Source organism: Brachyhypopomus gauderio, chromosome 1 (assembly GCF_052324685.1).
Source record: "Brachyhypopomus gauderio isolate BG-103 chromosome 1, BGAUD_0.2, whole genome shotgun sequence".
In the NCBI taxonomy this organism is placed as follows: Eukaryota; Metazoa; Chordata; class Actinopteri; order Gymnotiformes; family Hypopomidae; genus Brachyhypopomus; species Brachyhypopomus gauderio.
This window is the reverse complement of record NC_135211.1, coordinates 9,735,347-9,807,435: the sequence shown is the minus strand read 5'-3', so window position 1 is coordinate 9,807,435 and position 72,089 is coordinate 9,735,347. Positions and strand designations below refer to the sequence as shown.

The window sequence follows — 72,089 nt, the reverse complement described above, 5'->3', positions numbered from 1 at the left end:
ATGGTTTAGGAGAAGGATACAGAAAGCAATTTCAGAGATTTCAGCTTTCAGTCTCCAGTGTGAGAAACATTGTGAGAAAATGGAAGAAGACAGGTACAGTTCAAGTCAAGGCTTGAAGTGGCAGACCAAGCAAAATCTCAAATAAACAGAAGCGAAGGATGTTGAGAACAGTCAGAGTCAACCCACAGACCAGCACCAAAGACCTACAACATCATCTTGCTATTGATGGAGTCACTTGTGCATCGTTCAACTATTCGGCGCACTTTACACAAGAAGATACTGTATGGAAGAGTGATGCAGAGGAAGCCTTTTCTCCACGCACATCACAAACAGAGCTGCTTGAGGTATGCTAAAGCACATTTGGACGAGCCAGCTTAATTTTGGAATAAGGTGCTGTGGATTGATGAAACTAAAATAGTTATTTGGCCATAACAAGGGATGTTATGCATGGAGGAAAACCTACAGTTTTTTGTAGGTTTTTTACCTACAGTAAAATTTGGTGGTGGTTCCATCATGCTGTGGGGCTGTGTGGCCAGTACAGGGACTGGGAATCTTGTTAAAGTTGAGGGACGCATGGATTCCAATCAATATCAGCAGATTCTGGAGACCAATGTCCAGGAATCAGTGAAGAAGCTGAAGCTGAACCGGGCTGGATCTTCCAACAGGACAACGACCCTAAACATTGCTCAACATCTACTAAGGCATTCAAGCAGAGGAACAAGTATAACATTCTGGAATGGCCATCTCAGTCCCCAGACCTGAATATAATTGAAAAGCTGTGGTGTCGCTTAAAGAGAGCTGTCCATGCTCGTAAACCATCAAACCTGAATGAACTAGAGATGTTTTGTAAAGAAGAATGTTCTAAAATACCTTCAGCCACAATCTAGACTCTCATTAGAAGCTATAGGAAGCATTTAGAGGCTGTTATTTCTATGAAAGGAGGATCTACAAAATATTAAGTTAAGGGTTTTTTTTGGGTGCCCAAACTTATACACCTGCCTATTTTTGTTTAGACAATTATTGCACACTTTCTGTAAATCATATAAACTTTATTTCACTTCTTAAATATCACTGTGTTTGTCCACTATATGATATATTTAACTGTTTATAAAGGTAAATCAGGAAAATTAACAAGGGTGACCAAACTTTCGCATCCCACTGTATATGGAAAAAATAAGTTTAAAAGAGTCTGAAAACCCAGATTTTAACTGTCTTGATTTTCTTTAAACAATTAATTGTAAGTTTATGTAAATTTCTTTATCAGATGTTTACTTTGTAGAGTTATCCAAGGTGATGGCTTTAGTCCTAACCTCTGGGTCAGTAACCTCATAAATGGGAGAAAAGTCAGTAGTGTTCTTAAGAAGGCCGAATGCTCCTTGCCTCATGTTTATATGTATATAGTGAGTGCTGTACTGAGTGGGTTTAGATGACGGGCATTCCATATGGCCAGAAATGCCAACGTGGGCGAAAGCAAATTTGTCATACATAAAAGGAATGTTGGCAAAACTGCTTTAGGAAGAATAACTTTTCTTGTTTCAATCTGTGTCTGATGCTGATGGTTTCTGATTTGTGTATCCAAAAAGTGGTAGCATTCTGGTACTTATATTCAAATATTTTTACATTTACCCAAATGTGTGTAAGTCATTTTTTTCAGTAAGATGGTAGGCTAGTACAAGCATACAATGCAACTTCTCCTCACTTTGTGCACTCACATTTAAAAAGTATCTAGAAAAAGTTTAAATAGAAACTGGAAAATCAGGATTTAACATACTCTGATAGAACAGCTGAACTGCGGTTTACTATAACTATACTGTATAACTATTTACTGTATACTGTATATTATAACTCATTGAATTTGTGGCACAGTGAATGCACATTAGTAAGGGTGGGAGCCCACAGATGTACCCAGTGTTTTACTGGTCAATTGTGTGGTCTGGTGTGAGCTATGGTTTCATAGATTATTGGTCGAACAACAATTATTTTTATTTTATCAATTACATTACATTTCCTCTGGTGGGATCTGAGCATCCCTTCAATGTAGATGTTGGGCATCAGGTAGGGGACAGCATCAGGTAGGGGACAGTATCAGGTAAGGGACAGTATCAGGTAGGGGACAGTATCAGGTAGGGGACAGCATCAGGTAGGGGACAGTATCAGGTAAGGGACAGTATCAGGTAGGGGACAGTATCAGGTAAGGGACAGTATCAGGTAGGGGACAGTATCAGTTAGGGGACAGCATCAGGTAGGGGACAGTATCAGGTAGGGGACAGCATGAGCGTGTCGGTTGGCGCCACTGGCACATCCATGTGCAGCATTCGCACATCCGCTGATAAGCCAGACCATTTTCTTGGTGCTGTTGTCTTTGCAGAAGCATGTAACCAAGCTGCAGGTTAAATTTGCAGGTTAAATATGTAAACATCGAATTAAACATCCATATATATATAATCCATATATATATATATATATATATATATATATATATATATATATATATATATATGAGAGCTCACCAAGCCACTTATTTTTTCTTCCAAATCATTGTCGCAAGAGTGAACGCATAACATGGATGGACTAGATTTAAAAACTATATTTAAAGATTGGAACTGTCTGAATCTCAGATCTCAGCTCTAAAGGAGAAGGCTCTGCCTTCGGCTGTAGTCTTGCTTATTTTTGGAGCAAAGAGAAATCCTGCATTTTGGGTTATGGTATGCGATGATGACATTCAGATATTGTGGGGCAAGATCATGCGTAATAGAATTTTTTTAATCAATTAATTGGAACCCAGTGCAATGTTGAGAAAGTAGGACTAATGTGAGTGAATTTTCTAGCCCTAGTTAGGACTCTGTGAAATCTGATCATATAGTATGATATTTAATGTTGTCAAGTATGCTAATAACTCAATGGCAAAAAGTGTGTCTGAAAACTTGGCTATTGATGAAGCACAGACCACTTTTGAATCACAAGACATATTCTTGTATTTATAGTTCCTCCCAACCAACTTACATCTGGTGTGTGTTGACATGCCTGGTCATGCCGGCACCTCTCGCACCAGTGCTGTGGACTACTCCATTGAGGGCCAAGTCAAACGGATACATCAGGTAACTATAATTTGTTACTTTTGGACTTCATAAGGTTTACCATTATAGAACATTGTACATCTTGCCAAATTATATGTAATAATATGTCAAATGTGAAACAGTGACAGAGTTAGGTGGCCATATAATCAAGATAATATAGTGTCAGTGCCATAATAAAAAAAAATACAAAATTCAATAATTGGAATGTTTGGAAGCTCTTGAGAGGTGACTGGTGACTTTTTCACAACTGGATGGCTTTTTCACAGCAGGGCTGCCCTAATTGAACACATAAAGAGCAAAGTGCAGCTAGGCTGGGGCATTCAGTGATTCTAATGCACATTAAGCTAATATCAACTAATATCAGTAATATCAGCCACTGACGTGACTATTCAGAAAGGCTGTACTGTAAGAATTTGTCCTGTTGTATCGATTAAGAGAACTGAGAGGTGGTTCAGTGTCCTGACGTTCTAATGTTCATCTTCCGACCTGCAATGTTATCTGTCGGTGTTTTTTTTCCATTTGTTTTCCCTTTACATATTTAATTACATTCACACTCTTTTCAGTTTGTAGAAACCATACAGCTGAATAAGAAGCCTTTCCACCTTGTGGGGACATCAATGGGAGGCAACGTAGCTGGTGTTTATGCTGCTCACTACCCTGAGGACCTGTCCAGTCTTACTCTCATCTGCCCAGCAGGTCAATATAGTGATTTAGTGCTATTATTGCTAAGACTTGATTTTCCTTATATACAATGAACCCTGCCTTATCTGTCTGTTGAGTAGGTTTGAAGTACCCTGAAGAGAGTACACTGGTGAAACGTTTGAAAGACATGGAGAAGGCCCAGGAGGTCCATAGCATCCCCCTCATTCCGTCCACACCAGAGGAGATGGAGGAGATGCTGAAACTGTGTTCCTTTGTTCGCTTTAAGATCCCTAAGCAGGTATCCACATTGGACTCATTTAAGCTCGGGGACATTTCAGGTCTGTTATTAACAGATATGAACAGGGCACCTGTGCAAAAACGGGTATTACCTCAAGGAACCTTGTAAAGATAAGGATCAAGTGTTATTCAAAGTCTTGCACACTACTGTGATGAGTCAAATCTTTAAATTAAAATCTGTAAATTTTTTTCAAATCTTTAATCTTTAATGCATTAATTTTTGATCAGACCGAAGACAAACTGAGAAGACACTGATAAGTCTCATTAATTCTCATTAATTGTCCTAACAGTACATCTAAACTATTCATGAAAGGAATCTCTCATTTATATCTGCCACAAATGGTGCCCATGTTCATAAGAAATACAAAAAAAGTCACTAAATTGAATATTAAAAATGTAATACGAATATTGGCAGACTAGAGTTAAACAATGTTTGACCATGTTTAATATTTGTCATTATGATATGATTATTATACCTATTGTACCAATATGAAGCATTATATATTCTGGCTTGACCTCTGAATAGATTCTTCAAGGAATGGTAGATGTCCGAATTCCAGACAATAACTTCTTCCGAGAGGGTTAGTTTGTCTCAACCCACTGGAGCTATACACCAGTAGAAATTGAAAACAATTTATAACCTCTCAGCTTTTTGATGTTTTTCTGACTCACTCCATCTTTTCATCTTATTTCAGTGTTTATGGAGCTAGTGGATGAAAAATCTAGGCACAGCCTGCATGAGAACATGCATCTGATCTCAGCCCCACTTCAGGTGATTTGGGGAAAGCAAGACCAGGTAAGCTTATCACCATAAGATCTGGATAATATCATGAACACCCAAGAGATGGCACTTGTGCCATTTAATGGAAACAAGCTTGCTGTTAAAGTCAAATTTGCATCTCCAATACTCAAAATGCATCTCTGTGCTGATGGATAGAATATGGCTGATCATGGCAGTAATCGTAATGGGGTGTTTTCAAGTATAAGTAGAGCATAATATTCTTATATAATTTGAATCATGATGTAAGTTTTAGATATGTATTGGATGTGTTTTGGATAATATCATTATGTGGATGTAGGTATTGGATGTGTCTGGTGCCTCTGTGCTGGCTGATGTCTTGCCTGGATGCCAGGTCGATCTTCTCGACAACTGTGGACATACCGTAGTGATGGAACGCCCACGGAAAGCTGCTCAACTCCTCATGGATTTCATTATCCATCAACAGAACTCAGGCAGCAGTAGCACCAAAAAGTTGTCCTAAAACTAATTTTTTAAAAGAATATATAATTTATAGTAATGTGTAAATAATCTTAAAAAGTTATTTTTAAAATAAAATACTCAGGGACAATCACCAGGTTTGAATTTCCACTTGCAGATCTCAGTAATGTGAAATGCTGCGTGTTGAATTCTACATGCAGAAATTCAACAGAATTTGTTGCAACCCTGGTGATTCTACCATGAACCCAAATAATAACAGGCACTTAAAACATTACAGTTTCAGGTCGTGTCAGTCCAGGAACTTCACAAAAACAGAAATACTACCTTTTTTGGGTGACTGCAATTTTGTCACTATTTATATGAACAGTGGTGAAATGTTGCCCTTTGTGTGCTTATGTTGTGTATATGTCCTGCTACAGTTTTGTGTGAAACATTAGGGCTACATCTTTACGCTTTTTCTCCATGTTGGGAATAACAGATAAGGACACACAGTCTGGAAAGTGTGTATGACTGCAAACCATACAAAAGTCTATTAACTGTAGTGATAAATACAGTGAATACACAGTGTGGCATTGGCTTATGTCTCCCAAGCTTTTTGCTAGTTTTACTTTGAATAAATGGTACAAAGTATCTCAGAGGTGCATTTATATAGATCTAGATATTTATTTTAGAACTGTTTACCTCAATTATAAACACAAACACTGTACAAAGTGCATTGCAAGAAGTGTTCTCTTTGCCTAAACAGGGAACATATCTTGGACACACCTACTCTATTTAGTGGTTTGAACAGACTACATCAACTTTCCTGAACAAGATCCAGTAACAGTTACCCTAGCAGATGTATAAAAGTACAAGTATGAAGAACTGGAGAGCCCCAGGCCCTGACATGCTACACACCTACTGACTGAAGAAGCTAACTGAGGGCCTAGCTGCACAAATGAACTAGATGCTAACAGATGGAACTCACTATGAATAACTAGGACAGTCCTAATCCTGAAGGTCCCCCAGACAGGGAGAGTTCCATCTAAATACTGGATGAGTAGGCACGTTTAATACGAGTTCTCCATAAGCCTGAAATCCCTCTGAGAGATCACCAAGAGTGGCAACAGATACCAGCTATGGAATGGAGCAACTATCAACCACCTCCTCTACATGGATGACAAAGCTGTATGCCAGAAGAAATGAGGCATTCATCTCACTAGGACATCAGAATGACATCCTGCTTGCATGGTTGCAAGGAGAAGAACGAACCAGAATCGAGGGGATTGAACCAACAGAAGGCAACAGAGCAGATGTTGAAGGCAGCTACAAATACATGAGGCCACCAGGAAAGTAGCCAGAGCCAGATACCTACAAAAAGTCCAGAGAATCTAGTTGAATGGGAAGGACCAGATCCAGCCCATCAACACTCATGTTCTACCTTCATCAGATACCCAGCTAGTATAATAACCTGGCTAAAGACCGAGATAGAAGCCACTGACATGACAAGTAAACTCCTCACAATGCAATGAGGGTTTCATCCGAAATCCAGCTCTTTGAGGCTGTACACCAAGTGTAAGGGGAGGGGGGGGGGGGGGGGCCGAGGACTAGTGAGCATCCAAAGCACTGTCCAGGAAGAAACAACCAAGGTCCAGGAATACACCAGCAGCTGCTAGCAGGAGTGGATAAGCCCCTGCACAGCCTGTACCCTCAGCAATAATGAATGTGGTCAATATGGAGAAACCCTACTAGTGGCTAGAAAAAGCTGGATTAAAAGACAGCACAGGAACAAGCTCTCAAAAAATCTGGGATCTACCACACCAGGCAGGACCACAGATGCAGGCTGTGCAAAGAGGCCCCTGTAATGTTGGGGGGTTGGAGACCAGACACAGGTGTGGATATTTAACACTACTGACAGAATAACACTGAGCACAGAAACAGGGAACAAAAGACAGACCACACACAGAAGACACCAATACATAAAACCTGGAAACATGGACTCTAAAGGGAAACAAAACACAAACCAGCCAACCACACTATATGCACATCAGACATAGGACATACAAACATACCAACACATTGAACCAGGGAGACATAAATCTAAAGAGAAACAAAAACATGAATCAGTAAACTAGCAACTAGAGAGAGCTGAATTATACAAAATACCAACACACACATCAAAGACAGATCAAAACATATAACATATATAGATGAAAACCTAAGAACACTAACTAGAAAAACAACAAAACAGTAAGCATGACAAATAACTATTTTGACTGAAACTTGAGAGGCATAAACAGCACATAGCCTATATCTATCCATGCAAGCATATAACAATACAGATAATGACCAAAAACACAGGACTTAAATACACAGACAAACCAATAACCCAACGAGACACACCTGAAAACCACGATAAGGAGACAGGGTACAAGGGTGGGATGTGAAACCAGACATAATAAGGAATTTCAAAATAAAAGCACGCAAAGAGGAAACCAAGAAACGAACCAAGTGCAGTCCTGGGAACAGCTAAGATGCTGCACAGGATCCTCAAGCTCTCAGGCCTCTGGTAGAGGACCAGAGCTTGAGGTGTATACACACATCCTATTTATCTGCATGAAATATATACATATACAGTAGACCCCCAGAACTCGACCGCCTCAGTACTTGACATATTCGGAGTTCGATGAGAAAAATTTGTCTCGGAGCTTGAACAAAACTTCGGAATCCGACCCGACTCGTGACTTTTGTAAACAAAATACAGTTCGTGCTTCAGTCACATGCTGCTAGTTTGCATTAGTTGGCATTCTTCAATGGGTTTTTTGAGTCTGTGCTCCAAGCTTTTGCTGTTTTCTTGTTGTTTTTTGTGGTTTTTGTACTGTTTTAGACAAGAAACATGGGTCCTAAGAAAGACATAGCAGAAAAGCAGACGAACAATACAGTTGAAAAAGGCGATCATAGAGAAGTATGAAAAAAGCATTAGTGTGATGGATTTAGCATTGGAATTCAACTTGATGGTTGAGAATGGATTAATCCATTTTCAGTTATTTCTTATAGGAAAAATTGATTCAGAACTCGACTGCATCGCTTCTCAACGCTCCTTCCGGAACTAATTAGTGTCGAGTTCCGGGGTTCTACTCTATATAAATCTGGATTGACAAACAGCACAGAGGCACTAATCATGGCAGCCTAGAGAAAAGCTCTGAATGCAGAGGCTGGGATTTACTACACAAGAACAGCACCCAAATAGGGCTGTGCAAAGAGGCCCCTGAGAAACATAACTGGGATAAAAGATGCCAGCAAGCAGAGCGTACATGAAATTTTACAACCAGTGGTATAATATACAGAAATATTTGTGCTGAGTATGGGCTGGAAGTCAAAGTGGAATACAATGAATACATACACTCATTGAGAATCACAATGCTTTATATTCTTTTGGTATTGTGTATTTTTTCAAATAGTGTGCAAAAATGTGACCGATTATTATATTACATTCTACATTATATTGTAAAATGTAATATACTGCAATGTTCCCACAGTGATTATTAAAGTACACCAATAAAGTTACATGTGGCTATTATCAGCTTACGATGCACCATAATAAAGACTGATATGCTGAACAGGAGTGATTTAAGTACATATTTGATTCATAGCCTGTAAGATTCATAGCCACGTGTGGCTTGGACTACACCGCCAGCCACCACTAGAGAGAACTGATTCACTAAACCAGTCTAATTAGGCTGAATGAGCTACACCTGCCTTGAGGGCTTTATATAGACTGACTTCTCAGCAACTCTTTACTGAGTCTTTTCATGAGTGTTCTCATGTCACAGGTCAGCTGGTATGGTATCTTGATTAGTGGGAATTTTTCTCCTAATCCTCCTTTTCCTCCTGGGTTTCTTTTCCATTTATTGTCTGTGCTTTTTTTTTTCTTCTAAAAGATTTTCTATCCTTTTCTTACCTAATTTTATTTAGTCTTTGGTTTTAAGGAAGTCATTTTTGTTGTAGTTTCTCACTCATTGAGAGCCAGCTCTTCCCCTGGCATCCTTTTGTTTTGTTTAATGGTTTTAATGTCTCTAGAACATTTTTACCTGCATCTTATAAGTGGAGGTTTGTTTGTTTGCATCTCAAACTCTTTGCATGTGGGTTCTTGGCTCCTTGGTTCTTCACAAAACCCTGTCGTGGTTGAGCGCCCAGCTATTTAACATCTAAGGGGTTTTCCCTGCTGTTGGCAACCCTCATATTACAGAAAGACTCTGCCGGATATGCACCCAGCTGGGCAGTCTGAGGCAAATCAAGACAGCTCTGTCTAGTCAAGGAGCAGCTATTGACGGGCATAAGTAAGCCCTGCAACAAATACTATACCAGTCCATCATAGCAGCCTACGGGAACCGCACAAAGGCCGTACATATGATAATGCACGGTCACACATGTGTGTTCATGTGTCCCTAAAGACACCACTGAGGTGGAACAAGCCATGCAGTTAGGCCACACCCCTGTCATGAAGTGAATGGGAGGCCCAGATACGTGAAGGCTGCTGCCTGTGTTGTGGTGAAGCCAGTCACTTGCTTCTTGCCTGACCAGAAACGATCAGGTCTGCCAGGGAAAGGGGAAACACTGACGGTCCCCAGAACTGATGGGGTATTGCTTAATGCCACCCTAGTGATGGGAAGATGATACCTCAAGGAGTGTATCGACACACTACACAAACTGTGACACAGTTTTGACAGTGTTGGTCACTCAATAGTGACCCCTGCAGTAGTTATATCATTGCAGGTAAACTCAATTTCAAAAGATTTTATTGTCATTTCAACTACATTCAGAGTAACAGTGAAACGAAACAACGTTCCTCCAAGACCATGGTGCAACATTAAAACACAGTGCTGATAAACATAAGTGCAGCACAGCCCCGTCGACAGGGGGGGACAACCGGGTCTGTTGTCCCGGGCCCCAGGGCCAGGGGGGCCCATCAAAGAGCCCAGCAATTTATTTTTTATTTAAAGTCTATAATTTTTAAATAATCTTGAAATATTTCATTAATAGACAATTCTGTACTCAAATTAAGCTCAATGGCTAAAATATGTTTTTTACCTATCTGCATATTTTCTATTAAGTGCATACACCCCCGCCTCCCACTGAAAAATGGATTGATCCAGCGTAACCGGCTGGTACCCGCCCAACAGCGGGAAATACAGTGGTGGATAGTTAAAGTAAATATAGAAATCTGGAGCGCAGAAAAGAAAAGAAAAACATTTACCTGACGAATTTTAAAGTTGCATTGTGTTCCAGGTTTGAAAAGTGCTGGAATTTAGGCTAAAGTACTTGAAAATGCTTGAAATTGTAACTACTTCGTTTCACAACAAATATCTCTGACCAGCCCTGTCGACAGGGGGGGACAACCGGGTCTGTTGTCCTGGGCCCCAGGGCCAGGGGGGCCCATCAAAGAGCCCAGCAATTTATTTTTTATTTAAAGTCTATAATTTTTAAATAATCTTGAAATATTTCATTAATAGACAATTCTGTACTCAAATTAAGCTCAATGGCTAAAATATATATGTTTTTTACCTATCTGCATATTTTCTATTAAGTGCATACATCCCCGCATCCCACTGAAAAATGGATTGATCCAGCGTAACCGGCTGGTACCCGCCCAACAGCGGGAAATACAGTGGTGGATAGTTAAAGTAAATATAGAAATCTGGAGCGCAGAAAAGAAAAGAAAAACATTTACCTGACGAATTTTAAAGTTGCATTGTGTTCCAGGTTTGAAAAGTGCTGGAATTTAGGCTAAAGTACTTGAAAATGCTTGAAATTGTAACTACTTCGTTTCACAACAAATATCTCTGACTGAATCGTTCTCTTGTATTAGGTTAACAAATACGAGCCTCTTGTAATTGTAGGACGAAACATGAGAGAACGTGAAGACGTTAAGATTGGGCGTTTTGAAAATAAACCACCATTAAATAATGTGATTAAAAGCGAATTATTTAGAATCATTTCGAGTATATGTATAAATATTTAACTTATTTAAGTTTAACGTGCTGGAAAATATTGAAATGGACCTTTAAAGTGACATACAAGTGCTTGAATTCCACCTTAAGAAGGTGTATGAATGACTTTGTTCATTGCGCTGAAGCTATATACTATATGACCTAACACAAGGATTGTCTGCTACAGAGGAAATTCAAATGACGTGCGCGAGGTTGGGGGGGGGCACATGAAACTTTCTTGTCCCGGGCCCCAGCAAGACTGTCAACGGGCCTGGTGCAGCACAGTACCAAGTACAGACAGACAGTACAACCCAACACAATACACACAGGTACACTAGACAGAGTGCAGTTGAGAAGTGTAACAGGTATGAATACAATAAATAAATCAGACATACTGAGACTGTAGTGGGAGGTGGGTTGTGCAAATAGAATAAGCAAGAGGTAGGTTTAGATTTGTGTAGATTATGCCATGTGCAAAAGGAGTCCCCTGTCACCAGACGTGTGGACTCGAGTCACATGACTTGGACTCGAGTCCGACTCGAGTCACTAAACTGATGACTTGTGACTTGTCTCAACAACATCACTGAAGACTTGCGACTTGACTTAGACTTGGAATCGGACTTGAGCTTTAAGACTTGAAAAGACTTGAAATCCTTATTTTAACATAATAAATAAGCAATATAGAATCACATAACTGGATCATTTTGTATTAAATGCGAACTGCTCAGCTCAGTTTATCCGTAAGCTAGCGGTGAAGTTCTGCGGGGGAGTAGAGTCGCTGCTGGGCTTTCTTGGCCTTTTTCTCCAGGTGGGTGAGGGAGAGATGAAGGGTGGTGGTGATGGCATCGTCCGTGGAGCGGTTGGGACGATATTCAAATTGCAGGGGGTCTAGTGAAGGGGGCAGCTGGGTCTTGATGTTCCTCATGACTAGCCTCTCGAAGCACTTCATGATGATGGGGGTGTGTGCGACGGGATGGTAGTCGTTGAGGCAGGACACTGTGGACTTCTTTGGCACGGGGACGATGGTAGTGATCTTGAGGCACGTTGGGTCAGTGTAGCTGCTCAGGGAGATGTTGAAGATGTCCGTGAGAACATCCGTTCAGTTGTTCTGCACATTCCCTGAGCACTCTGCCAGAGATGTTGTCTGGTCCTGCAGGTTTCCGTGGGTTGACACTGTGCAGAGTTTTCCTCACATCCATAACAGTCAGACACAACACCTGCTTATCTGGTTTGGGTGTGGTCTTCCTTGACGACGTGTCATTTTGTGCATCGAACCGTGCATAGACGTCATTCAGTGCATCAGGAAGGGAGGCATCACTGTCACAGGACGGTGGTGTTGTCCTGTAGTTGGTGATTGCCTGGATGCCCTGCCACATGTGCCGTGTGTCACTAGTGTCTTTGAAGTGGCTGTGGATTCTCTGGGCATGTGTGCCCTTTGCCTCTCTGATGGCTCGTGACAGTTTGGCCCTTGCTTTCCTCAGGGCACCTTGTCACCTGCTCTGAAGTCTGAGTTGCTGGTCCTCAGCAGCGCACGTACCTCAGCAGTCACCCATGGCTTCTGGTTTGGGCGTGTGATGATGGTCCTGGAGACAGTAACATCATCAATGCACTCGCTGATATAGCCAGTGACTGATGCTGTGTACTCCTCCAGTAGGCCTGTGTTGAAAAAATCGATTTTCCGATTCAGAATCGATTCGCATATGATGATCTGATTATCGATTCGTACGTCCAAAGATCGATTTTTTAGTGAACTTTTACCCCCGCCTCGTCACTGAATTCACGCAGGCGTGCTCGGTCTAACTAACTGTAAAACAACATGGCGACGGACAGTGACGGTAACGACGATAGTCAAATCGGCAATCTAAAAACAGAAGGACAGTTTATCCAGTGTCAGTGACTATTTACATTTAGTCTGTCACTGACAGTTTACCCAGTGTTTTTACAGTTTAAAAAAGTTAAAAATGCTCTTGTAACGTTGGGCGCAAGGCGATGGACGAGACAGAATCCTTTGCACTTTCCAAATCGTTACGTTTATTACATTTACCGAAGCGCAGACAGTGCACATAAAACACGTTTACATAGAACATGTGTGACTCAAACAACGACGAGCACAGGACGCTGCGCGAACGCACATTAAATGGACAAACCACACAAACCCCACGTGATGACGAGACGAGCCACAGGTGAGGATTATCACAAGACGCACCCGCACCCGCGGAGATACGCAGACGAGTAGACGCAGACAACGTTAACACACACCCAACAGGGAGGGGTCGGGGACCGTAACGTGACAGTTCTGTTATTATATTCTTACTTTAAAGAAAAATACACGTTTACAATTTATACTTTCAGTTTATTAAGTGTGAGCACTTTTAAAATAAAAATGCATTTGGTAGCAACAGCTTTTGGGTGACTTCTTAATTATTTCAATCATAATAATAATGCACTGGTTAGTGTCCCAGTAGGAGTCCACTGTTGCAGATATAGACACCTCAAAGATGTCCTCTGTTTATTGTCCTGGATTACCTTTCTTGAAGGTAGATTTATGATTACCCTTTTCACCAGTCTTCCAGCCATCAGTAACTACCAACTACCAGTAACTATTTGCTGATTAATATTGATATAATACTAGTTTTAACATGTTGCTTCTGTACATAGTCAGGAAACAGCTCAAATAAATACATTTTTAATAACACTAAACCCCGAATTGGATCGAATCGGATCGAATCAATTAAATCGGATTAAATCGAAATAAATCGATTCTTAATCTTCAGAATCGGAATCGGATCGATTCTTGGAATTTGAATCTATACCCAGCCCTATCCTCCAGGTTAACTGTGTCGCAGTCAGTTGGAGCATTCCTGAACTTGTCCCATGCAGTGCACTCAAAACAGTCCTGAAGAACAAAGATGGCTCCTGTCGGCCAGGTTCTCACCTGCTTCCGAACTGGTCTGGAGCGTCCGGTACACACTGGGGATGTTTGTGTAAATGAGATCCAGTTCGTTTGCTCCTCTCATTGCAAAGTCCACATGTTGATGGAATTTAGGGAGGACTGACTTGAGATTTGCATGGTTGAAATCTCCGGCAATAATGAACAGTCCGTCTGGATGTTTATTTAGCAGATCGCTAATAGCTCCGTACAGTTAGCATAGTGCCTCCTTAGCACTAGTGCTAGGTGGTATGTGTACGGTGGCTATCAGCACGGTGGAGAGTTCTCATGCCAAATAATAAGATCTACATTTGACTATCAGGAACTCCACCAGCGGAGAGCAGTGTCTTGCACCATTCCGTGTTGAGGTAAACACACACGCCTCCATCGCTTGTTTTCCCGGACAGAGCCTCGCTCCTATCCACTCTGTACATGGTTAGCCGCGCTAAAATGTGCAACAAAATTCAGCTAAAATGTGCAACTTGTGTATTTATTTTCATTATGAAAGTGTTAAATAATATTAAATAAAAGATAAAATGACAAGAAAATGCATTCATTTGTGTATTTTTGAGGAACAAAAGTTTTTGAAGTGTGTTATCTCCAAGGCGATTTCTCCTCTTAGATACAAGTTCTCCTGCCTTAGAAAAAATTCTTTCACAAGGTATGGATGCAGATAGTGTGCATAAATAATATCCAAGTGGATAAAGGTCTGGATATGTTTCGTGGTTATCTTTCCAAAATTGTAACGGATCTTGTGTTCTGGCTGGGTATGTTACTTTAAGCTCAATTATGGATTCTGCTGTAGTATTAGTTGTCTTCTGGTTCTCCTCAACCTCCATATCGAGAGGTTTACAGAGATTGCATGCCCTAAAAAAAAACATTACAGAAGAAATGTTTTCATACCTGAACTGGGTTCTGATCCATGTGACGTGCTAGGTTCTTCTTCTGCTGTGTCAGGCTAATGGCTCCTCAGCAGGACACTCCGACTTCAGTCTCTTGACCGCTTCAGCTGCTTTTAATGGGCAAAGAAAGCTGACTGTTTTAAACCTGGGGTCCAACAGTGTTGCCAGTGTCGTCACACTGAGTGATTCCATGTTGCAGATACACTCAGTTGCCCGCTTTCAGCCAGCTGCTGTTGAGCAGCTGTTTTTGTCACTTATTTTTTTGAGTAAATCTTTTTATTGTCAGTTTAAATTTTAACACTGAACATAGGGGAGCAGAGCAGTAATTTCCATTGCACAGGTTCATAAAACAACACATACACATTCATCTCACAGATTGAGTGGACTAATAAGAAAAAGAAAAAGAAAAACCCAACCCCTCCTTACATAGACATAGTCTCCAGGCGCTGAGCAAGGAGCTTGTCACTCTATATCTTACTCTGTATCAGTCTTTTATGTGATTCTGACCATCAACAGCGTACCAGGCCTTGAGAACAGGCAGAGAAGTCATATCATTATTCTGGAATTGCTGTAAGTGAAAGATTGTTAGTAAGAGTTTGAGGTAAATTGCCATTATCAAGCGAGTCTTGGAACATATCTATTAATAGGGGAGCTAGTTTATTAATAAATTTCTTATAAAATTCCACTGTGTACCCATCAGTGCCAGGACATTTGCCGCTCTGCACCGCTCTAGTAAGCTCCTCAACCGTTATAGGTTCTTCCACTTCAGTGGCATGGTCCGTGTTCAGAGTTGGTAAGCCGAATTTACTAAAAAAGGTATCCAATGCCAGATTGATATCGGTATTGGAGGCATATTCTGATGTATACAATGAAATATAAAATTGCCTAAACTGGTCATTTATTAATCTAGGATCTGAAGTAATACCCGTGGGGGTTTGTATTTGATTTATTTGCCTAGCTACAGAGTGCTGCCTTAGTTGGTGTGCTAGTAGCTTCCCTGACTGGTCCCCATGTTCATAATGAGTGGCCCTAGATTTTAGCAACAATTCTTCCACGTAATTTGTACACGAGATCTAACTCTGTCTGGAGATTTAAACGTTGTTTATATATCTGGGGGTCTGGAGAGTTAGCAAGCCTGCCATCCAAATCCAAGATCTGTTGGGAGAGTTCAGAAATTTTCCTTTTTCTTATATAATTTTTGTGTTTTGTATATGATATAATTTGTCCTCTGATATAAGCTTTCAATGTCTCCCATAGAAGAGAAGGTGATATCGCGGGAGATTTATTTACACTAATGAAAAAATCTATTTCCGCAGAAATAAATTTGACACATCCATCGTCTGCCAGTAACCGATTATTAAAACGCAATGGTATTGTTGGAGTATAGCCCTGCGAAACAGATAGGGTCATTATAAGAGGGGCATGATCTGAAAGAGCTATGGTGTTATACGTACAGTCCCGGACCTGTGACACAAACCTATTATCTACTAAAAAATAATCTATCTGAGTAAATGTGCGGTGGACATGTGAGTAGAAGGAGTACTGTCTAGTCTGGGGATTGAGATCTCGCCAAACATCTGTTAGACCGTCCTTCATCAATATTTTGATTGACTTGGCAGCTTTAGACGGTGTATTGGGCTTGGTGGAAGATCTATCTATCTTCGGGTCTAACCAGCAGTTAAAGTCTCCTCCCACCACCATATGGTTCATTGACAGGTCCGGTAGTTTGGCAAAGACGTCACTGAAGAAGTGCTCATTATCCCAATTAGGGCCGTAAATATTAACTAAGATGACGTTAGTATTATAGAGTCTCCCTCTGACCACAACATACCTCCCGCATGGGTCTGCTATAATATCGGAGGCTCGAAACGGAATTGTTTTATGTACGAGAATAGCTACGCCTCTGGCTTTAGCATTGAATGTGCTATGGAATATTTGACCTACCCAACTTTTACAGAGTTTATTATGATCTAGTATCTTCAGATGTGTCTCCTGCAGGAAAACAACTTGCGCTCCGAGATGTAGATAATGTAGATAATGAAGTATTTTACTACATTTAATTGGTTGGTTAAGACCTTTGACGTTCCAGCTAATGAATTTGTTGTCCTATTCTCCCTGTTGCCTTAGATTATCTGTCACCGCCATATAGCCAGATACAGGTGTTGATCAGAGTACATTGATAGTCGAAAGCATGGAGGGATTGCATGTATGCAGCGGGGTGAAGAAGAAAAAAAAATGGCAAAGTAACAACAGCATCAACAAAAAGGAATTGTTAGGAAAATGTAGTTGAGAAACCTCTATAGTCCTAAGAACCTAAACTCACTGCACTGAATATCTCGCTCCCCACCCTTTAACCCCCCTCCCCATTGCTGAAGCATCTCCCCAATCGAGATACGCGCAAAACCACCCTCCCCTGCGATGAAACACAAAGAGCGGCCACACCAACTAAACATACCCTCACACCCGTTCCGTTGGGGCAGCGGATCCTAAAGACACATAATAAGCAAGACTTTCCCCCTATATAGGGAAGAATATCATCATTAAGGCAACCTTATATCAAGCAAAGAGCTCCAGGTCCATTTGAACAAGGATTAATATACCCAGAGTTGTATTCAATACAACCTAGTTATAGGTTGCCCGAAATACACATCTATACCGCGTCTCCAAAGCGGTGGTCTGCTAAATTGTGCACCTTTATACAACAGAATGTTCAGTTTTTCCCACCTGCGATCTCCGGTAATGACTAAGTCCTTGTGTATGAACTCCTGCGCGGCCAGCAGATCCTCAAATTTACGAACTTGTCCATCTGGAAAAGTAATCCTTAGTTCTGCTGGAAACTAAAGTCTGAACTTGAGCCCTGTGTATTCCCGTAGTTGGCGTTTAATGTTGTAGAACTCAGCTCGTTTTTTAGCCACGGAGCTAGTGAAATCGGGGAAGATGGATAACCTCCTCCCCTGGTATTGCAGGGCTGAGATCTCTCTTGCACGCTGTAAGATCAACTCGCGGGTCTGGTAGAAATGCACTCTGATCACAAAAGGTCGCGGAGGTTCGTCGCCTTTGGGTTTGGCCCAGAGAGATCTGTGTGCCCGGTCTAGTATGGGCTTCTCCTCCAAGTTAAGCACCTCCTCCAACAACTCACTAACAAACTCAATTGGATGGGGTCCCTCGGTTCCCTCCTTAACGCCAAACAAGCAGAGGTTGTTCCATCTCTGGCGCCCTTCTAAGTCCTCACACTTCGTTGCTAGTGTTTTGACTTCCGTCTGGAGCTTGAGCAGAGATGACTCCATCTTAGTTATGGCGTCGCTGTGGGAGGAAGTTGCCCGCGAAAGTTCAGTCAGAGCTTCGTTATTGTCGTCAATCCTCTTGGTCAGTGAGTCAATGGAAGATCGAAGCTCAGAGGTTAACCCGTCAATCTTCCCGCATATTTCTTGACTCAGCATACTTATCACTTCTTGAATGACTCGTAGCTCAGAATAGCCTCCGGGCAGTCTTCAGGTTGCGGTGAAGCGGGTGATTGGACCGTCGTGGTTTTGCCGCGGCCTGCGCGAGACGACTCCGATTTTAGTCGATTAGCTTCCATAATGGACCATTACACGCACCCAATATGATGTAGAAGGATCCAGAAGTTTACAGAGAAATTGGTGGTTAGATGTAGATAAAGATGCACATAAAACATTTAATTAGTCCACTGCCCCACGGAGCTGATCAGTTATGCGTCATACCTACATGCGCCCCCCCGTTTTTGTCACTTTAGAGCAGGGGTACTCAACTGGCGGACCACGGTCCGGATCTGGACCCGAACGCAGAACTGTCCGGACCCAATCTCATTCCTGATTAACTGGATACGGACCAAAAAAAAACCGGAGCATTTATTTCAGGGCTATTGAAAAAACACTCCGTCACGAGTGTTACGTTCGCCACCCCCGCTCAACAACTTATGTTCGCCACCCCCCATCCCCTAACCCCCCCCCCCCGGTCAACAACTTACGTTCACCACCCCCGCCTGCCGCACTGGATCCCAGGTCACAGGTATCTGCCAAAATTGGACCGCGGACAAATTTAGTTGAGTACCCCTGCTTTAGAGGCTTGATGCTGAAGCTCAATGTATGTCACAATTTGCCGTGTTTTGTTACGGATTTCTGTTAGTGTTGTGATTTGATCACATGACTTTCTTACATTTAAGTTCATGGAATGGGCAATACAAATAGTTTGGCTTATTTGCAGCATTGGAGCACATGAAATCATGTTTGCTGCTGCATCAGTGACGAGACACCTGACCTTGCCCACTGTCCTCCATTCTTCCATGAGGCTCCCTTTAACGGTGGCTGTTTTCTGCAGTGTGTTGCAATATATACACATAATCAAATCAAATCAAATCAACTAAAGTAAGACGAGGTTGAGCAACAATATAAAATCAAGCATACATTATACATATACATATATTCTACAGGCATTTTACAAAACTTCAAACGCCTGAGAGAATAAATATGTTTTAAGGTTTGACTTAAAATAATCTATTATTCCTTTATGTGGGTTGGAAGACAGTTCCAGAGAGTCTCTGTGCTGCTACAGAAAAGGCCCGATCACCCTTAGTCTTCATCCTCGAGCGTGGAACAGCCAGGAGTGACTGGTTTGAAGATCGGAGGGATCGAGTAGTGGAATGGCAGTGAAGCAAATCAGTGATGTAGCGCGGTGCCAGGCCATGTAATGCTTTAAAAACAAATAGTAAAACTTTGTCATTGATTCTGTATTTTACCGGTAGCCAGTGTAGTGATTTAAGTGGATTGACTAATACCCAGGTACAGTGAGTTGCAGTAATCAATACGGGAGGTGATAAAAGCATGAATAATTGTTTCCAAAGTTTTAAAAGACAGGATGCTCTTAAGTTTGGCTATATTTCTCAGGTGCTAGAAACTGCTTTTCACAGTGCTGCTTATTTGCTTCTCAAAGGTGAGAGCAGAATCAAAGATAACACCAAGTTTTTTCACACCGCTATGCACGTTAGATAGTAGCGGCCCCATTTCGTTCGCTATGGTTTTTGCCTGTTCAGGATTTCCAAAAATAATAACCTCTGTTTTGTCCTCGTTTAATTTAAGGAAGTTCTCCAATATATTGCCTATGGATCTCTTATCACTTGGTTTAAGTGGAAAGTAAAGCTGAGTATCATCAGCGTAACAGTGATAAGAGATGTGATGTTTTTGAAGAATAGATCCAAGGGGCAGCATATACAAAGAGAAAAGAACAGGTCCCAGGACAGAACCCTGGGGCACCCCACAAGTAACAGAGGTTAAAGAGGAGGAAGACTGACCTATTTTAACAAAAGATGATGTTTTCCAGGTAAGAGGTGAACCATTTTAGTACAGTACCCTGAACGCCAACACTACGCTTCAGTCGGTCCAGCAAAATAACATGGTCAACAGTGTCAAAAGCTGCACTGAGATAAGAGAATTAAAACAGCACAATTTCCAGCGTCAATGGTCAGATCATTAGTTACCTTGAGGAGAGCAGATTCAGTATTGTGATATGTTCTAAAACCTGACTGAAACGGGTCTTGAATATTATGCAAGTTTAAAAATGAGAAGTTGAGAGTAGATCAGCAGTTCAGCAGGAAATCAGCAGTTCTTTCAGGAGAGGATGTAGAAGCAGGATGTAATACAGAATTAATTGTTTTAAAAAGGACTTTAGGATTATTGGAGTGTTTGTGGATTATGTCAGAGAAGTATTTGGCTCTAGCAGCTTTAACTGTATGCTGATAATTTGATTTTTTTTATATATATATTTTTTTATTTTCTTAGAAGCTGGATGGAGATTTGAAGCTTGTCTTTTTTCCACTTCCGTTCTGCTTTCCTGCACTTCAGCCTAAGAGCACAAACATCACTAGTGAACCAAGGCTGTAACTTTGTTTTAGTTTTGTGAAGTTTAAGTGGAGCAATTGAGTCCAGAATTTTGGTACATGAAGAACTAAACAAAGTAGGTAACTGATCAATATCCGTATCAGTTTCAGTACATTGAGAAGAATTCACAGCATTACAGTTTACAGGTAGAGTAGGATAGACAGCTAAAAACTGGCTGACTATGTGAGGTGTGATAGCCCGTTTATAGTATGAAGGCTGACTCGGCTTAGGAGGAGGACAGGGAATGGTAACATCAAATAAGATGGGTTTGTGATCAGACAAACATGCATCTGCTACCTCTGGGTTGCACACAGAAAAACCGTATGTCAAAACAAGGTCTAGTGTGTGACTTAGCACATGCGTAGGGCCAGTAATACACTGAATCAGATTAAAGGAATCAAAAAGCCGTAAAAGTTCAGCAGACAGAGGTTTGGAGGGACAGCAAACATAAAATCACCAAGAATCAAAATTTTATCTGACATAGGTAAAATAACTGATAAAAAGTCAGAAAATTCCTGAAGAAAGTCCTTATTGATCTTTGGGGGTCTGTATATTAGAGCACATAGCACAGAGCATGACAGCTCCACTTTACATAGTTGTACTTCAAAAGTTGAGAACTCTCCCGCCGTGAACAGGTGGCATTTAAAACGATCTCTAAAAACAGCTGCAAGACCTCCTCCTCGACCAGAGGCTCTAGGTGTGCTGAAGTAGATGTAGTTACTGGGAGACATCTCAACAAGTGGGCTTAAGTCATTGATAGGCAGTGTTGCGAATAACGCCGTTAAAAATAACGGCGTTAGGTAACGGCGTCATTTTGTTAGTAACGGGATAATATAATTAATTACTTTTCCTGTCGTTACAACGCCGTTGACGTTACTGGTCATTAAAAGCGGTGCGTTACTATATATTGATATACTAACAGTAATGCGAGCGGACCGCTGCCCAGACTAGTGAGAAGTAACAGATCTCGATAGATCACGGTTCTCGGTGTAACACCTGTTTAACTTAACAAGTCAGTAAGCGATTGTCTAAGGCAGCGTTATGGTAGCCAATCAGAGCCAGTGTTTTTACACACGTGCCGAAGAACGCGACACAAACGAGAAGCCTCTCGCTGCAGCCTGCAGGAAGGCGGAGTTGGACATCCAACCCCGCCCACATCCAACTCCACCCTCTTCTCAAGTCCGAAGCCACGCCCATGTTACGTTCGAAACTCGGACTGTTTTTGCTCCCAGTAAACAGAACTTCCAGAACTTCCAGATTTTAATTAGTTTAACAGATGCCAAGAAAAACACTCACATGTTATTGACCAAAATGTATGTTTTTCTTTATTATCCCACATGAATAATTTAAGTCTTAGTACAATCTTTTTAGATTTTTCTTGAATAGTTTAATTGTCAGTTCTGAATATGTACAGGACATACAAATGATTTAAATTACATTACTCTCTTACCCAAAGGTACAGCAATAAAATAAATATTAATGCAGCAGCAGTGGTTGTAAAGTTGTAAAGTTCCTTTACAACTTTACTAAAACAAGGCACAGGGAAAGGCACATGATAAGACACTGAGCCGTCGTCAGTGTCCCTGGGGTGCGTGGTGGCAACATCATAATGTGCTTAGCCATTAGTCAGAATAGTGTTCATCGTGCCACTCTTGGTCTCTACAACACTGCCATATCACTAGAGTTGTTCAGGTGTGTCGCCATTTGCAAAAGTGGGCTGGGCTGCTTGAGTACACTAAACACCAACATTACTATTACACACAGTGCTTAATTTGTAAATCAAACGATGCCGGTATAACTAGCTTTATATATATAACTAGCTTTATAGGGGAGACACGGAAAGGCATCGCTAAAAAGGAGAGCTCTTATGTGATTTAGGAATGTGGATCTTGTGTTTAAAATGTCTTTTATAGAATTATTTGTTCAATTAATTGGTTCAACGCAGACAGATTTCTTCATAACTTATAATTAGTAGGCTTGAAAGTTACCGGATCGAGGCAGACAGTTCCCGGAACGCACCCTTCAAAATGAAAGAGTTCCCGGATCCTGATCCGGCTCAAATTAAGCCCTGATTACACCCCTTCTCCATTACCAAAATTACCAACATACCCCTTCTCTATCACCAACATTATCAGTAAACAGTAAACATTACCATTTTAATTGTGTACTTATAGTAGCAGAGTTGCCAACTCTCACGCATTGAGTGTGAGACACACGCTTTTGACCGTCTTCACACGCTCTCACGCCACATATCCGATTTCTCACGCCGAAAAAAATCTAGTTTATTTACCTCTGATCCACATATATGATTCAATGAGTTACTAGTTTGCTCTGACGCCAACCACCGGCGATCGATCGATCGCGATATAATACTTAATTTGTGTCCATTTTACATCCCCCCGTCAACATTTTACGTTCGCCACCCAATAAATAAAAATAATGAATAACATATGTGGAACGATACACAAAGTAAACGAGGTATGTGTAAATTAAGCGCAACGAACACTCTCTTGAACACTTGTGAGTTATTATGCATATTTTCAAGTGCCACAGTTCTTCTCGAATGGAGTAGTGGGTTGGCGCGCGACAGCGCATTAGAGGGTGGAGTTGGATGTGGGCGGGGTTGGATGTCCAATTCCGCCTTCCTGCAGGCTGCAGCGAGACATACTTGACACAAACGGAGAAGAGACAGAAATGGCGAGTCAGGAGCAAGCCGAAGAAAAATGAGCATTTTCAAGGTGGCGATATAAACATTATTTAAGAAAATACTTGAAGTTCCTGAATGTCTACCAGACTGGGTATTTGAATTATTTAATTAAGAATTTAATTAAGACAACAAACAGTTGTCTCAGATTGAGAGAATTTAATTTTATTTGATAGATGTAAATACACTTTATATAGTGTAACTGTTTACTATTTTTATTTTATTTTTTTTACAAAGATTTGGGATATTAAAGGATTTTATCCTGCACTGGTCTGTGGATGTGCAATAAATATCAAAAGTTAAACACCTTTCTGATCTACTCATTTCAACTCACTGTAAAAACTGCTTTTTCAAAAAAATCCTTATTCATTGGCATATAACTTTTTTTAACTGTAACGCAAATAGTTACTTTCTCTGGTAACGAGTTACTTTTATTATAGAGTAATTCAGTTACTAACTCAGTTACTTTTTTGAACAAGTAGTGAGTAACTATAACTAATTACTTTTTTAAAGTAACGTTCCCAACACTGAAAATGACCTATAAGAACTTATAGGTAAAGAACTTAAATCTTATTACAGTTCTTGACTGGTGATTTTGTAGCCCACTGTAAAGGTATAGATGCCTCAGAGAATATGAATGTAAAGTGATTAAAAAAAAAAAAGTTAGAATTAAAGAAAAGATGCAGTAAACTTAGTTGCCCTATGTAAAAGATCATTCAACAGATTAATTTTTAATAATGAAAAAGTTTAACAATTGCAAAAAGCATAAATGTTAAAATGCATAAATGTTTACCTTTACATATCATAATATAATCATAGCAAAATAAAATTATGTATTGCTTTCATTTTTCTTGTCTCTTTATGGAAGTATATTCAAATTATCTTTTTAGAGAAAATCTGTGTGTGTGTGTGTGTGTGTGTGGTGGAAAATCTAATATTTTCCTTGATGCTATGTTTTATATGTTAATCATAATAGTCACATGATAGTTGTATAAGCTAGAGTTTTTTACCTACAGTATATATGTGTTAATCATGTAAGTAGGACACTGAAGCCATTCAGTGTCTGGTATGGCTCAGTAGGCCTTAAAATTGTAATGTCTTTCCCCTGGATGTCCTCAGGCTATTCCAGGAATTCGACGTTCCTAAACTGACCTTGCTGGAGATGCCAGCTGGTCTCCTAGTCTCAACTTGGAAGTGGCCTCGTTGGCTCTCAGACCATCATGAGACCGCCAAACGTGGATGGGGCATGCGAGGGGAAGGGCCAATATACATTTGTCAAATCATGTGTCACCTCGTGAACACCTTGTGTGCTTATGAATTTCAAGTGCATTTGTTTGTTGCCATAGAGACAAAGCAAACTCTACAACAACGAAACTCCAGGTGCAGGAGGAGGGCAAGACCGGCTCTTATCACCAAACAACCTTTCCCAAGGCCAAAAACAGTTTCAGTACCAGGAAGCATATCGTTTGGAGTTTCATCACCACCTTAAATTCATTTAAAAAACATTTATTTTACCTTTGCTCAGGTTACTGCTAAGGCCTTTAGAGAATCCTTGAATACAGAAAGCCTAATAAATAAATTGAAAGCACCATAATGCTCTAAAGAGAGACATCAAGCATCCAGTTTAATAACTCTCTGAAGCAGGACATGAGGCTCATCCTCAAAATATGGTTGTAGGAGTTTACACAACTAAGAAAGAAACTACATACAATATACACTATATTGGCAAAAATGTACATGCAGAGAGCTTCATGAAATGGGTTTCCATGGTCGAGGAGCTGCATGCAAGCCATACATCACCAAGTGCAATGCAAAGCATCGGATGCAGTGATGTAAAGCACACCACCATTGGACTCTAGAGCAGTGGAGGCGCATTCTGTGGAGTGAAGAATCGCGCTTCTCCATCTCGCAATCTGATGGACGAGTCTGGGTTTGGCGGTTGCCAGGGGATTGGTACTTGTCTGACTACATTGTGCCAAGTGTAAAGTTTGGTGGAGGGGGGATTATGGTGTGGGGTTGTTTTTCAGGAGCTGGGCTTGGCCCCTTAGTTCCAGTGAAAGGAACTCTGAATGCTTCAGCATACAAAGACATGCTCCCAACTTTGTGGGAACAGTTTGGAGCTGGCCCCTTCCTTTTCCAACATGACTGTGCACCAGTGCACAAAGCAAGGTCCATAAATACATGGATGGCAGAGTCTAGTGTGGATGAACTTGACTGGCCTGTAACAGAGTCCTGCCTTCAACCCAATAGAACACCTTTGGGATGAATTTGAGTGGAGATTGAGAGCCAGGCCTTCTCACCCAACATCAGTATGTGACCTCACAAATGTGCTTCTGGTAGAAAGAGTTGAAGCTGTTCTAGCTGCAAAGAGTGGACCAACATCATATTGAACCCTATAGATTAGGAATGGGATGTCACTTAATCTCATATGTGAGTCAAGGAAGCTGAGCGAATACTTATTATTTCATTGCTGCCATTGCAACAACTGGCTATACAAATAGATATGTCATTAATACAATGTCCATTAATATTTAAATGTCTTGATAGTGGAAACGACATATCCTGATGGTCCGAAGGTGTTCAACAAGCCGATGAGCAAGTCTTTTCTTGGTTTCTCCAATGTAATGCTGATTACATCTCTTGCAAGTAATGCAATAGAAAAGTCTTGCATATAAATATAAATACTGGCCCAAGGTAAAGGCAAGCTTTGTCCAATTTGTTTCTCTCTTCATTAGATGACAAACAGTGACTTGGTGACAAAGGGACTTTGCCTTCAGGAGAGCAATAAAGATATCATTAGCATTTGAATGAACACACTTGCATTGTTCTTTCAAACATCACTGAATGCAGAGGAGTGTGGGAAACCTCTGAAGAAGGAATCACAGCCTAGTGCCATTAGCATCAGAACACCCCTCCCAGCCAGGACTGGAAACGCAGAGATGTGGCGGAATATAAATATTTGCAGTTCTATGAAAGCAATCAACCCCAACTGGCTGTAGTGCACATTCATTTATTTCAACACCATGCCTTTACATTTACAATTATACACCACAGTTAAATGTGCCATATTTTGTCAATTGTGATTTTTCACCACAATCGAAATTTGTCCTCTGCTTTTTACCCATCTGTGCAGTTAGAACACACACACACACACACACAAGTGATTACTAGGGGGCTGTGGATCACATGTGCCCAGAGCGGTGGGCAGCCCTAGCCCGGCGCCCGGGGAGCAGTTGGGGTTAGGTGCCCTGCTCAAGGGCACCTCAGTCATGGCCTTAGGTCTGGGAATCGAACCCACGACCCTCCGGTCACAAGACCGTTTCCCTACCACCAGACCATGACTGCCCACTGTAATCTTTAGATTCATTTAGACCAAGAATTACCCATAAAAAAAAAAGATAGAGATGATCGAAACTTCAGGAGTTATATACTATCAAATAATGTGAGTGACACAAGCATAGATTACTTGTGGATTGAACTGAATTAACTAAAAACAGTTTTTTTGATTGTTTTATTTCGCCATATCTTGATTCAAATACATTCACTTAATTTTGTTTCATTGACACAATGCTGAAAACCTTCACAGAAGGAAATGTAATTTTCCAATAAAGTGAAACAAATTTCAGAACATCAGTATGACTTTTATGCATAAACACCTTTATAAAAGGCGAAAGATCTGTACTGCAGAGAACAGATACACTTTTACTAAACAGCATATTGTGTTATTTTACATTTGGATATTCAGAAGGTTCATCTTTTTGCTCAGTTTACCTGTATAGCTTTAAAGAATGTTATTAAATTTTTTGCATTTACATGACGACAACAGCTTATCATAAGCTATATCTGGGATACGAGTAAATTTTACTCAATAGAAAAACAAAATAGCTAATGTCAGACCAACATGATCAACAGGGCCAGCAGAGATACATTTTGATCCTATAGGACTACCAAGATTAAAAGGCAGAACTTGTCCTCTTAATCGTGGTGCTTTATGTCTGCTGAGGAGGCATGTTCCTCATCATATGGCTGCAAAAGTGACTCAGCAATTTTCCTTTGTACTGTTTCTTCACTTCATCTTTAGATAGGACATGGACAACCTCATGGAGAATGTACAGCTGCCAGAGACTGTTGTACAGCTGCCAGAGACATGGATGGTCATCTCCAGGATACCTGCTTTCTCCAGCTTGGACTCAAGAAGCTTCTGGTTGGATTCTGATGATGGTGGAACCTGAGCTGCTTGACGCAGCAGTTGATATGATCTCTGTGCAGCACCCCCTCCTTAACTGCAAATGATGACAAAAAAGATATGTGAATAATTAAGAGAATAATGAAGTGACAATCAGGTGAATGAAAAACACACACACACACACACACACACACACACACACACACACACACACACACACACACACACACACACAGATTTGTTTGTTTAAAGATCATCTTACCTTGTTCAGTGGTAAGTGAACATTGCAGCAGTTGCTCTGCCATGACTGTATCTCTGCTGTAGACGTCTCTGTGTAGTATGAGTCTGATCTGAACTGGCTGCATCTCCTCTATTTATACCCACAAATCTCCATATGAATGTGTGGGTCTCGGTCTTGTTGGAGTTTCTCACACTTTGTAACCAATGAGAGAGCTTGGCCACACAATGAGGGATATGGAGCTGCCACATGCTCAGTGTTCTCTGTGCTGGGGGCAACGTCCATGTCTCAGGGGAGCAGGTGGAGAGATGGGGGTAATGGAGAGGGGAACAGAACACAGTGTGAATCTGGGAATGTTGTGACCCTGTAAAGAGAGCAGATCTCCTCCTGGAGCATGGGATCACTATCAATACACATGCACGTACATCACATAACAAGAAAATGCAAAGTTTGACAAACTTGGAGATTTGAACTGATCTGTAAACTCTCTTCACAGTCATGTAGTGGGGTAAAATTCTAAATATACAGGACCAGAGGTGGAAAGAGTACTGAAAAATTGTAACTGAGTAAAAGTATCTTTACTTTGCCTAAAATCTACTCAGAGTAAAAGTAAAATTACCCATCTCAAAATTTACTCGAGTAAAAGTACAAAATTACTTCATTTAAAATGTAATTTGAGTAAAAGTTACTTAGTTACTTTCAGTTATTTAATGCATGGGTGAATCATGAACCAAATTCAGCACAAGTTGTTTTAATCCATTTCAAAGTGTATTTAAGTGCACATCCACACTTGCAAAAAGATCAGCTGGGCTCAGTAACATACTTCCTCACAGCACAAGGACAATCACAACCTGTACTATAAAGTGCAAACAATTTTCAGTCCTATTGTCCAACGGACAACACTATGATAAGAATAAAGAAATTTAAATTACAAATTATTCAAAAAACAAAATGCACACAAAATTAAGTGCCCACAAGATGCCACAAATCAAACTAAAATCCAACAGGATTCCACTACTCTCAATAAAATGCCCACAGGATCCCACAGAACCTGATAGATAGAAGATTTAAAGATGGAACAATTTCATCCTTTTAGAAAAAAGTGCACCAGATTACGATCTGATAATGAGACAATGGAAAGGGTGCGCGCAAGGCAAGGCCACGCAATTGACTTTCAGTTCTGGGACTCAGAAGTTTAAATTTCTGCCTGCATTTAATTTTTCACCATCAATATTTTTTTACTCAGTAATGTGAGGGCATTCAAATGTAGTGAAGTAAAACTACTTGGGTCAAAATTTACTCGAGTACAAGTAAAAATTACATATTTCAAAAACTACTCAGAAAATTACAAATTACTCATAAAAAGTACTCAATTACAGTAATGTGAGTAAATGTAATTAGTTACTTTCCACCCCTGTACAGGACTTTAATGAACTCAAAAAAGGCATTTATTTTTAATATTACATTAAATTATTAATAAGAATATTTTTGCAGAAAAAGTCCAAGTTTAAATGTTTTCCTCCAGAATTTTAAGTTAACCAAAGTCATTCATTTACACAATTTAGAAGTAACTGATATTCATACAGTTGTGCTCAAAAGTTTACATACCCTGGCAGAATTTTTGCTTTCTTGGCCTTTTCTCAGAGAATATTAATGATAACACACAAACCTTTTTTCCACTCATGGTTAGTGGTTGGGTGAAGCCATTTATTGTCCAACCACTGTTTTCGGTTTTTAAATTATAATGACAACCAAACACATCCAAATGACCCTGATCAAAAGTTTACATACCCCAGTTCTTAATACCGTGTATTGCCCCCTCTAACATCAATGACAGCTTGAAGTCTTTTGTGGTAGTTGTGGATGAGGCTCTTTATTTTCTCAGATGGCAACGCTGCCCATTCTTCTTGGCAAAAAGCCTCCAGTTCCTGTAAATTCCTGGGCTGTCTTGCATGAACTGCATGCTTGAGATCTCCCCAGAGTGACTCACTGATGTTGAGGTCAGGAGACTGAGATGGCCACTCCAGAACCTTCACTTTGTTCTGCTGTAGCCAATGACACGTCGACTTGGCCTTGTGTTTTGGATCGTTGTCATGTTGGAACGTCCAAGTGTGTCCCATGCGCAGCTTCCGGGCTGATGAATGCAAATTTGCTTCCAGTATTTGCTGATAACGTGCTGCATTCATCTTTCCTTGAACTTTGACCAAGTTTCCTGTGCCTTTGTAGCTCACACATCCCCATAACATCAGCGATCCACCTCCATACTTTACAGTAGGAATGGTGTTCCTATCATCATAAGCCTTGTTGACACCTCTCCAAATGTAACGTTTATGGTTGTGGCCAAAAAGTTCAATTTTGGTCTCATCACTCCAAATTACATTGTTCCAGAAGTTTTGGGGCTTGTCTCTGTGTTGTTTGGCGTATTGTAGACGAGACACTTTGTGGAATTTGCGCAGTAATGGCTTTCTTCTGGCCACTCGACCATGCAGACCATTTTTCTTCAGGTGCCTCCTTACTGTGCATCTTGAAACAGCCACACCGCTAGTTTTCAGAGAGTCCTGGATTTCAGCGGATGTTATTTGTGGGTTTTTCTTTGCATCCTGAACAATTTTCCTGGCAGTTGTGGCTGAAATTTTTGTTGGTCTACCTGACCGTGGTTTGGTTTTTACAGAGCCCCTGATTTTCCATTTGTTTATCACAGTTTGAACACTGCTGACTGGCATTATCAATTCCTTGGATATCTTTTTGTATCCCTTTCCTATTTTATACAGTTCAACTACCTTTTCCCGTAGATCCATTAACAATTCTTTTGCTTTCCCCATGACTCACAATCCAGAACCGTCGGTGGCTGGATGAAAAATGCAAGAGTCTGTCTGGATCCCAGAAACTCACTCAGCTTTTATGCACACACACTGATTACAAGCAAACAGGTCACAGGTGAGGATATTACCTTTAGTAGCCATTCAAACCCATTTGTGTCACCTTCTGTGCATGTTATCAGGCCAAAATCACCAGGGTATGTAAACTTTTGATCAGGGTCATTTGGATGTGTTTGGTTGTCATTATAATTAAAAAAGAGAAAACACAGTGGTTGGACAATAAATGGCTTCACCCAACCACTAACCATGAGTGGAAAAAAGGTTTGTGTGTTATCATTAATATTCTCTGAGAAAAGGCCAAGAAAGCAAAAATTCTGCCGGGGTATGTAAACTTTTGAGCACAACTGTAGCACCTGACAAATATGTTCCAGCATTATTATTAATACAAATTACATATTGTAAAAGCCGTATGCAATAAATCAAAAGTATGTGGGGTGATTGTCCCTAACCAGCATCCCAGATGAGTCTGGTATCTTGTGAACTTCTGAGTTTCCCATACTGAGTCCTCCATGTGATCAGTGGAGTACACCACAAACGTGTGATATTTAACAGCACATGCTTTATCACTATACAGCAAAAACAATTAAAAAATCAGAAGGATCTAATATGATTAAGATTAAATGATTTACCCTGGCAGAGTGTAAATCATTGCCCTATTTTCTTTTTCAGTTTGGTCAAATGTTATATTACAGGGCAATGTTTTCAATTGAAAACTCAATAAAAAGTCAATCATAAAAACGATTAAATGATTTACTATGATTAAGATTAGATTGACATATTTTTGTTTGCATATGTTCTAGGAGACATTGTGATGACGATAAATGTGAATCAAAAGTCATTGTGCTTCTTTGTGTTTCTGTGGTTTTTTTAAATACTGTTTGGGCAGAGATAAGCTTCTGTTTAGGAAGCTAATGACTTTAAGAACAGTCATTCTGCTTTCCCACACTCTGCCTATTGGGAGCAAGCAGTGGACAATAGACGTGTGCCCATTCAGATGTTAAGAAGTCTGGGTAAGCAGTTCCTGCTGGGCTTCATCAGGGGGTTGTTAAAACGTCAGTGATGCATGATGTAAACATTAAAAGCTGGCCTCTATGTAAACTTCTCCATTTTTTTAAATAATGTGCTGATATACAGAAAAGTTTAAATTAATTCCAAGACCTCTAAAAATATTTAGAATTCTAGATCATCATCTCGCGTCCCAAAATATTTAAACAGAGTGTAATGCATTTTGTAAATTTTGTTGTATCCAATACTTGAAATAATTGTGAATAAAATATGATGCATGAATTATACTGGATTTGTAATATTAGATAGTGAGTCTATCATCCTGAATTTTGGTGCTATAGCAACATAATCGATAAATGATAGGATCAAATAGCACATCTGGTCTGTTGCGCTTGAGGGGCCCCATTTCTCCCACTCTGCTCTTTCACTGCTTTCAATTAAGGAACAATACAAATGTTCTTTTCTAACACACTATGGACTGGAATTCTCTCTGTCTCGGTAATGCTGAGGAAGACATTTAAAATGACCAATAAAAGTTAAAAGTATATTGAGCAATTATGATCATCATGTAATTTTACAGTAGTTTTGCACTGAGATTTAAATTCATTTATCAAAAGAAAAACATTCTAAATAATCCTTTTGTTAAATTTCTTATGGCAAAATTTGTGTTCGCATCTGACCCTTGCTTCTTATGAATGAGAAAGAGGCTTGCTTTATCTGTCCAACTCAGAATACAAGAATTCAGCATAAAGGCATAAGTGATTTACATACTATTTATTTATTTACTTTTTTACTGGCAACTATGTGCTGTTTTTTCCATGAAGAAAGTAGATGATAGTATATCACAACATTTGCTTGAAGATTTTTTCAAGACACTTGGCACTCAAAAAAGAGCATAGTTTAACCATTTAACAGTCTTTAAAAGAGACAAATGAAACATTTCTGACTGAAATGAAAACTGTGATGAACACATATTTTGAAAATAAAATAAGTAGAATAAAGCACATAAATTGTCTAAACAGATACTGTTTCATAATGTTTCACAATTAACAGAACAATATGTTGTTAAAAAAACTATAACCACAGTGCATCTCTTAATTGAAGAACAAATCTAAAAACACTCAATGGGAAATAAGAACAAATCAGCAGCATTTCTCATACTGATGAGGTTAAAGTGAGACTTAAAAAATGACATTTTGAAATAAACATATCAAGTTCAAATTGTGTTATTAACTTTGCTGAAGATATGTCATCTGTTTAAGCAAAAGGTAAAGAATGAGTATGTTTTCCAATAGATTAGAATTGGACCAAACCTAAACAAAACTCAAAGTCTTGCCAGGTTTTGTAAAAGCAAGATGCTGGTTCAAAAGTAATGTCTAACATAGATTGAGACAGACTTTACAAAAGTCATTCAAAGCATTTTGCAATAACATATAATGTTTCCAAAAAGGGAAATAGTCCTAAATCAACAATTCATTAACTGAAAAAAAACCACATGACCTCCTTTGTTTATGTCTAACATAGACACACTATAAAGAGCAGAAGTCTTTAGTTTACTGGATACTACCAAGGTACTACCTGCCAAGGCCTCCAGAGGGTGCTGTGGACTGAATTGCTGATGACCTCTGAGGAGTTTAGCAAATAACGGAAAACTTTCAGAACTTTTCCTGTGTTGCCATAACAGGTTCTACAAGTGGTTCAGCAGTTTTCTCTGGGACTTTGTCTTCATGTAATCTTGTAAAAGCTCATGGACACCCCTGGAATAACAGCGGGTGAGCTGCAATGCAAGCTACTTTTTCTGTCATCTCAAGTAGCTGATTGTCATCTCCTGGATATCTGCTTTGTCCAGCTTGGAGTCAGGTTGCTGTGAACTCTGGAGACAGGAGGGGCCTGAACTGTTCAGGGCAGCAGCTGATATGATCTCTGTGCATCATCTCCACCACTGGCTTCCTCAGCTGCAAGGAAAAATGACAAACTGGTTAGTGAACTGGAAACAAAGAACTGTTAGTTATTTATAAAGTAGTTCAGAGAAAGCCAGATTTCCCATTTCAACAGATTCTAAATTTACCTTGTTGTTAAGTTGTAGATGCACCATTGACATGATCAGTGCTGCAGTGATTGTTGGTGCCGTGAGTGCTGTAGACGTCTCTGTGTAGAATGAGTCTGATCTGAACTGGCTGCATCTTCTCTATTTATACCCACAAATCTCCATATGAATGTGTGGGTCTCGGTCTTGTTGGAGTTTCTCACACTTTGTAGCCAATGAGAGAGCTTGGCCACACAATGAGGGATATGGAGCTGCCACATGCTCAGTGTTCACTGTGCTGGGGGCAACATCCAAGTCTCAGGGGAGCAGGTGGAGAGATGGGGGTAATGGAGAGGGGAACAGAACACTGGGTAAATATGGGAATGTTGTGACCCTGTAAAGAGAGCAGATCTGCTGCCTAATGGAGGGATGAATGTCACTGACAGCACATGTAAATCATCACTCCACAAACGAGTGGTTACACAAATTGATATTAAATCACATTTAGAATCTTAATAATATTATTTGCCCTACTAAGGCAAAGTCCATTTGAAACTATTAGAATAAATATGAAAATTTTTCATGAAAGCATTTTTTGTGTTAACTTAAGGAGTAAGGCCTAGGACTTAATAAACTTTTATTTTAATGGTAGTATACGTATGCATATGCTATACATAGATAGAGTAAATATTATTACTAAAGCTATTTGAAGCCATGATAAAGTAACCTACTTGATATATTTGGATACATGCTCTGCTAATTCACTTCTATGTCCATAAGCCAAGATGTAGCAGATGTGACTTGTGCCTTGCAGCTGTCAATTAATGTGAGCCAAGAGCTCATTTGAGTTTCCCACACTCAGGTCTTCTTGGATCAATGGACTACAAAAGCTTTAAAGCCCTGAATAGACCATGTAAAGAGTGCCTGATAGAATTCAATAGAAGAAATAACCTCTAATAGAAAAAAATAAAAAACATTCCAAGATTCCAATTTCAACATTTCAAATCTAACTAGGAATGAAACTGAAATTGTAGCAGAAATATTAGGTCAGCTAAACAATTTAAATATATTTTCCCAATTTGTCTTAAGGTGCTAATTACTTAGAGAAATTTCTAAATCCTCCTTACAAGTAAGCCACTAATAAAAAAACAAAATACTATTTCTTCATAATTGTTTGCCTATTTGCAGACAAATTATGTCCATTAATTATTTCAGCCTAAATTTAGATCGCATCAAAACACTAAAACTGCACTAACAAAGGTAGTTTACAATACAAGTTACAATACAAATGTCTTTTTATATTATTTTATATCTTGCTGCCATTTTCTCATAACATCTACATGGAAAGGCTGCAAACATCCTATAGCATTAGAGGACAATCACTCTCCTATTTTTAAGTCTTTAAAAGTCTCAGTTTGTCCTTGTACTAAATAAATGCTACCGTTGGTCACAATTATTTGTAAGTATGACATTAGCTTGCATTGTTACATTGTAGACAGTTTGTTACACAGATTAGTTATAATACTGCTAATCCTGATGATGCCCACACACTCAGCAAAACTGAGAACTGTTTAAAGGAAATAAGAAACTGGCAACTAACTTACTCTTTCTGAATTCTCAGAAGACTACAATCTAATATTCTACTTAATCTTGGTGGACATCTATCTCTTTTATTTGCATATTTCTGCAGAGATTATGCCAACACTAGACACAGTATTTAAGATAATGACAGAACATTTCATGGTTCCCCCAAAATATTCATCCAGCCATGAATGCAGGAATTGCTTGCTCACCCCAGACTCACTGGATTACCTGAGACATGCATCTATACTGGACTGGGTATATGGATCAAATATATACAAAGCTTGGACTGATTATTAGGTGGATCAACCCAGAGGATGTATCTTCTTGAGCCTTGGTCCTCCCGAGGTTTCTTCTTTAATTTTGCCCAGGGTATTTTCCTGGCCATTATTGCCTCTGGATTGTTCATTAGGGACCTGGACCGACAAACTTACTTTGTGACAACAAAAAGCGCTATACAAATTAATTTGACTTGACTTGAGTTACCATCTGGAGGGAAAGATCCTTATTGGCTGATGTTCTACCAGTATAGCTCTAATAATTTAATTAATGTTTCTCTGTTGCAATGTATTATACTTCACATATGTATGTGAAGTATGTTGTATGTGTGATATGTTTTTTCAAGGACATCAATGTATAATTTTAATAATTTAACAATAAATGCGTTTGATTTACAAAAAAAGTATAATCAAAATATTTCTATTATGTTTACTTTGTTTAAAAACATAATTTTTAATCTCTGAAAATATTCTTAACAATGCCACAAAATATTTACCTAAAAACAGTGACAAGCTGGCACCCAGGGAGTCTATTTTGGAAACTGTGAATCTGCTCTCCTGAGCTTTCCCACACTCTGCCTATTGAAAGGGATTTGAATGAACAATAGAAGTGTGTCTCCTTAAATGCTAATCACCCCTACATACAGCTGGTTGACACACTCTGGGGTAAAGCTTCTCAGATAACCATCACTGACAATCTGGAATTGTGTTGTAAGCACAAATATTCCCATTTTCCTATCCCTACTTAAATAAGTGAATGTAGTTTGGGACTAAATCTATTTTAAGTGTGTACTCTTAGAAATGCTAAATTGACAGCTGACCATACACAGTGCTAATTAAATTAATGTAAACCATATCCTATCCAGGCAGTGGCCATTGATTAAATAACATACAGTTTGACTGATTGCATGTCATCACCACAATAAACCCCTTGGTACAAAGGGGTGTCAAATTACTAAAGTGAAAATTTATGGTTATGACCTTGTGCCAGTTTGGTTTTAGCGAACTGCAAAAACCACTGTGGGCATGAAACACAATCGCATTCCACTATACTTGTATTCTGCCGTGTGCACTGATATCTAATGTTCTGAATACAGGTGATCACAGGTGCTCTCCCCATGCTGGTAAGCAGTGATTCCTAAAGAGATTAAACACTTTGAGAATATAACAATATTCTCTGACTCCATGCTGCAACGCATTTGTAGTCATATTATTCCCTTCATCATTTATGGAGACACATGGACCATGACTAGACTCCTAAAAGTATTTAATAAAAAAATCATTACATACAACTGTTTTGAAACAACAATCAACAAAATGGAGCACAGAAAATGATACATTGTATCTTTCGAAGTTAGTTAAGTATGTTTTTAGTGGGAGCTGTCATGTCCAGCAGACATTATGCTCTACATATCTTACCATCATTAACTGAATAACATCTCTCAATGAGAGCAAAAAATTATATCTACAGATTTATAAATGCAAGTGACATCAACTGCATTCTCAGGTTTACTATTGTGCTTCCACAAGCCTGAACAAATCCATGGGAGGCATTTTATAAAGCAGACCCATGTTGGATCTTTTCCTTCCAAAATGAAAAAATATCTAAGCTCCAGAATGTTCAGAGTCTCAGCAAGGTTCCATGTTCATGTGGAGAGAAGGTTCCATGTTCATGTGGAGAGAAGGTTCCATGTTCATGTGTGGTGAAGGTTCCATGTTCATGTGGGGAGAAGGCTCCTCAAGTGCTCACCTTGGTGCACTTGCATGAAATGCTCACTGCTGCCACATTAATGGCGTTATGTCTTCTGTTGTGGAGGACACAAGCTGCAGGATGTCACGAATGCATCTAGAGTAGCCATTGGGGAAGATAAAGGCCTTCTTCAAAGTGAAGAAGGAAACTGTCTTCTCCAGAAGGTCAGAGGTGGGGATCCCATTGTGAAGGTGTTCAAGAGACGACTTTAATTTTTCCACTTTGCTGAAACACTTTCTTTCCAAGTTATGGAGTTTACACCTGTAACCAAAAGGAAAAAACATTAAGGTTTTGGTCATATATGCAAATATACAAAGCAAAATTAATTATTATTTTCCAAATGAAAGAACTGTATCTTCTTGAACATACCTGGTGTGGTGAACGTTGTCCTGAGGAAGTATGTGTGTGTAGACAGGCATGTTTGATGCTGATGTTTAAGGTTTCGGTTTTTTAGTAAATGTTTGGCCTTAAATGTCACTGTTGAAGTCACACTCTGTTGTTCTGACTCCTCTTTTGGGGGCCTGGCTCTAGTGCCTTAATTTCAAGTGTGAATGACATCTGATTCAGCCCATACTTATATCAAGCGGTCTCTATGTCTGACCAATCACAGGCTCAGAGCACGACACAATGGTCTTCTCATAGTTCTGTCTAGTCACTGGCACTCTGTTGTTGTGCTTCACTGGACAGGTGGGCTGTTCTCTTCCTGCCATCTGGCTGTAATGTCAGTGGTATTCCACTGAGGGAAAATGGCTAAGGGCATCAGCATTTGAGATGCTATTGAATGCATCCCTGTTTTCACATTAAGATTGACAATATGGATTTAAGGTAAATATTTTACATATAATCACTATAAATGAAAGGTAATAAAAGGCACAATTAACACTATCAACCATTGTACATTTTACAATCAAAACAGCTGACTTTCATTATTCATTTACCAACCAGTGGGTTATATTATGCTCTACAGATTTTATATGATAATGATTAAATTTGTTATTTAAATAGTTTGCCAACTCTAGAAAATATCTATGTATTAGAATAGAAGGATGATATAATTACATTTACTATGGATGCAGTGTGTGTCTCTAGTAGTGAGTGTAAGTGTGGACACACTTCTATTGTATGGGTGATCTCAGTGATGAATGCTAAGTGTGGGAAGTCGTGTGTCTCTGTGACTCCACACGCTGAAAAGAGGCGTATGTGACTGGGGCATTCTCATGTCCCATGTGGACAGCTGTGTGTGTGTGTGTGTGTGTGTGTGTGTGTGTGTGTGTGTGTGTGTGTGTGTGTGTGTGTGTGTGTGTGTGTGTGTGTGTGTGTGTGTGTGTGTGTGTGTGTGTGTGTGTGTGTGTGTGTGTGTGTGTGTGTGTGTGTGTGTGTGTGTGTGTGTGTGTGTGTGTGTGTGTGTGTTGTTGAAGAGGTCTAACAGACCTCTAATTAGAGTTTGAAATAAAAGCCTGGGAACAGATAATGCTGCTTTTAAACTCAGACATTGTGTTTATCTACAAAACAACAGGACATTAGTCATGTAGTCAAATGACACTACATGATCTAAAATAAAAGTGCAGATAACTAAAGTCACAGACTGTGCTTTGTAGAATCATTTGATGCAGATAATATGGTGCAGATTTGGGACAGAAGAAAATGTAGAAAAAAATTTGGTTGTATTAAATTCTGTGAATTTTTATACACATTTTGCATTAAACTAAACTGCTGGTTAGGGCTGAACTTTAGAACATGCTGTTAAAACCTAAAACAGAGTGAATGGTGAATGTGTGCCATGTGTTCTGTCATTGATTACCATCAGGCAGGAGATCTGCTCTCTTTACAGGGTCACAACATTCCCATATTTACCCAGTGTTCTGTTCCCCTCTCCATTACCCCCATCTCTCCACCTGCTTCCCTGAGACATGGACGTTGCCTCCAGCACAGAGAACACTGAGCATGTGGCAGCTCCATACCCCCCCCCCACACACACACACACACACACACACACACACACACACACATGAGAAACTCCAACAAGACCGAGACCCACACATTCATATGGAGATTTGTGGGTATAAATAGAGAAGATGCAGCCAGTTCAGATCAGACTCATTCTACACAGAGACGTCTACAGCACTCATGGCACCAACAATCACTGCAGCACTGATCATGTCAATGGTGCATCTACAACTTAACAACAAGGTAAATTTAGAATCTGTTGAAATGGGAAATCTGGCTTTCTCTGAACTACTTTATAAATAACTAACAGTTCTTTGTTTCCAGTTCACTAACCAGTTTGTCAATTTTCCTTGCAGCTGAGGAAGCCAGTGGTGGAGATGATGCACAGAGATCATATCAGCTGCTGCCCTGAACAGTTCAGGCCCCTCCTGTCTCCAGAGTTCACAGCAACCTGACTCCAAGCTGGACAAAGCAGATATCCAGGAGATGACAGTCAAGGTTTCTTTAAATGTGTTCATGAGATTGTCCAATTCCTGTCTGAAGTCAATTCACAGTCACAGATAAAATCGCAGAATAAAGTATAGAAATTGCAGACATCATCAGATCAGAACAGGGGCAGAAATATTTTGCCATCCCTGTGCTCTGCAGACCAGCAGATCATGAGCATAGAGAAGATATCAGTGAAGACCACCCTCTGGAGACTGTGGAATACAATTTATTTGTTTAACACTTCATTATTTACTTTTAACTAAAAACTAAATTAATTTGTGTAGTTAAATTACACAAAATATGAACATTTTCTTAACGTGAACATAAATGTGTAATTGCACTACTTTACATTTTTAGAAATTTTTCTTGGCAGTTTGGGAAATTTGGTTTATTCAAAAGTTATTTAAGATCCTTTTATAAAGGTATAAGAACTGTAAAGGTATGCTTGGTGAATCTGATATGTTAATTGTATTAAATGTATTAATTACATTGCATCAATGTTTTTATGTGTACTGCACTTTTTGTAATGATGTTCTGTACACATCAACAACTATTGTCTCACATTAGAGGCAATAAATAATGTACATTTCTTCATTTGAAAAAAACTTTACTCAAAGTTGCAAACTACTGTCTACTAAGCATAATTGCATGTAATGTTTTGACATAACATAAGTTTTCAACAAAAAAAAGTTTATCAATATAATAATAGATATTGAATCATAAGGCACACCTTTACAAATGGCAATAATGTCATTAAAGATGTGAAACCAGAACCAAAAATTACTTAATGACTTAAGGGTAGATGAATTAACTGCCAGATCAAATGTGTGTGTGTGCCATATTTTGTCAATTGTGATTTTTACACCGCAATCGAAATTTGTCCTCCGCTTTTAACCCATCTGTGCAGTTAGAACACAAACACACACACTAGTGATTACTAGGGGGCTGTGGATCACACGTGCCCAGAGCGGTGGGCAGCCCTAGCCCGGCGCCCGGGGAGCAGTTGGGGTTAGGTGCCTTGCTCAAGGGCACCTCAGTCATGGCCTCAGGTCTCGGAATGGAACCCATGACTGCCCCATATAGTATATATATGCCCAAATATAGTATTTGCAAATGCTACACAAATAGAGATTACAAAGCATCAAACCTTACTCCTAGCAGTTATGCCTGAATTTAGTTACAAATCAGATTGATAAATGTGTCCTTTGAGGAACAGACATCATTCCAGTTCATTTATTTTTCCATGGTCACCAAAATCTTTCATTTGTACTGTAGCAATGACAAAGCACACACAATACATTTGGGGTAAAGTAAGCAGAATGTTTATTGATGTGCTTTATTTTTTCATTGTTACACACACATCACTGAAGTTTTTGATCTTGAAACTTGAAATAGGGTCAAAACAAGAGATGTGAAGCATCTGCCCACGTGGGCAGATAATTGAAGGGCAACAAAACCAGCAGTTTTCTCCAGACATGCTGCTGTACTTCCTCTCCTACTGTGGGAAAACACAGACACTGGCCACTAAACGTGTGCCTAACACCTGCTCATACGTCCTGTTGCAATGACAAATTTGCCACGTTGGGGTGAGACAATAAAGGACAGCAGCCACACTTGAGAGACTTTCATCCTGAAAGCCCTGTGTTGGTTTCAGTGCCGTGAAAACTGACCAGAATTTCTCAATGTCAAGCATCTCCTACTTTGCTTATTAAACAATTTTATTCATATTTTCTAATTGAATTACCTCTCTTTTGTAATCAGGTTCATCCATAGAACATATTGTGATGTGTAGATTTATATGAGTTCCATAAAGTGAAATTATATACATGCCAAATACCCTTTTGCTTTTATATTTTTTGTTTTGCAAGAGGATTGCAGCCATCTCTGAAACATTGCAGTTTTGTCTTCAATTGCATGGTTCTGAGATTTGCAGTAATGATAGAATATCTTCAGTGCATACAACTACACCACTCTGGAGACCTGAGCAACTTTTAGCCGTCATATTGGAAATATTCTAAACTGTAATGCAAAAATGTTTTTACTTATTTATATTTTTTGCATTATAGTTTAGAATATTTTCAATGGAACAGTTAAAAGTTCAATCAAAATTTGAATCAAAAGTCTACAGAGTAGTGTGGTCGTAAGCAGTTGTATGCACTGATGATAGAATAATGTCATTACTGCAAATTATTTCTGAACCATGCAGTTGAAGACAAAACACTGCAATGTTTCAGAGATGGCAGCATCAATCAATTTATAGTCCAACTAGAAATGACTAATAAAGGAGGTTTTGCCTGAAACAACAGTAATCCTTAAACTATTTAATTTTCATCAAAATGATTAATGGAAGCTGAAACATTACGACAGATTGTTTGGCACCTTATACATAACTATGTACTGAGAAAGGGGTAATGGTTTGGTTTGATTTGTAAGGACGCCTCACCCACAGGCCGCTGAGTGTGGGAAACCTAATCCTGCTTGGGCCTCATGCCTTTGTAATGCAAATGCACTACTATAAATAGTGGAGAGAGATCCTCACTCCAGAACACGTCAGACTCACTCTGCTCAGTAAAGCACAGGCTCTCCTTCTGAAACGATGGCTCCTACCTACCTGCCTACTGACTACTCAAAGCTCTCCAACAAGGAAAAACATAAAGTAAATAGAATCTATACTGCTGAATTTCAATGCTTTCTTTTTCCTTTGAATATATGCATACATTTTTGAAAAATGAATAGCTTGCTAATTGAATTTCCTGTGTTATTTTAACAGTTAAGAAAACCTGCTGTGGAGAAAATGCGTAGAGATCGCATCAACAACTGCATCGAGCAGCTTAAGGTGATGCTGGAGAAGGAATTCCAGCAGCAAGACCCCAACACCAAGCTGGAGAAAGCAGACATTCTGGAGATGACTGTTGTCTTCCTGAAGCAGCAGCTACAATCCCAGATCTCAGCACCTCAGAAAGCCCACTGTGATGGCTACTCTCAGTGCTGGAGGGAGACCATGAACTTCCTATCTGCCAACTCCAAGCTGGACATGACACTTCAGCATCTCAACCACTGCCAAGAAGCCCAGAGAGCAGCAAAGGATCTCCATATGTCTCCACAGGCCAGCCAGATTTCAGTCAAGCAAGAGACCACTGTCCACAGAGCTGTCTGGAGGCCTTGGTAGAGACACTGACCACAGAGCTGTCTGGAGGCCTTAGTAGAGACACTGACCACACAAGACTTTCTCACGTTAGAAGAACCAGATAGTAGTTCACTAAAGAGGAAGTGCATTTTTTCATTGTAATAATTATGGTAACTTTCTCATGTTTAGTTTCAACCACAATTCTAAAGCAGTTCAAATCTTATTTATTAGTGTACCCTATGGACATGCAAAGGTTACCAGTTACTAGCTGGAATTCAACTTCACAGTGAAGAACTAATGGTCATTTGATCTGTTATTGATTCCAGTGGAATTAGATGTCAAGTATTTTATTTCTTAATTAGATCATTCTAATTAAACTAATTTATATATTCCTTTTATAAAGGAATGAGTGTGTTCTTTTAACATGTGAAATATACAATGAACAACTGGATTTTGATTTTCACATTTTTTGGGCTTTATTTGTCTTTTGAGAAACTGAATTATTGGTCATGGTGATGATAATTTGGTCATAATTTTTCATTTGCACTTCAGTGGCCCAGAACATTTATAAACAAAATGTATCAAATTTGTTTATCAATTAAAATCCTTGTTTTCATTTTAATTGCTTTATTTCACTTTAATTGCTCCTTGTATTCCCATCTTTGGTGGTGGGGTGTAAGTGTCACTGATGCCCTGATAATAGGCACTGTGTGCTGTCAGCTCTGGTATCATCAGACAGCTGGTGAGCTTGAGGGCCACATTGCTCATCACATGTGTGGGACCGTCTTCTCTCAGTGTGGGGCTGTCTTCTCTCAGGATTTCCCACACTGCTGACAGGGTCTCTCTTTTCAGACAAGACACAAAGGAAGTGTGCCACGCAAAATTACCCATTAGGCACGGTGGTGTGAACTCTGACCCCTCTGTTTCACATTCATCGTCGCCCCCAGGGAGATGGAGATTTGCTTGTTAAAATCCACTTGTTGAAGAACTTGTTGAAGAACTAGGTCAACACTAATGTTTGGACATATATAAACCATAACATGCTGTCTGCTGTTTCAGACCTCTTCTTGGAGTTCTTTGCTCTGTTTCATATATAACAAGAACACTGATGCTGTGCAAGCAGCATTAGTATTGTTTTCATAACCTGTACGTTTGATCAAGATGCTGAAACTATTGGCACACTTCACACATGGTGGGAAGGCACACTCACAAGTGTGTGAGAAGATTGTATAGGTCATCAGCTAGAGGGCTTTGAAGGGAGGGGGTAGTAAAACACACACAAAGGAGTCACTCAGATTTCAGCCTAGTCATAATGAAGCCTGAACATTTGAAAAACTTTTTGCAAAGCATGTTGTTCATTGGCTGTACTCTGGTGTGTTTGTGTGTGTGTTTTGGGGAGCAGGGTAGGGGGTCTTAAAGGTAACGCAGCTTACTAACGGCCTGATGCCCTGTAAATAAACAATGTCTTAGGATACTGACGAATTAACACCAACTGCATGAGATTAATGGTTGCCTTGCATCAGCACACAGTCACCCCTTGTCGCCTCTGTGTGCTAAATGCGGGCGCACACACACACACACACACACACACACACACACACACACACACACACACACACACACACACACACACACACACACCTCTGTCCTGAACCCTGCTGAGAGACACACTCCTTTCCTGGAATCCCCCTCCTTCTCCCCACCAGCTTGGGTTTGGCCCTAGGCTCAAGCCATTGATGTTATCAAGTGTTACAAACAGGTCTCTGATTGGATGATGAGTGTGGGAAAGCCAGGAGTTCCTCAGACCCATACTGATAGATGCAGACGAATGCATTGTAAAAGGTGCATCATGTGTAAACAGTTTATATTAGTGCAGTGGGGAAAATGACAATAAGCCCATCCAAGTGCAATTGAATAACATGAACCATTTACAGATGAGGTATTACCCACATCCCAATGATCTGGCAGTGAAAATGTTTTGGAACTGCAAAGCAAATTAACAAATTACATGCAAAAATAGATTAGATGCAAAGCAAAGCTAAACATTGTCATTTTGTCATGCCGTTTCTTTAAAGACGAAGCATGTGACTTGTGATTGTGTAGTTTAATTCCTGAGTGTTCATGAGTCCACTATCCCAAAGAACAGACTTCTTCAGTGTGTGCAATTATGCACTAATATTTATTATTGCTAATTGTAAGTTTATTTAAGGCTTTTAATAGCCTTCATTTCAAAGTTTAGGTTACGATCCTAATATATGAAACATGGTGAAAAATTTATATGATGCACTGATTATATTAACAAGGAAAGTAATTTGTTTATTTTGGCAATCAATTGTCTTTATTTAACAAGAGACACACAGTGTCCACTATATTTATGGCACATGAAAATACCAAGCTGATAATTTCTTAATTGCCCTTATGAAAGGCCAAAACCAAGGATTACATTAAGATAATCCAACAACACATTTATATGCTTAGGTTCTAAGCAGAATTCATGGAAACTTACAAAAGGTTAAAAATCTTACTTGACAAAGCAAAACAATTACAAACATTTGCTATTTGATATAAAGTAAACTTACAAAGCTCATTTTCCAAAAGTCTAAAATAGTTTTCAATTTGAAGATTTTACCCTTGAGGTGCACCTTGAATGTAAAAACATTTCTTTCACATTCCATAGCGAAAGTCCTTGGAAATAACATATCTCCTACATTAAAGATGGTAAAACTACCATCTAGTTAACATGAGTAAGACTCTGTGGTCAGTGTCTCTACCAAGGCCTCCAGACAGCTCTGTGGACAGTGGTCTCTTGCTTGACTGAAATCTGGCTGGCCTGTGGAGACATATGGAGATCCTTTGCTGCTCTCTGGGCTTCTTGGCAGTGGTTGAGATGCTGAAGTGTCATGTCCAGCTTGGAGTTGGCAGATAGGAAGTTCATGGTCTCCCTCCAGCACTGAGAGTAGCCATCACAGTGGGCTTTCTGAGGTGCTGAGATCTGGGATTGTAGCTGCTGCTTCAGGAAGACAACAGTCATCTCCAGAATGTCTGCTTTCTCCAGCTTGGTGTTGGGGTCTTGCTGCTGGAATTCCTTCTCCAGCATCACCTTAAGCTGCTCGATGCAGTTGTTGATGCGATCTCTACGCATTTTCTCCACAGCAGGTTTTCTTAACTGTTAAAATAACACAGGAATTTCAATTAGCAAGCTATTCATTTTTCAAAAATGTACGCATATATTCAAAGGAAAAAGAAAGCATTGAAATTCAGCAGTATAGATACTTACTTTATGTTTTTCCTTGTTGGAGAGCTTTGAGTAGTCAGTAGGCAGGTAGGTAGGAGCCATCGTTTCAGAAGGAGAGCCTGTGCTTTACTGAGCAGAGTGAGTCTGACGTGTTCTGGAGTGAGGATCTCTCTCCCCTATTTATAGTAGTGCATTTGCATTACAAAGGCATGAGGCCCAAGCAGGATTAGGTTTCCCACACTCAGCGGCCTGTGGGTGAGGCGTCCTCAACAATAGAAGAGGCATCAATTATTTCATGGTTAACTGACCTCATAGTCCCAACAGAGGAGATGGTCTTCCAGATATCAGTGGCACAAACCGAACACAAGCCAAGTCATTAGAATTTTATTACCTGGGAACCATCTCTCTGTGTGATAAACTATCTGCAGATGGAGACCAAAAGCCAGTGACATAAAGATTAAACATCATATCCCTTATCTGACAGAAACACATTTACAAAACAGGCAGGAATTTGAATGATACTTTTTTATAGTTATAGATTTTTAAAATAGTTTTTTATTGTTTGAAGTTTTTATTGAAATTTTGTAATCAGCATCTTATTTTGCAGCTTGTAAAGTAAATTAACACATTTCACATTTTATTTAATTTAGCAGATTTAATTTAATCTCCTTCACTCACACACACACACACACACACACACAAGCAAGCACACACACACACACACATACTGTGAAAGGAATGCATTCACTGCAAATGTCAATTAAGCACAATTATCCCATGCCCTCGGGGACGGCACACTTCTATTGTTCAGTGCAGCCTCTCTCTGTTGGAGAGTTGGGGGTAATAAATGGACAGATAGTGTGGGAAACCCGGGCAGGATCCTGCTCACACGTCCTCGAGTCAATAGAACCCAGGCCCCTCCTCCTTGCCTCCACAAACGCCCTTTGAACTTGCTGCTCAGATCAGAGGCTCCGCTGGTTCGTGGGACGCGTGTATGTTCTCCCTACCACTCCCACATCACCTGCTCCCTGCTGCAACATCTCCTAACCCCCTGGTACGCTGCCCCCCTCCCCTCTCTCTTTTGCTAAACAGACATGGGCTTCACCATCTGCTACAAAGGCACCTTATAATGAAGAGGTGAACATGAACTTGTTTTCAAAATGTCCCAAGTTCTTACAATTATGGAAGGCATTACAAAAACTCCATAGATTATATCATACGCCATCCACATTTATCGTTGTTAATTCTAATCATGGTTTATTTACGCACAATCACCCTTAAGGGGACACCACCATTTAAATGGAAGGACATGATAAATAGTTCTGTGAGTACTTCAACCATGCTGCTAAAGTCTATGAACACCATATGTTCAGTCTAACTTTGGAGGGAAATCCTGACGTGTTTTGTGGTCTCACTTTCTCTCCTTAAGCTACACAACTCTAAGCAGTGAGTCATAATGACAGATGACGCCACTGAAAGAATGGGCTAATTCCACACTGGACTTTCATTCAGAAAAGAAAAGCCATGGCTTCATAATACACCACACACACACACACACACACACACACACACACACACACACACACACACACACACACACACACACACACACACACACACACACACAGTGTCTCTCCATGGCGGTGTGCCCAGCTGCCCGAGTATCTAAGCATGGCCAAAGAAGCCGTCTCCAGCGAGGAATGTGTGAGAGCTTCAACCTGTGCCTGTTTCCCACACTTTGGCCTCATTCAGCGTCTGGCCCCACCCTGATGCCACTGATCCAGTGTCCTGTATTATTCCCCAGCCTCAATAGACCATCTGGACCTCTGCTTACACACACAAAGCCCCCTTCACTACCACTCACCTTAGAGAGGCCTACAGGTAGAGTCCTATTGACAGATCCCATCAAGGTGCAGCAGCGTGTACCCAAACACACCCCTGCAGGCATGTGTGCAACCACACATCATGCACCTGCTTAAGGAGACCACTGAGCATATTTAATGCATTACCACTGCTTTGCCCATAACCTGATTTCACCTGTTGTTATTTAAGGTTCAGAACAATAGAGCAATTAAGCTACCTGTTGAAATGTGAATATTTATAAATATTTAATCATCTATAACTAATATTTAATCATCTATAACTGATAGACTGAGTTAGCGCAATGCTCACAATTTAACGTTTTTTCTCCAGGCTTCTTTAATTCTTTTTTTTCTTAATGACCATGAACACGCTGGCAAGTGCCGACACACAGGGGCCGCTTCCTAATGGGGCAGAAGGTGTTTAACAATGCCACAATTTCGCACTCAAAGTGGCTTTTCACGTCCTGCCTGAATGCTGGGTCACGTGACCCCCGAATGCCATTGAGCGTCCCATTAAGGTCGAGATTCCTCTCCAGTGAGGGCAGGTCAAGGGTTTCCTAGGTCCCGCGCTGACGGAATGCTGCCGACAGATCACGCTGAGGATTACGCTCAGCATCTGCCTCTCACACTCTGTGTGTGTGGCTGAGACAGTGTCAGGGAAGGGCCACGCGGTGAATGGCAGTGGCGCAGGGTGGTGGCACGCATTGTGCCTATACAAGCTACTTTTGGCGGGAGGTGGAAGTAAGTGTGGGAAAGGAGTTTGGGGTTAACTTCCACCCCAACCATTTCCCCACCACGTGCACACACGTATATTGTTATATTTTAAGATGCAATAAGAGGGTTAGGATTAGTTTATGAGCAACAGTTTATGGTATTATATTTTGTTTGTTTGTTTTAAACACATGGTCAAGACTAAATTCTGTTACAGTATAGGCTAGACTGTCAGACTGCAGTCATGCTGAGATATTGTCACCTGAGTCCTTGATTAGCCTTGAGTGTGTCAGTCTATTATTTTTAAGTTCGACATTTAAATAATTTGTCAGAAACTTTATTTGTATTCTATTTTTTTATTTAAATCTGAGAAAGAAATGCATTTTCCTCCGTCGTTCTCCTTCGCTAACAAGTTTCCCGCGCACAGGAGCCAGCTGCGCTTTTGAGCTGTCGCGCGCCAACTTCACAGAGCCCGTTTAGTCGCAGCGTTCCCACAGCTCCACTTCAACACAAGGCCCATAGAAGCGTGCCACACTTATTACCACATTAGTACTGGCGCCTCAATCAATCTTTCAGTTGCTCCAATGTTACAGAGTTTACGATGAACAGAATAACTATTAACAGTAGTTATCGTTGTTGCAACTCCAATAGCACGTAATGTATTACGTTGTGAGATTCCAATGAGCGGTACATAAAAATTATATATAGAGCCTATCTGACACAGGAGGTGTAAGCATGCATTCCTAATAATTTTGTAAAATTTCGTAATATACACACGCCGTAGTTTTCTTGTTTATTTTCGCGAAGCTGAGTTTAAAGTTCACCTTAGGTGAAATGACATTTTGACTGCACGGGAAATATCGATCTTACTTTTGCAAATTGCAAATACGTAGGCCTAAATGTTACTGGGTCGAACAGTTGAAAAAGACTATTCGAGTCTGTCCACTGCTGGGATTTGTTTCAAAATAGAAATGACGTATGTAATAAAGTGCATATTGGCCACGTGTTAAAACATTCAACGAGAAAGCTTACGTTCGAATGATAAAGCTGACATACAATTCATTGTCATTGTCATAACTGATCCGAATGTGCCATAAACGGGCGTATCTGGCCCAGAACAGTCTGCTTTTAGTCTGCAGTCAGTTTTTTCAGCATTTATTGCTCCGTCCACCTGTTCCCTCTCATCTCGTTTGTCTGGCAGTCACACAACAGTGTGGATCTTGCTGAGATGTTGACACCTCTTAGCCATGGAGTGGCTCCCGAGTGTGAGAAACTCCTCACAACACGATTACAATCAAGAAACGCGCGAAAGGCAGCGTATAAAACACGACACGTTTACTAGGCCAAGCACACGACCTAGCGAGACAATGGCACCCCGCGAGTATAAAACCACCCAAAGACATAAAACCAAAGTGAGTATTTCCGTCATAAAAATTGTTATGTAGTCCGACTGTTAAGCATTTTCAGAATTAAAACATTTAGTACTGCTAGAATCATCTAATTAAAGCTAAGCATCATATTTTTCCAGTTAAGGAAACCATTTGTGGAGAAAATGCGCAGAGATCGAATCAACAGCAGCATCGATCAGCTGAATGTGCTTCTGACGGGCATGTTGAGCACCAAGCAGACCAACTCCAAACTGGAGAAGGCTGAGATTCTGGAGATGGCTGTGACGTACCTGAAAAGCAACTCGTTTTCCCGAGCGAAACTTTACACCGACACACCGGAACAGAGCTACGCGGACGGATTCGCTAGGTGTTTGGAAAAGACTGTGCATCACCTCACGGTTCAGAACCAACGTTTAACCCAAGCCAAACCAGCCATAAAGAGTGTCCATATTCCCAAATGTACAACTGACAGCGGTGCGCAGCAGCTTTGGAGACCATGGTGACTTAGACGTTTCAAGGACAACTTCCTTTTAAAGAATTTCTTGTTTAAGAAATATCATTTATAGATTTGTCATGTAGTAGAACATGACTTTGTGTAAATGTAATTGTTGTCTTAGCAATTACCCAGCGAACAGATATACATGTGATTGTGCTATACTCCACTATATGGAGATCATTTTCCTTTACATATTGTAAAAAAAAGTCTTGTAGACAAAGTATAGGCAGGCCTATTTAATCTATCATGTTGATAGAATTGTCAAAATATGTAATTATTTTGAGACAAATAAAACATTAAACCTAAAAAGTATTTTTTATCTGTTGCCTAAGAACTTTGGCTTGATTTTCACTTTTACAAAATAACAAAAATATGCTTTCACAAAACTTGGTGTGAAAAGCATGATTTAAGAATAAGCAGTCATGAACTGGATTTAAAGAGATTTGCATTCTTTCCACTTTACACAATTTGCATAACTACACATTCACACTGATGCCCAAAAACACCACTGCACATGGTTTGTGCATTTAGGGTTAGGATTAGTATTTATTTTGCTTGTGAATTTGCATATTTACCGTTGTCTCTTACTCAGAACATAGTTTTTGCAACTGGCCTTATTGACTTTTTTCTCACACAAGCCAAATTTATAAGCCACTGCTTTCATAGGTATCTGGTTTACTATGTTAAAAGTTATTGACTGTCAAGACCAAATATAGTTTAATGATGGGGTTTACTTAATTAAGCTCTCTCTCAGGGACATGAACTTTAGACAAGCTTACGAAGTTAATTATGACTACAAGCAGTTCCAATACTGTGCTGAGAAAGTGTTTGTACTAGGAATGTGACCAGTACTGGCCCACTGCCTGTTTGAGCAACAGCGGGTGACTGATCACATTTTAAAAGTATTTTAACATTCAGATTTATAAGTCTGACTTGGAACATAAAGCTCCTGGGCATTTTCACGTAGTCAATTAGGAATGAATCACTTTCTCAGCAGACAGTGTCACATCATGCTTTAATATTATCTGACAGGCCACTAGAGGGCAGCATCTGACAAGTATCACACTAAGGAACAACTTGCGACGTATTATCACTGAGAGTAGATCTGCGGATCCTAGATCATGTGTACATATTGATTGACATATTATATATGTGATTAACACTTTCCATTAAGGGTCAGTACACGTCAAAGACGCGAAGAACACTACGTTATACTTCAATGGGGTCAAGCAGAGAGAAGAAAAAGGTAGGTGTTCAATGAAGGCTCTTATATGAAAGCTGAACACCTCTAAAGTTAGCGACCCAATGAAGCTCAATTTATGCTAAACTGCGAGGAAGCATGAGCATATGGGAAACACATGGGCAGCCAAACACCTTAAAAGCTGGTTCAAAATGACCTGCTAAGATGAACCACACAACATGGACCAAATACCTGCATGACTACCTGATACTCTTTGTTGAGTTCTGCAGCAGTGACACTGGCGTTCACCGTTTCAGATCAATACCAGAGATGCTTTTTCTTAGCAACTTTATTGGTCCGGTATGTCTGGAGACATTGAAAAATAGGGTTTTCTATGTTTTATACCTTAATTTTTATCTAGTTGCCACAGGGGGTGTGTGTGGGCTTGGGGGCCACTGCCAAGGGTGCTCTGCTCTAAGGCGCCATTGGGGGGCGCGCACCTACCATGGGTGCTGCTGAGGGGTGTGTCAGTTTTACACTGACTGACAATGAAAATGTGAACGTAGTAACTATTTAGATTACGTGGGTGGGTCACACATTTTGCCAGACCAGTCAACTCAGCAAAAATAGTTTTATTTTGGCAGATAATTACTACAACAGTACATTGTGCCACAGTAAACATGTCTTGTTAAATGTCTATATAGAATTCTATATATTAAATCAATATTTGCAGTTAAAAAAACACCAGGAGGTTTTGCTGAAAATCACAAAGGACTGTCACCATCATTCACTGAGGCACAAGAGACTGGCCTGTACGGATTGTTTTTCCAAACTTGTGTTTTTCTGATAAAAGCCACAGAGCTCATATAACCAAATTTCAAGGGAAAACTGAGCTAAACCTTAAATAAGAAAAATAAGAATACTACCAAGATCGGGTTTTGGTAGTTATTTGTGTACTTGTAATTTAATTGCAATTTAAATTAAAATGTTCTATTAGAATCATAATAAATACTCTAATAAAATAATTGCAATAATTGTAAAACTGTTGTTTTGTGTAGCCTGGTGTTGTATGTAGACTGGGATGCCACTGCAGGCAATGGAAGTCTGCGAAGTCAAAGTTCAGTCTTACAACCACATTCACATATTCAGTAGCTGGAGCCCCAGTAGTCATTCTCACTAGTTTTCCTAGTCTCACATTTTCATGTCAACACACTGGACACGGGCAGCACCTCACGAGGCCATAGCTCCAGTTCCATCTGTTTTGTAATGCTCCGAGAGACATTTGGCCATCTTCACAAAGCCACGTTTGATAAATACTAAATCAAGAAAATGAAATAATGGCTTTGGTTTCTCATTTGCCTCGATTAAGAAATTGTGGGAGAGAGAGCCATCATCAGAACACTGGATTATGGATAAAGGACTACTTTGTGGACATAATGGTTGAGTTCACTCAACCCATGTAGGCATATTTCCAATCGCTGAGTGGAACATGGGTCTCCTTGACAACCTGTGGTGAGGTCCATCTGAGGACATAGTGTGGTCCACCGGGCTTGTCATTAGTACCTGAACAGATATTCAAATATTACTGAAGGTAAATTCAAATCTTAAGGAGATGTCAATGTACTGTGGACACGGTCATACCTGATGCCCTGGAACCCCCAAAAGGCTGCTGTGCCACAACTGAGCCTGTAGATTTGTCATTTACATAAAAATTTCCTGCTGAATTTCTCAATGCTTTTGCAGCCTCATCTAAAACAGCCCTGAAACAAGCGCAAAAAAAGTATTACGATTCCCACACCAGGAAAGGTAAACCAGCAAAAGAGATATGGTGAACTATTTTAACATGCAAATGGAAACATATGGTACGTACTTCTCTTGGGCAAAGACGGCACCTGTGAGCGCATATGGAGATGTGCTGTCAATCAAGTCCAACACTTTCTTGTAGTCGTTTTCAGGGTAAACATAAACTGTCAGAAGTGGACCGAATATCTCCTAAAATGTTACAGTTCTCATATAAGAAAAAGATGTCATTTTGTAACAGCATTTGCAACTAGACTTTGTTTAAGTCACTTCCACACATATTACCTAGACCAAAAACATTGAAAGCGTGGTCTCTAGCTACACAAACTAAATCACTCATTCTGATATAATTCTCAAATCTATCATCACTACTATTTCAAATACTATTGCTTTGTTGCTATCACACTAATGTCATCACACATGTTCTTTGAAAACAATCATAATGCTCAAATCAGTAAGCTGATGATGAACCCTATATAGAAATATTTTCAAACACTTGGTTACTAGCCAAACAACCAAAGTCTTAAAATCAATGGCAAAAACCAGTGCAGTGAAATGTTAGAAGCAGGGGAGAATGAATTGTGCAGTTAAGCATAAAATGGAGCTCAATGGAAAAGCTGGGTTTGAACAAACAAACCAAAGTCCACCCATAAACTTCTCCGATCCTGTTTGTGTGAGTGTGCTTGACTTCTGAAACTCAAAACAAAAAATTTCAAGCAAAGTATTGCATTATAATATGACAGTAATACTGTACCTCATTCATGATCTTATCCCGTGGGTCTTTAGTTTCAATAATTGTAGGCTCCACATAGAATCCCTTTTTATCATTACAAGTTCCACCAGCAATCACTGTTAGATTGGGGGAGGTTCTGGCATGGTCAAGCCAGCCCTTGATCCTGGCAAAGGACTACAAGTACATAGAAACAGAAAGAACATAGACAATAGATTCATATGACTATTTCACTATGATTTTAAACCATTTAAAGGAAAAGGAGGTGGTATCCACGCACTTTGTCATCAATAACAGCTGAGAAGAATGTTCCAAAATCCTCAACTGGCTGCAAAGGCAAACAAATTTGATATGATTATGATGTGTAAAATGCAAGTTCCAAATCTATCTTTGCTCTATTACGTCAACACAATTACAAAACAAACCAGTCCTAATTTGGCTACTATGGAACCCAGTGAAACCGGAAAAACTTTTAAAGTTGTAATCAGCTATGGTAAACCACTACTTAAGGGGAGAAAACCCACAAAACATTAGCCTTGACACTCCAGTAGGTCCACTCACATCTCCCACTTTGATCTGTCTGTGCACAGCCAGAAGCTCCTGTTTGATGCGCGGCCACAGGGAGTCAGGCACATACATTCTGGAGCAGGCTGAGCACTTCTGCCCTCCATATTCGAACGCAGAGCGGATGGTGCCAATTACCACACTGTGGATGTCTGCCGACCTGTGCACAAAGTGGAAGTTCTTGCCACCGCACTCTGATAAAGACAATACGCAAAAAGAGTAAGTTTAGCCCCAAAGCAAACACCAGAAGTGTGAACATGTGCTTAATTTTGGACAGAACTGGACACATTTTAAGAGATCAATGAGGGTAAGGTGCAGGTTGGATTTGGAAAGATTTTTTAGGAGGTAAAGTTAAATCACTGACCTCCTGTTACACGTGGAAAATTTTTGTAGTTGTCCAGATTCTGGGCCACCTGTTTCCACAAACGCCTAAATGTTCTGGAGATAAAAAACAAGAAAACAAAGCCATAGTATTTGAAGTTGTTGTGCTAGACATCTTATATGTTTTTTCCCCACCTCAAGATAAATACCATTGCCAGTCAGTTTTTAAATTAATGTTCAAAGCTGGTGAACAGTGAGTAGTTGGCTAATCTAAATAAGAAACTGTCATACGGCACACTGCCGGTGAAGTTGATTCCAGCTAAGTGATCTGAGGCAGTGATGGTGTCCCCGAACGTGGGTCCTTCAGCTGGGACAAACTGGATGATGTTGGACGGCAGACCAGAGTCCCGCAGGATCTTGTAGACTGCGTAGCTAGCAGATATGGCAGTGTCGCTGGGTTTCCATAGCACCACATTACCCTGGTAACATAATTTAGCCAATGATTACTGTCTTGTTTCCTGTCCTGAGTTAAAGAAGCCAGAGGGATGGTGATTTCCTGCTTGCAATTTAAGTGTTATAAGCTCACCATCATTGCTGGTGTGCCTGCCAGATTTCCACCAATTGCAGTAAAATTGAATGGTGCAATTGCAGCTACAAAGCCCTGCAAAGACATAATATAAAATACATTAAAATGTTATGACTACAGACAAGTCAGACAAGCAGGTCCATTTACATGCGAAGCTGAACCCGAAGGAAATGGAGCAAAATGCAAGGTAAACTGTGTGTGACCTGAGAAACTGAACTATCAGCTCACAAAAACTCAATGTCAAACCTTATAACACACATACACAAAGTAACACAGTAACAGAGTGCATTTTAAATGACATCTGTTTCAGATACATTAGAGAGGTGGAAACTTTTTTAATGACCAGATAGGCTGAGGGGAATCAAGGACCCAAGTATTCTTTTAAGGGTGAATGTGGCAGGCCTAGGTAGCCACGCCTGCATAACTTTACCTCCAGCCCACGATAAAGCATGGTGTTGGTGCTGCCATCACTGTCCAGCGGCTGTTGCTGCTCTAGCTCTATCGCATGCTTGGCGTTGAACCTGAAAAAGTCAATGAGCTCAGCAGCTGCATCAATCTCGGCCTGAATCACGGTTTTACCCTGTGGGAGAGGGTATGGAGATTAGTGAGCATGTGCAACAATATAATGAAATGTGCCATATTTTGTCAATTGTGATTTTTACACCCCAATCGAAATTTGTCCTCCGCTTTTAACCCATCTGTGCAGTCAGAACACACACACACACACACTAGTGATTACTAGGGGGCTGTGGATCACACGTGCACAGAGCGGTGGGCAGCCCTAGCCCTGGTGCCCGGGGAGCAGTTAGGGTTAGGTGCCTTGCTCAAGGGCACCTCAGTCATGCATGGCCTGTCTGGAAATCGACCCTCCGGTCACAAGACCAGTTCCCTAACCGCCAGGCCATGACTGCCCCTTATAGTGTAGAATTCAGACTGAACAACTTGACTGTTCTCAACTGATCACATGGAAGCTGTGTAGGTCACATGAAGACATCGCAGGAAGTGCTACCTGGCCAATCATCGTCTTGGCCAGAACCTCTGCTCTCTTGGGCCCACTGATCACGTCGGCAGCCTTGAGGAAGATCTGGGCCCGGTCCGTCACTGGCTTAAGGTCCCACTCACGCCTGGCTGCCAAAGATGCCTGAATAGCTTTGTTTAAGAGATCCTGTGAGAAGAATATTGAGCAATCATCTAACACCTCCTAGCACTTTTATCACACATTAGTCATTTAATCAATATGGGTGATACAGTGCAGGTTTGTTTCCTTACCTTATCAGCATAGCAGAATTTGGCCACTTTGTGGGAGTGGTTGAAAGGCTGTAGTTAAGATAAAACTGCATGATCAGTACAGTGATAAGAGTTTTAAGCGGCTTCTGTTTTACACTGCAGTGCATTTGAATAACACAAAAGACAGAATAACACAATTTGCCACAGAACACTTATACTGACAGAAAGGCTACCAGATCACAGACAACAGGGCTCAGATTGACTGGTTATGTACTCACACACAGCTGGTACTGAATATGACAACTGTGTTCAGATAGACTGGTTATGTACTCACACACAGCTGGTACTGAATATGACAACTGTGTTCAGATAGACTGGTTATGTACTCACACACAGCTGGTACTGAATATGACAACTGGGTTCAGATAGACTGGTTATGTACTCACACACAGCTGGTACTGAATATCTTTGGTCCATACACGTTCATCTCCAATTACACATGGAATTTCCTCTGTCTTTCCCTTTAGGTCTTGCAGAGCCTGGCAAACCAATGTAGACCTTTGTTTAAATGCTCCACAGTGGCCACATTCTGCATGAAGAATTAGACCTGTGTGTGTTTTTGCTTAGCTGTGTGTGTGTACAGTACTGCTCACATGTTCCAGATCAGCTCTCTCTTTACTCCCTTCTTTGAAGCCCAAAATGGGCTCGTTCTTAACCTCCACAGCTGCAAACGGAAATGTTTTGAACCTGGGGAGAATAGTCACCGTGTTATTGATATCATAGAATTTAGCTACGGAATCTGTTTTCACCATGACAGATGTTTTGCAGATATTTCAGACAAGGCACAGCAAGTATAGGAATATTGTGAATATGGATATATGGATCACATATAGTTATATGGATTACATATACTTATATGCATTTACATTGATGATTCTTAGTAATCGAGTAGTCTTAGTGTGTTTTGTGATGGAAATTTGATGATTTCCATTTATGTCAGGCTTTCTTAGTATACATTAAGCACATTAGATATAGGTGTTAGAGATCTATTTACATATACGTGTGTTAATCATGGCACTGAAGCCATCCTCGTGGCTTCAGTAGACCTCAGATGTGTTTGTGTTCTCTCTGGGCCTCGGCTCAGTCCTAATCTGATGTTCCTCTGGTGTTCCTAAACTGACCTCGCTGGAGACGCCTAATCTCCACTTGGAAGGGGCCACGGCGACACTCAGTCCACCATGCCATCACAAGGATACTGAGCGTGGAGGGGGCATGCGAGAGGAGAGGCTAATATGCATCTGTCAAATCAGTGTTAATTATTTCATGTATTGTCCAATCACATTTGGTTAATCACCTCATGTTCACCTCGTGGACACCGTGTGTATTGATGAGTAAAAGTATAAAAGATGAGAGTTCGGAGTGGGGAATTAGCTCTCTGCGACAGACACCTTGTGTGTATGTAACTGAGATCTCTGGATTCATCCATACTTTGTTAAATACTTCATCTTACTTTATTATCTTATCCAACTGCTTCTGACTTTTATTGAGCTCACCATTTAAGGGTTTCAGAATTTCAACCACAGTTTCTCATGAATTGTCTATTTTAACATACTATTTGCTGGTTAATGTGTGTCCTTTGAGAATTTAGAAATATGACTAATCAACATGCATCAGGCTGTATTACGTTAGGATAAGTTATGGCATTACAGTGCATGTGCTAACAGTATGTATTAATCACTACTGTAGATACAGTAGTGATTTTTTCAATTAGTGAAAGGAAAGAAAACATAAATCAGGCTGCTCAGGTGCTCTGGACAGGTATGTTAGCCTATTTGTTTCAAACTGCTGCATTTAAGTCAAAATATTTGATGAGATAATTAGATAATTTACTGAGTGGGACAGTTAACATGACTTAGCATAGAGGCTGAATTACAGGAATCTCCACTCCAGTAAAACAAGGTTTGTGTGTATTAGTAAACCATGATAATAACCCACTTGTTTTGTGTATGCATATTACCTAGAAAAACTTGAAAAGCATAAAAAAATGCTTGTTGTACACTGTCAAATACGTCTGTATTTGATATTTAAAGAACACAAATAATGTCAATTTGTCAAGTTTATCTTGTGTCAGAGCTCCTTTATAAGTGGTTGTAAAAATATTTGAGACATTAAAATATAGTTAGAATCCTGGAATCTATAAGTAGAGACATAAGTAAGTAGATTCAGAGTGAACAAACTTTGCGGATCATGCCTAGTATTTGTTTCATTTGTGCCTTGAGAAGGAAGAGTTTTAAAATCAGAAGCACATTTTTACTATTTTGTGCAATCACCATTACTGTCATATGTCAAAATGGCTGTTTCAAACACTGGGACATATCAAATTTCATGAACGCGAACGTTGTCCCACCGCTTTAGGAGGTGTGGTACCCCCGTCTGCTACACGTGTAACCACACGGGTAATGGGTATTGAATAGAGCGCATTCTAAAGTAAGCTACGTCTTCTCCACGCCATTAACTTCTGCACACTTGACTGCCAAACTGAAGACCTTAACAGTAAATACAATAGCACAAGAAGAGCAACATGCAATCAGCAGACACAGCAAATATCCCATTTTCTGTTGTAAAAGGTGTTTAGAACTATTGTTGTAAATGATGTATATAACTTAGGTAAATGATCCCATGGTGGAACATGACTAAAATGTAATTGCTTTGAAACAGTCCGACCGACGACACGAGCGGTCATGTGTGCAACCATGTGAGCTTACATACCCCCTCCAAGACTGAGAGAGCGCCGACTTCATTCGCAACATGTCTCGAGAACTCAACAGAGAGGAAAAAAGAAATGGGCAAATATTTATTTGCTAATAAGCTTTGGTAAAGCTCAGTATTTCAGAGTAGAAAGTGTAAAACGGTGGAGCCTCGCCACTATTCACGGAATTCAAATACGAAAGTACCATTGCGTTTTGAGGGGGTGAAATATATTCCTAGTGTCTTGTTTGTTTAATAATGCATTTATTAAACGACAGCAAATGTAGGTACAACAAATGGAATTACATTACATAATAATCAAAAGCAACGGTGGTTTATTATCGCAAACTATACTAAATTAGCCTTGCACCAATATAGTTTTCTCTTCCCCATGTTCTGACTAAATGGAACGTGCCTGGGGGCGACTCTGCGAATGGCCACTCAGAACAGGAGATGGCGTGTGTCAGCCAATTAGATTTATTTCTAAAGCGAACATTAACTGCATCACTAACTATTTCACATGCACATTACAATTTAAAACCCTGGACTACGGATCCGTGAACTTAAATTTCAGGGATTTTAGGGGTGGATTTCATATTCATAATTGCTGCGTCTTCTATGTCCTACATCCTCCACCCTCGACGTCGACTTCCGCCATCTTTAAGGACTTATTAATTGTCATAATACCCTCGGAAAAAAGGAAGGACAGAGCAGAGGAAGATTTTTTAAATTTTCACCTTTAATTACGCCAACAAAAAATTAAAGTACAGGGGAAGCTAAAAAACTAAAAAAAGAATAAATGAACAAAAGAGCAAGAAGACTTAAAGTGAAAGGACGCATAAAATAAACAAATTTATGTATGTATGTATATGTTTAAACATACATACATACAACAAGATCTTCAACAGTTTTCGTTAGTGGTGGGCTGTTATCGGCGTTAACGGTGTTCGATAATGTGATAGTCTTATCCGGCGATATAAAAATTATCGCCATTAATCTATTCTTAAAGTTGGGTTGGGAACTGGGTCAAAATAGGTGAGCAAACTGATGACTTTATCCTTGATAGTTTAGCTCGGGTGTATTCCTAACCAGATTACACAGTAGGGGGGCGAGAACGAGTTTTCAAACCTGTGAATTACAAAGACTTAACCAGGCATGAAAATCTGTCAAGGACCGCGGTCAAGCTATCCGCGCTTTTGCGATTCATCCGTGCTTTAAATTTTATTGCGCCTATATGCTTGATTTTACGGTATTTCGCTGCTCACCGCATACTAAGGCTGTCTAAGCGCCGAGAAACTCTTTGCTATTATTTAAAGAGCTTTCTCTACATTCATAAATACTTTACTTGATTTAACTAATTTACTTGCAACATTAAAAACAATTAGAAATGTATTTCAATTGCTTAATAAACACTAAACAAAATAATTGCAAAATTGCAATAATGGAGTATTGCAATGCTGCAAATGTTCAGGGCAGGGGGTTACTCCATGACTATACATGTTTTTAATAAATCTAGTCCTTATATTTGTAATGATGTTTAAATGTGTGTTTAATTCTGAGACTGTGGTTTCCTATTTGTCTGAATTTTCCCATAATGCCAAAAAAATCCTACTACCACCCAAGAGTGGGTAGCCTTTGCTTATCCCCGGTGCAAATATAGACATATTCTGCTGTACCATTTTTCAAAAATCCACATTGAAGTCTTAAATGTTGTTAGGGCTTGGATATAAACTTAAATGACATGATTTAAAGCACTCATGTCAAATAGGCTCAATTTCTCAGAAATATCCCATAATGCCAAAACAATTCCACTGCTGCATAAGAGTATACACCCTTAACTGTCATCACAGTAAGTATGAACAGGTTTCACTGTACCATTTCTTCATAAATCCATTTTAGGTTCATAATGCATTTAGGCGAATTAAAGCACTCATGTAAAATATGCTGAATTAGGACATCAATTTCTCAGAAATCTGCCATAATGCCAAAACAATTCCACTGCTGCATGAGAGTATACACCCTTATCTATCATCACAGTAAGTATGAACAGGTTTCACTGTACCATTTCTTCATAAATCCATTTTATCTTCATACCATATTTAGGCGAATTGAAGCACTCATGTCAAATTGTCTGAAATAGGACATCAATTTCTCAGAAATCACCCATAATGCCAACACAATTCCACTGCTGCATGAGAGTATACACCCTTATCTATCATCACAGTAAGTATGGACAGGTTTCACTGTACCATTTCTTCATAAATCCATTTTATCTTCATACCACATTTAGGCGAATTTAAGCACTCATGTCAAATAGGTAGAATTAGGACATCAATTTCTCAGAAATCTCCCATAATGCCAAAACAATTCCACTGCTGCATGAGAGTATGAACCCTTTACTATGACCACAGTAAGTATGAACAGGTTTCACTGTACCATTTCTTCATAAATCCATTTTAGGTTCACAATGCATTTAGGCGAATTAAAGCACTCATGTCAAATAGGCTGAATTAGGACATCAATTTCTCAGAAATCTTCCATAATGCCAAAACAATTCCACTGCTGTATAAGAGTATGAACCCTTAGCCATCATCACAGTATGTTTGAACAGGTTTCACTGTACCATTTCCTCATAAATCCATTTTAGGTTCACAAAGCATTTAGGCGAATTAAAACACTCATGTCACATAGGCTGAATTAGGACATCAATTTCCCATAATGCCAAAACAATTCCACTGCTGCATGAGAGTATGAACCCTTTACTATGACCACAGTAAGTATGAACAGGTTTCACTGTACCATTTCTTCATAAATCCATTTTAGGTTCACAATGCATTTAGGCGAATTAAAGCACTCATGTCAAATAGGCTGAATTAGGACATCAATTTCTCAGAAATCTTCCATAATGCCAAAACAATTCCACTGCTGTATAAGAGTATGAACCCTTAGCCATCATCACAGTATGTTTGAACAGGTTTCACTGTACCATTTCCTCATAAATCCATTTTAGGTTCACAATGCATTTAGGCTAATTAAAGCGCTCATGTAAAATATGTTGAATTTGGACATCAGTTTTTCAGAAATCTCCCATAATGCCAAAACAATTCCACTGCTGGATGAGAGTATGTACCCTTACCTATCATCGCATTAAGTTTGGACAGATTTCACTGTACCATATTTTCATAAATCCATTTTAGGTTCATAATGCATTTAGGTGAATTAAAGCACTCATGTCAAATAGCCACTAACTATATAGCTAATAACCTAGCCACTAGGGTGCACACACCAGTGTATTTTAGTGCCGGTCCCAAGCCCGGATAAATAGGGAGGGTTGCGCCAGGAAGGGCTTCCGGTGTAAAAACTGCAGCAAATCAAATGATGCGGATCAAAAATAGATATTCCATACTGGATCGGTCGAGGCCCGGTTTAACAACGACCACCACTGGTGCTGTTGTCCAAAAGGGCATTAGCGGAAATTGGACTACTGTTTGGACAAGGAGGAGGAGGAGAGGGGGGAAGAGGGTCCTGAAGCTGAAGGAGAGGAGGCAGAGCAGGAAGGTGGAGGTTAGAATTGGTACATTGAATTTGGGCTCTATGACAAAGGGAGAGAGCTAGCTGATGCGATGGAGAGGAGGAAGATAGATATACTGTGTGTACAGGAGACCAAGTGGAAGGGGAGCAAGGCCAGGAGCATTGGTGTTGGCTTCAAACTCTTCTATCATGGTGTAGACAGGAAGAGAAATGGAGTAGGGGTAATCCTGAAGGATGAGTTTAGTAAGAGTGGAGGTAAAGAGAGTAAGTGACAGGGTGATCTGTGTAAAGTTAGCGATTGATTGGGTGATGATGAATGTCATCAGTGGTTATGCTCCTCAGGTAGGTTGTGATGTGGAGGAGAAAAATTCTCCTGGAGAGAGTTAGATTAAGTTGTTTTGCAGGTTCCTAAAGAAGAGAGAGTGGGTATTGGAGCAGATTTAAATGGACATGGTGGAGGGAACAGTGGTGATGAGGAGGTGTTGGGTAGATATGGTGTTAATGAAAGGAATATGGAAGGACAGATGGTGGTAGATTTTGCTAAAAGGATAAAGATGGCTGTAGTTAACACTTACTTTAAGAAAAAGGAAGAGCACAGGGTAACGTATAGGAGTGGGGGAAGATGCACACAGGTCGACTATATCCTCTGTAGGAGACAAAACCTGAAAGAAGTTAGTGATTGCAAGGTGTTACCAGGGGAGAGTGTAGCTAAACAGCATAGGATGGTGATATGTAGGATGGTTTTGGAGGTGAAGAAGAGGAAGAGAGTGAGAGTGGAACCTAAAATCAGGTGGTGGAAGTTAAAGGATGAGGACTGTGGTGTAAAATTCAGGGATGAGGTGAGGCAGGTACTGGGTAATGGTGGTGGTGTTCTGGATACCTGGGATGAGACTTCAAATGCAGTGAGGGATGTGGCTAGGAAGGTACTTGGTGTGACCTCAAGTCAGAGGAAGATAGACAAGGAGTTGTGGTGGTGGAATGAGGAAGTTCAGGAAAGTTTGAGAGGAAAGCGGTTGGCTAAAAAGAATTGGGATTTTCAGCGAGATGAGGAAAGTAGACAGAGGTACAAGGAGATGTGTCGTAAGGCAAAGAGAGCAGTGGCAGAAGCTAAAGAGAAGGCATATAGCAAGCTGTATGAGAAGTTGGACACTAAGGAAGGGGCAAAGGGTCTGTACAGATTGGCCAGACAGAGAAACCATGATGGGCAGGATGTGCAGCAGGTTATGATGATAAAGGATAAAGGTGGAAATGTGTTGTGTGGTGAGGAGAGTGTCTTGGGAAGGTGGAAGGAGTATTTTGAGGAACTGATGAATCAAGAGAATGAAAGGGAAAGAAGGTTAGAAGAGGTAGTGGTTGTGAATCAGGAAGTGCCCCAGATGAGCAAGGAGGAAGTAAGGGCTACAATTCGGAGAATGAAGTGTGGTAAGGCAGTTGGACCGGATGATATTCCAGTGGAGGTATGGAAATGTTTGGGAGAGACAGCAGTGGAGTTTTTGACTGGGTTATTTAACAGAATCTTGGAAGTTCAGAAGATGCCTGAGGAGTGGAGACGAAGCATAATGGTGCCGATTTTCAAGAATAAGGGCGACGTTCAGAGCTCTAGTAATTGCAGGGGAATAAAGTTGATCAGTCAACAGTGGGAAAGAGTATTGGAAGCTAGGCTTAGAGGAGAGGTAGAGATCTGTGAGCAGCAGTATGGTTTCATGCCAGCTAAGTGCACCACAGGTGCTATGTTTGTTTTGAGAGTGTTAATGGAGAAGTATAGGGAAGGACAGAAGGAGTTACATTGTGTGTTTGTTGACTTAGAGAAAGCTTATGATAGAGTACCGAGACAGGAGCTGTGGTATTGTATGAGGAAGTCAGGAGTAGAAGAAAAGTATGTGAGGGTGGTGCAGGATATGTATGAGAACAGTGTGACAGCAGTGAGATGTGCAGTAGGAATGACAGACGGGTTTAAAGTGGGGGTAGGACTACATCAGAGATCAGCCCTGAGTCCCTTTCTGTTCGCAATTGTCATGGACAGACTGACGGACGAGGTTAGGCAGGAGTTCCCTTGGACTATGACGTTTGCTGATGACATTGTGATCTGTAGTGAGAGTAGGGAGCAGGTGGAGGTGAGCTTGGAAAGACGGAGATATGCTTTGGAGAGCAGGGGAATGAAAGTGAGCAGGAGTAAAACAGAGTACATGTGTGTGAATGAGAGGGCAGACGGTGGACAGGTCCAGTTACAAGGAGTTGATTTGGTGAAGGTTGACGTGTTTACCTATTTAGGGTCAAGGGTACTGGAGTAATGGAGGAAGTGAAAGAGAGGTAAAGAAGAGAGTGCAGGCAGGGTAGTGTAGAGTGTCTGGGGTGATCTGTGATAGAAGGGTGTCGGCTAGAATGAAAGGAAAGATCTATAGGACAGTAGTGAGACCTCCTATGTTGTATGGACTGGAGACAGTGGCACTGACAAAGAGACAGGTGAGGGAGATGGAGGTGTCTGAGATGAAGATGTTGAGATTCTCATTTGGAGTGACGAGGAAGGATAGGATCAGAAATTAGAGGATCAGCACATGTAGCATGCTTTGAAGATAAAGTTAGAGAAGCGAGATTGAGATGGTTTGAACATGTACAGAGGAGGGAGGAGAGGTATATTGGTAGGAGGGTCTTGAGGATGGAACTTCCAGGCAAGAGGAGGAGAGGTAGAACTAAGAGGAGGTTTATGGATGCAGTGGTAGAGGATATGAGAGTGGCTGGTGTGTCAGTGGAGGACACTCAAGACAGGGCCAGATGGAGGAGTTTGACCCGCTGTGGCGACCCCTAAACAGGAATGGCCGAAAGACGAAGAAGAAGAAGAAAAAGTTAAAATTACAAGAAGTCAAGAAATTACCCCTGACCATTCCACCCCAGTGGAATTGTTTTTGGCATTATGGGAGATTTTTGAGAAATTGATTTCCTAATTCAGCCTATCTGACATGAGTGCTTTAATTCGCCTAAATGCAGAATGAACCTAAAATGGATTTATGAGGTAATGGTACAGTGAAATCTGTCCAAACTTACTGTGATGATAGTTAAAGATTCATACTATCATGCAGCAGTGGAATTGTGTTGGGATGTCTGAGAAATGTCTGAGAAATTCATGCCCCAATTCAGCCTATTTGACATGAGTGCTTTAATTCGCCTAAATGTGGTATGAAGATAAAATGGATGTATCAAGAAATGGTACAGTGAAACCTATTCATACTTACTGTGATGACAGGTAAGGGTTCATACTCTCATACAGCAGTGGAATTGTTTTGGCATTATGGCAGATTTCTGAGAAATTGATGTCCTAATTCAGCCTATTTGACACAAATGCTTTAATTAGCCTAAATGCATTATGAACAAAAAATGGATTTATGAGGAAATGGTACAGTGAAACCTGTTCATACTTACTGTGATGATAGGTAAGGGTGTATACTCTTATGGAGCAGTGGAATTCTTTTGGCATTATGGGAAATGTCTGAGAAATTCATGCCCCAATTCAGCCTATTTGACATGAGGGCTTAAATTTGCCTATATGTGGTATGAAGATAAAATGGATTTATGAGGAAATGGTACAGTGAAACCTGTTTATCCTTACTGTGATGATAGTTGAGGGTTCATACTCTCATGCAGCAGTGGAATTGTGTTGGCATTATGGGAAATGTCTGAGAAATTGATGTCCTAATTCAGCCTATGTGACATGAGTGTTTTAATTCGCCTAAATGCTTTGTAAACCTAAAATGGATTTATGAGGAAATGATACAGTGAAACCTGTTCATCCTCACTGTGATGATAGTTAAGGGTTCATACTCTCACCCAGCAGTGGAATTGTTTTGGCATTATGGCAGATTTCTGAGAAATTGATGTCCTAATTCAGCCTATTTTACACGAGTGCTTTAATTTGCCTAAATGCATTATGAACCTAAAATGGATTTATGAAGAAATGGTACAGTGAAACCTGTTCATACTTACTGTGATGATAGTTAAGGATTCATACTCTCATGCAGCAGTGGAATTGTTTTGGCATTATGGGAAAAGTCTGAGAAATTGATCAGCCTATTTGACATGAGTGCTTTAATTAGCCTAAATGCAGTGGATTTATGAGGATATGGTACAGTGAAACCTGTTCAAACTTATTGTGGTGATAGTTAAGGATGCATACTCTCATGCAGTACTAGAATTGTTTTGGCATTATGGGAGATTTCTGAGAAATTGATGTCCTAATTCAGCCTATGTAACATGAGTGCTTTAATTCGCCTAAATGTGGTATGAAGATAAAATAGATTTATGAGGAAATGGTACAGTGAAACCTGTTCATACTTACTGTGATGTTAGTTAAGGGTGTATTTTCTCATGCAGCAGTGGAATTGTGTTGGCATTATGGGAGATTTCTGAGAAATTGATGTCCTAATTCAGCCTATTTGACATGAGTGCTTCAATTCGCCTAAATGTGGTATGAAGATAAAATGGATTTATGAAGAAATGGTACAGTGAAACCTGTTCATACTTACTGTGATGATGGATAAGGGTGTATACTCTCATGCAGCAGTGGAATTGTGTTGGTATTATGGGTGATTTCTGAGAAATTGATGTCCTAATTCAGCCTATTTGACATGAGTGCTTCAATTCGCCTAAATATGGTATGAAGATAAAATTGATTTATGAAGAAATGGTACAGTGAAACCTGTTCATACTTACTGTGATGATAGATAAGGGAGTATACTCTCATGCAGCAGTGGAATTGTGTTGGCATTATGGGTGATTTCTGAGAAATTGATGTCCTAATTCAGCTTATTTGACATGAGTGCTTTAATTCGCCTAAATGCATTGTGAACCTAAAATGGATTTATGAAGAAATGGTACAGTGAAACCTGTTCATACTTACTGTGATGATAGTTAAGGGTGTATACTCTCATGCAGCAGTGGAATTGTTTTGGCATTATGGCAGATTTCTGAGAAATTGATGTCCTAATTCAGCCTATTTGACATGAGTGCTTCAATTCGCCTAAATGTGGTATGAAGATAAAATGGATTTATGAAGAAATGATACAGTGAAACCTGTTCATACTTACTGTGATGATGGATAAGGGTGTATACTCTCATGCAGCAGTGGAATTGTGTTGGCATTATGGGTGATTTCTGAGAAATTGATGTCCTAATTCAGCCTATTTTACATGAGTGCTTTAATTTGCCTAAATGCATTATGAACCTAAAATGGATTTATGAAGAAATGGTACAGTGAAACCTGTTCATACTTACTGTGATGATAGATAAGGGAGTATACTCTCATGCAGCAGTGGAATTGTGTTGGCATTATGGGTGATTTCTGAGAAATTGATGTCCTAATTCAGCTTATTTGACATGAGTGCTTTAATTCGCCTAAATGCATTGTGAACCTAAAATGGATTTATGAAGAAATGGTACAGTGAAACCTGTTCATACTTACTGTGATGATAGTTAAGGGTGTATACTCTCATGCAGCAGTGGAATTGTTTTGGCATTATGGCAGATTTCTGAGAAATTGATGTCCTAATTCAGCCTATTTGACATGAGTGCTTCAATTCGCCTAAATGTGGTATGAAGATAAAATGGATTTATGAAGAAATGATACAGTGAAACCTGTTCATACTTACTGTGATGATGGATAAGGGTGTATACTCTCATGCAGCAGTGGAATTGTGTTGGCATTATGGGTGATTTCTGAGAAATTGATGTCCTAATTCAGCCTATTTTACATGAGTGCTTTAATTTGCCTAAATGCATTATGAACCTAAAATGGATTTATGAAGAAATGGTACAGTGAAACCTGTTCATACTTACTGTGATGATAGATAAGGGTGTATACTCTCATGCAGCAGTGGAATTGTATTGTCATTATGGGTGATTTCTGAGAAATTGATGTCCTAATTCAGCCTATTTGACATGAGTGCTTCAATTCGCCTAAATATGGTATGAAGATAAAATTGATTTATGAAGAAATGGTACAGTGAAACCTGTTCATACTTACTGTGATGATAGATAAGGGAGTATACTCTCATGCAGCAGTGGAATTGTGTTGGCATTATGGGTGATTTCTGAGAAATTGATGTCCTAATTCAGCCTATTTGACATGAGTGCTTCAATTCGCCTAAATGTGGTATGAAGATAAAATGGATTTATGAAGAAATGGTACAGTGAAACCTGTTCATACTTACTGTGATGACAGGTAAGGGTGTATACTCTTATGCAGCAGTGGAATTGTTTTGGCATTATGGGATATTTCTGAGAAATTGAGCCTATTTGACATGAGTGCTTTAAATCATGTCATTTAAGTTTATCTCCAAGCCCTAACAACATTTAAGACTTCAATGTGGATTTTTGAAAAATGGTACAGCAGAATATGTCTATATTTGCACCGGGGATAAGCAAAGGCTACCCACTCTTGGGTGGTAGTAGGATTTTTTGGGCATTATGGGAAAATTCAGACAAATAGGAAACCACAGTCTCAGAATTAAACAAACATTTAAACATCATTACAAATATAAGGACTAGATTTATTAAAAACATGTATAGTCATGGAGTTATCCCTGCCCTGAACATTTGCAGCATTGCAATACTTATTGCTGGTAGTCGAGCCCTACAATAGACTAAATACAAACATTAAAACTATTTTGTTCAGTGTTTATTAAGCAATTGAAATACATTTCTAATTGTGTTTAATGTTGCAAGTAAATTAGTTAAATCAAGTAAAGTATTTATGAATGTAGAGAAAGCTCTTTAAATAATAGCAAAGAATTTCTCGGCGCTTAGACAGCCTTAGTATGCGGTGAGCAGCAAAATACCGTAAAATCAAGCATATAGGCGCAATCAAATTTAAAGCACGGATGAATCGCAAAAGCGCGGATAGCTTGACCGCGGTGTCGAAATTCGCCGTTTTGAAGTTGAAAAGGGTGACCTACGTGAATCGTGTAGATCCGATGAGTTTTTTGTTGGGGGGGGGGGTGGTCGGGAGATTATATGTATTAATTATCATATTGACTTAATAAGCAAACAGAGCACTTCCGAAATCGGCAATTTCAATGACAGTGGCCAGCAGTTTCCGCCCAGAACCTTCATAGAGGCCAAATTGCGTTTCAATAATACGAACGTTCTTCATTCATGTTATTCATTTACTGCTAAGCGGGACGAGAAGCAGGACCTAGTGCTACACCGGGGACAAGGCAGAAGAGCGTACATTTACCACTACATTTACCAGATCGTACATTTACCACTACATTTACCAGATCGTACATTTACCACTACATTTATCAGATCGTACATTTACCACTACATTTACCAGATCGTACATTTCCCAGTGGATTTAATTGGGTTATTAATGGTTTCAATCGTTTTCATATTTTGCGATAAAACAAAGTTACTGCCGTTCGCTACAGCGTTGAACACTGTCAGATCTAGCCACAAGCTCTTGTGATAAATAGGTAGATGGATAGGCCTATTAAGTTCGCGTCAACCCCGTGTAGTTAACGGTGACATCAAATAAGAAACAAGATTTTTTTTTCTAGTGTGTCTGTAGTTGTAACTGGTGAATCCAGGGACGGGTGAGGACATTCGCGCCAGGGCTAAAAAGGTTGAAGATGAAGTTGTAAACGCTTGTCGTTTGAGTCTACCCTGTGCTTTAGCCCATGTTAGAAAATAAAAACACGTGAACCTGGTATTTTTACACTCATTTTCGCCGCTGATGTATTTATTGGTTCATTAAGACGTAATGGTTTTGACTGAGCCATCTGGAATAGGGAAAGCGGCCTCTCGCGTTTACGGATCTGGCTCCATACATTGAATCCATTGACATGACAGTCAAAAAAATTTTTTTAATGGATTTTACTATATTTTACGGAGCCCGTAAGGTGACATGTAAAAAAATTAATAACGCGTGGGAACGAGATACTAATGTCGCCTTTCACACGCGGCAACAAAGTTTATTTTTTCACAGCAAAGCAAGCAGATCCCAGGGATGTTCGCGAACTGACTACACCCCCCCCCCCCCCCGGTCGCCGTATACCCATGACGTCACATGTCAACGCCCCCCCCCCACATGTCAACGCCCCGTCGCCGTATCCCCATGACGTCACATGCCCCGCCCCCCGGTCTTCTCACCTTTTTGATGGGAACTTTATATAACTAGCTGACATGCAGATGATCCCATCCAAAACAGCTGGCATGGCCCGGCTCAAAGATGACTGGGACATCCCCGACCGGTCTGCCAATTCGCTTTGAAGAGCCAGTTGCCAGGAAGCCGAGCGTTGTCGCTGGCAATGCGCAATTCCTCGCGTTTCTCTCTCCAAAACTGGACCCAACTCAACAAAAGAGGACAGTTCTTGGAAATCTGAAACGGCTTATCAATCAATCAATCAAAGTTTATTTGTATAGCGCTTTTCACAACACATGTTGTCACAAAGCGCTTTACAGGATTTAAAAGGTTAACAATGGTCCAGAACCCTAATGAGCAAGCCAAAGGCGACAGTGGCGAGGAACAACTCCCTTATAAGCCAGTCATCATCATGGGTTAAAGAATCATAATGGTCACGG

At 40.0% G+C, this 72,089-nt stretch overlaps 5 protein-coding genes and 1 pseudogene across 11 annotated transcripts in view; 2 read left to right on the top strand and 4 right to left on the bottom strand.

The window, feature by feature from the left end:
• The window catches only part of abhd6a (abhydrolase domain containing 6, acylglycerol lipase a), a 12,114-nt gene extending 3,184 nt beyond the window's left edge, over nt 1–8,930 (top strand). For all 6 annotated transcript variants that reach the window (XM_076987885.1, XM_076987659.1, XM_076987809.1 and 3 more), the window contains 6 exons: nt 2,985–3,098; nt 3,641–3,773; nt 3,860–4,017; nt 4,543–4,597; nt 4,712–4,812; nt 5,096–8,930. In XM_076987885.1, the coding sequence (XP_076844000.1) occupies nt 2,985–3,098; nt 3,641–3,773; nt 3,860–4,017; nt 4,543–4,597; nt 4,712–4,812; nt 5,096–5,278 (744 nt within the window). In that variant the 3' untranslated portion in view covers nt 5,279–8,930. The remainder of the gene's footprint in view (nt 1–2,984; nt 3,099–3,640; nt 3,774–3,859; nt 4,018–4,542; nt 4,598–4,711; nt 4,813–5,095) is intronic.
• Nucleotides 8,931–32,727: 23,797 nt separating this feature from the next.
• On the bottom strand, nt 32,728–34,248 carry LOC143526658 (transcription factor HES-5-like; annotated as a pseudogene). Its single transcript, XR_013133916.1, has 2 exons — nt 34,010–34,248; nt 32,728–33,896 (listed from the first exon to the last, which is right to left on the bottom strand). The product of XR_013133916.1 is annotated as a transcription factor HES-5-like (transcript).
• Nucleotides 34,249–37,599: 3,351 nt separating this feature from the next.
• LOC143527897 (uncharacterized) lies at nt 37,600–38,062 on the bottom strand. Its single transcript, XM_077023274.1, has 2 exons — nt 37,946–38,062; nt 37,600–37,837 (listed from the first exon to the last, which is right to left on the bottom strand). Exons 1-2 carry the CDS (start codon nt 37,993–37,995, stop codon nt 37,600–37,602), a joined length of 288 nt encoding a protein of 95 aa, XP_076879389.1. The 5' UTR covers nt 37,996–38,062.
• Nucleotides 38,063–42,527: 4,465 nt separating this feature from the next.
• Nucleotides 42,528–43,580, top strand: LOC143526651 (transcription factor HES-5-like). The gene is made up of 2 exons (XM_077021189.1): nt 42,528–42,668; nt 42,783–43,580. Exons 1-2 carry the CDS (start codon nt 42,609–42,611, stop codon nt 43,179–43,181), a joined length of 459 nt encoding a protein of 152 aa, XP_076877304.1. The 5' UTR covers nt 42,528–42,608; the 3' UTR covers nt 43,182–43,580.
• Nucleotides 43,581–45,169: 1,589 nt separating this feature from the next.
• On the bottom strand, nt 45,170–48,506 carry LOC143488467 (transcription factor HES-5-like). The gene is made up of 2 exons (XM_076987285.1): nt 46,417–48,506; nt 45,170–46,305 (listed from the first exon to the last, which is right to left on the bottom strand). The coding sequence occupies exons 1-2, from the start codon at nt 46,474–46,476 to the stop codon at nt 45,907–45,909; spliced, it is 459 nt and encodes a 152-aa protein (XP_076843400.1). The 5' UTR covers nt 46,477–48,506; the 3' UTR covers nt 45,170–45,906.
• Nucleotides 48,507–52,628: 4,122 nt separating this feature from the next.
• aldh4a1 (aldehyde dehydrogenase 4 family, member A1) lies at nt 52,629–60,175 on the bottom strand. The gene is made up of 15 exons (XM_076987272.1): nt 60,009–60,175; nt 57,893–57,986; nt 57,686–57,778; nt 57,282–57,329; nt 57,022–57,177; nt 56,443–56,592; nt 56,013–56,087; nt 55,718–55,905; nt 55,470–55,543; nt 55,103–55,299; nt 54,822–54,869; nt 54,566–54,718; nt 53,882–54,003; nt 53,653–53,771; nt 52,629–53,574 (listed from the first exon to the last, which is right to left on the bottom strand). The coding sequence occupies exons 1-15, from the start codon at nt 60,047–60,049 to the stop codon at nt 53,462–53,464; spliced, it is 1,671 nt and encodes a 556-aa protein (XP_076843387.1). The 5' UTR covers nt 60,050–60,175; the 3' UTR covers nt 52,629–53,461.
• Nucleotides 60,176–72,089: the final 11,914 nt, after the last annotated feature.

Excerpts from the sequence above, each read along its gene's own strand:
- LOC143488467 (XM_076987285.1), bottom strand. The coding sequence starts at position 46,476 with ATGGCTCCTACCTACCTGCCTACTGACTACTCAAAGCTCTCCAACAAG. Across the intron at positions 46,306-46,416 it reads CCAACAAGGAAAAACATAAA|TTAAGAAAACCTGCTGTGGA; the intron begins GTAAGTATCTAT and ends TTATTTTAACAG.
- aldh4a1 (XM_076987272.1), bottom strand. The coding sequence starts at position 60,049 with ATGTTGCGAATGAAGTCGGCGCTCTCTCAGTCTTGGAGGGG. Across the intron at positions 55,544-55,717 it reads AACTTCACCGGCAGTGTGCC|AACATTTAGGCGTTTGTGGA; the intron begins GTATGACAGTTT and ends TTTTATCTCCAG. Across the intron at positions 53,772-53,881 it reads GCCGTCTTTGCCCAAGAGAA|GGCTGTTTTAGATGAGGCTG; the intron begins GTACGTACCATA and ends CGCTTGTTTCAG.
- LOC143526651 (XM_077021189.1), top strand. The coding sequence starts at position 42,609 with ATGGCTCCTACCTACCTGCCTACTGACTACTCAAAGCTCTCCAACAAG. Across the intron at positions 42,669-42,782 it reads CCAACAAGGAAAAACATAAA|TTAAGAAAACCTGCTGTGGA; the intron begins GTAAATAGAATC and ends TTATTTTAACAG.
- LOC143527897 (XM_077023274.1), bottom strand. The coding sequence starts at position 37,995 with ATGCCTGTCTACACACACATACTTCCTCAGGACAACGTTCACCACACC. Across the intron at positions 37,838-37,945 it reads GACAACGTTCACCACACCAG|GTGTAAACTCCATAACTTGG; the intron begins GTATGTTCAAGA and ends TTTTGGTTACAG.